This window comes from Fundulus heteroclitus, chromosome 8, assembly GCF_011125445.2.
Source record: "Fundulus heteroclitus isolate FHET01 chromosome 8, MU-UCD_Fhet_4.1, whole genome shotgun sequence".
NCBI lineage: Eukaryota > Metazoa > Chordata > Actinopteri > Cyprinodontiformes > Fundulidae > Fundulus > Fundulus heteroclitus.
In genome coordinates, this window is record NC_046368.1 from 19908964 (window position 1) to 19973677 (window position 64714).

Below are 64714 nucleotides of genomic sequence, written 5' to 3' on the forward strand. Positions count from 1 at the left end.
ATCTGAGTGCACTGCCTGAATATATGATCAGAAAACCAGTTTTAAGGTCGGTGTCCCTGGAAAAACGAAAAAAAAAAACATCCCTTTTTGCAAACTAGTGTTAAAACATCTTTTTTAAAGGCATTTGGGGAAACATAAATATTTATATCTAGTCTCTGAGACAACACTCCAGACAACATGATTTTAATATTTAGAAAAATGTAATTTCTCGCTGAATACTTTTTTGCTTTAAATGGGGTTTCTCTCCTGTTGTCAAATTATATAACACGTAAAACTTTGAGGACGAGTGGCCAATCCAGTGTGTGAAACCAGTAAAATAACAACCCAGCAAAACAGCAATCATCATGGTAGACAGATAAGTAAGGTGAAGGTCCAGGCACACTTGGGAAAGTATATCTTAATTAGTAAATGAAGGATCTGTACTGTATTGTTGTGGGTATCATGCTCGTATTAAATAGAAACATATTGATCTGGTGATTCTCAGACTTCTTGCAGGACTGGTCACTTCTGTTTAGAGACAAACGTTCTCACAACCCCAGTGTCGTCACCGTCTCATCTGTCCACAGTAACACGGACGTGCACACGGTAGCCTCTCTACTGAAGCTGTACCTCAGAGAGCTACCTGAGCCCGTCATCCCCTTCCAGAAATACGAAGAGTTCCTGGCCAACGCCAAACTGCTCGGCAAAGATGATGAAATGGTAGGAAACGGGGGAATTACGCATATTTTTTTTTCCCCTTGTATATGTCCCGCATGAGGTGGGTTGAGTTGGTAATAAGTTAGCTCTGAAAATCCTCCTTCTAGTCCTGTTAAATCGAATCTATTTCCACCACAGTGTACCCGCAATGCTCAAACAGGATTTGTCTTACATCATAACACACGGTTTGTATCAGAGATCCTGTGCTGCAGCTTGAGACAGTGTTATGTGTAAGGCAACGTTTTTGGGTGCTGTGTTTGCTTATTTTTAACCCTCTACTGGATTTAAAGTCAGGAAGGAATAAAGTGGAGGAAGCAAATTTATGTCATTCAAAAGTACTCATACCTCTTGAACTTTTTTCTCATTTTGTCACGTTACAAACACAAACCTCGGTGAATTTTATTGGGATTACATGAGACAGACCAAAGATAGGGAAAATGATGATTTTCCAAATTTCTTGCAAACAAATATGAAAAGTTTAGTGTTGATCGAATTTAGCCCCCCCATGATTATCACAATTTATTTGTTGTGATAAATTTCTGTTTTTAGATGAGGGGGTTTGTATTTATTTCTTTTTAAAAAAAAAAGCAAAATTAATATCAAAAGTTTATGCTATGACTGAAAACAGATGTTTTTACCTATCCCAGAGTAATGCTGCGTTCAGACCAAACACCTTTTGAGCATCAACAAGGCGTCCAAGTTGAGGCGTTAGAGCACATAAAAATCCGACTAAAGCCTCAACGTTCAGCGTCGTGCAAAGTGGCTCCTGTTAGGAAGAGCGACTCTGATTTTTTCCTCTGTTGGACTCTTTGGGAAATTGCAGATAACCTGGCTTTACTCACTAAATAAAGCTAGGGAACCTGATTGTCGGACGCCTCTGCGCCGTGTCTGGATCCCCCAGATAATTATGAGTTCCACCACCAGGAGCTGCACATAAACGAGGGTCGCTTTCAGTGCTATTTACGTCTCAGCCAAGCCCAGTTTGACAACCTGCAGATCGGTACCGGTTCCAGCATCTCCAGCCAGGACACCAGGTACAGGCGCTGCTTTTCAGCTGAAAAGTGTCTACGCATATATCTCAGGTCTGTGGGCGTCATTCAGGAGGTTTGGTCAGTGACGAGAAGTAAAAAATATTTTTCCTCTCTGAAAATCCGCCACTACGTCACATAGCGCAGTCTCTCTGATTGGTTGACGCCCGTGTCCAGCTGCAAAAGTTCAGATTTTCCAACTCTTGCGTCGGCTGCTTTAGAGGCGCTTAAATCATGTAAAAGCAAACATGCAGCACGAAATATGCTGAGGGCTTCAAAACGCGCAGCGTGAGATGTGCGTGACGTCCCGAAGCCCCTAGAGACGCATCCACCGTGGACTTTGCATGTAAACCCGATGCCCTTGATGCCCAAAAAGCATTTGGTCTGAATGCAGCATAAGAGATGTTTGGTGGTACATTTAGATTTTTTTTTTCATTAGAAAAATTCTAAATTAAGTATCATATCCAGTTTTTTTTTTCTTATTCATTAGTTTGTTTGATATGAAATTGTATCTTAAATCTTAAAATTTGGGGATTTTAAGATTGTAAGACCTGAGAACCATCTCTAACCTGCAGGGCATGAAGGAACTGAAAAGACTGGTGGAGAGTCTACCTCCAGTGAACTATAACCTCCTCAAGTACATCTGCAGGTAGGCGTCAAGATGGAGGAAGTTCAGGCCGCGGCAAGAGTTGTCGGATAACAGTTTGTGTGCATATTTACATTTTGTGTTTTTTTTGTAGATTTCTCGACGAAGTTCAGTCGTATTCAGGAGTGAACAAGATGAGCGTCCAGAACTTGGCAACGGTCTTTGGGCCGAACATCTTAAGGCCAAAGATTGAGGATCCGGTAACGATCATGGAAGGTGGGTGTTGAGAGCATCTGTCCGTCACCTCAGTGTTTCCCTTCATTTAGGCCTGCTACCTGCTTAAAAACACATTTGTTTAGGATTGCCTTCAACTGTTCTAGTTAACTGAATCACCACTTCTTTGTTCTATTTTCTATCTACATTTTATTCCTACTTGCTTTTATTCTGTTTTAATTTGCTATATTTTAATCATGTAAAGCACTTTGCATTGTCCCTGTACTGAATTGTGCTATATAAATAAATTTGCCTTGCCTGCCTTGCCTTACTGATGCGTGATCTCATTCGGTCAGGAACGGTTCTGGTCCAGCAGCTCATGGCCGTCCTGATCGGCCGCCACGACGCGCTGTTCCCCAGAGGCGAAGACGAGCCGACGGCCCTCGAACTCGCCAACAACAACAACATCGCCCCGCCGAAGGGACAAGTCGGCACGGCTGCCTCGGCCGTCAGCGCGCTGTCTCAGAACGCGGAGAACAACAACAACGCGCAGCTGATGCGGCAGTGCGTCTGGGAGGCGGCCGAGTCTCAGTCGCAGCGCCCGCCGGCGGACGGCAGCGGCACCCCGCGATCGGCGAGCCCCAGGACCGTTATCCCCGGCCGCTTTGAAATGACGCGCAGTCCACCCCTGCTGGTCAAGAAGAACCCCGCCTTCAGTAAAGGAAGTGGAATCGTTACCAACGGGTCCTTCAGCTCCTCGCCCCCATCAGACTTCGAGAAGACCCAGAACCTGAGTGGCGGGGGGAGTTTGCCCATGCGTCGAAGCGGGGCGCTGAAGGCCACCAAAATGGGCACCAGCGGGGTGACGAGTGGGGGCAGTCCCGCTGCCAACGGGACAGGCGCTCTTCGCCTGGGGATCCCGGGTTCTGATGCGATCGCGGCAAGTCCAAACAGCCGCAGCGGCCTTTGGGTGCAGAACGGCTGCGTCGCCCTCCGGGAGAGCAACAAGGCCCGCGACGGCTCCAACAGTGGGGACCACACGACCAATCAGAACCGCCTGTCCACGTACGACAACGTCCAGCTGAACCATCAGAACCTGCAGAACCAGATCACCAGCATGTGTCTGAGCACCAGCTGTGAGGACAAGCAGAGCGTGGACAGCGCCACCTGGTCCACCTCCTCCTGTGAGATCTCCCTCCCTGACAACTCCACCTCCTGCCGCTCCTCCACCACCACCTGCCCGGAGCAGGACTTCTACAGCGGGCAGTACGAAGACCTGGATGCAGCAGCCCAGGAGGGCGAGCCCTCAGGAGGAGGCGGCAGGAGCAGCAGTAGGGAAGGGAGTGGAGACGGAGCAGGAGGGAGCAGTCGTGGTACCAGCAGCAGTGATAACAGTGACTGTTTCAATGCGGGGAACGGACCCGGCAGCCACAGCGCCCTGCACAGCCTGGTGGCCAGCCTGAAACAGGAGATGCACAAACAGAAGACGGAGTACGAGGCCAGGATAAGAAGGTAAAGATGCTCTTTTTAATGCCTAATGGAGGAACGGTCTTCTTCCATCAGTCATGCAAATAGCTGCTTGTACAGGGAGTCTCAGAGGTGTGCACACTCTCCTTTAAATGCTATTTTTGTTCCAAAAAAAAAGAACTGATAAAGTTATCCCACCTTTAATGTGCCAAACATCCTGCAAGATCGCCTAAAAATTAACGTGTAATTACTAGTTTATGCACACGCTCAAATTAATGATTTGTTGAAAGACAATTTCTGCATCAGGTCTTAGAGGAGAGCAGCACCGTTTAATGAGTGTTAGATGATCAAGCGGGGCTGATTAACATGAGTGGAACGCCATTTTGGAGAGTAAACTTAAATATCCGTAGAGAGACCCGCCATTTAAAACCTAAAGCCAGCAAACAGGTCTGTGGTGATGTGAGGAGTCCCAACAAGACGAGACAACAAACAGCTGCTTTTATTTATTTATTTTAATCGGTAATTATTTTTTCATTTAGTTCTTAAATTTACCATTTAAATTTTTTATTTGCTTCTGCATTTTGCTGAATGACTAAACCTCTTCATATGTACATTATCATATTACAAGTCGTGTGTGTCTATTGATTGTTCTCAAAAATTATAAATTTGAGATTAAAAAACTTTGCCTATGAAGCCAAAAATTGCCATATAAAAATCACTAGTCATGATTAATTAATTTCAAAGCCTCTAAATCAGGGGTGTCAAACTCATTTCGGTCTAGGGGCCGCATTCAGCTTAATCTGATCTCAAGAGGGCCACACGACTAAACTCATTGCAAGATTAAATAGAACTAATAAAAGTGAACTTTTTGTTGATTTTTATATTTAAATGAATTTCACTTTTACACAATATATTATGAATAACCTCAGCATTTTTAAGAAAAGTATGTGCAATTTCAACAATACGTTTACTCAGTTAAACATTTACTTGTGCATTATGCATAAGAACTGATCACAGTGATTGCACAATGTTGAAAAACATTTATTCACATTTTTTGGAACTTAAAAACACTGTCCTGCATGACAAAATACATCAAACTGATAAAAATCAAGAAATTATTTAAAATAAATTTTCCACATCTGAAGCTCAGTGCTACCATCTGCTGATTAAAACACAGCGCCCCTCGTGGACAATATAGGAACTGCAGATTTTCAATTAAACGAAGTACATTACATGTTTTTTTCAATAATTATTTTTTATCATTCTCTTCCTCTTATCTCCTCTTTCTTTCACCTTTTCTTTTTTTCTTCTTGTTCTTCATTTCCTCTCCTACTTTCCCATTGTAGTGTCCATATCATTTGAGATATTCCCCGCATGAATCATAATAAAACTATTCACATTCATAAATCAAGCGGAGCACTATGGCAAAAGCAGTACTGCTCCACTTGTGAAAGTCAAATCTGATGAGCTCTTTTTGGCATTAAGACAAGTTAATTCTTATTGCCACATTGCCAGACAGGACACTGGATTAAAAAAAAAAAAAATTTTTTTTTTTTTTTAAATAATGATAATGCATTTAGCCAGCGGGCTGGACTAAATTGTTCGGCCGGAACCGGCCCGCGAGCCGTATGTTTGACACCCCTGCTCTAAACAATTAGATAAATTTTCCCCATTGCATCCAATGACTACTTTCAACATTTTCATCCATATCTATAAAAAGTTTTGGCTTCTCTCTCTCCCTCTCTCTCCCTCTCTTTCCCTCTCTCATTTAGTGATTTACTTTTCTCATTCTCATTGGTAGGAGCACCCTGTTACAACTTAAGTTTAGTTAGCATTTAATATATGATGGTTGGTGTTTTTTCAACCCATGCTAACTTTTAGACAATAAGACTGTAATAACCTAACATATAGCCTGGAGTCAGAGGATCAAAAATAACTTTGGGTTCAAGGTCCGCCTGATTTGAAGAAAAATGCAACAATAAGTAACAGATAACTTGCTTTCACCAACAACTTCAGGTGCTCTTAGATGATGTGTTGATAAAAGGCTGTAATGTCTCCTATTTTGCATCCTACGCAGCTTGGAGCAACGCAACCTGGAGCTGGAGACGGAGATGGTGGGCCTCCACGAGGAGCTGGACCAGGAGAGGAAGAAGTACACCATGGTGGAGATCAAGCTGCGCAACGCCGAACGGGCAAAGGAGGACGCTGAGCGGCGAAACCAGATGCTGCAGAAGGAGATGGAGCAGTTCTTCTCCACGTTCAGTGACCTCACGGCGAGCGGCAACAACGCCGCCGCCACCGAGCCGCGCCGTCCGGACCGGAACAACGCCATCTGGATCCAGTGAAAGGAAGGCGGCGAAGACCGAGGCTCGTTGGTTCGTGGATGTGCTGATGGGAGCTGAAACAGGATCTGGATGCTGACTGAAGGAAATTTTGGCTTGCTTTAATAAAAAAAAAAAAAAAAAAGAATGACCATGAATGGCTAAAAAAGGGATACTTGTGTAAATACAGACATCACCTGGAGTGACGTCAGACTTGCGTTGTATCTGTACATAGCATTATTTAAACACCTCATAGACACTCCTTAACTGCTCTGGTGCTCACTCACACTGGGAAGTGAAACAAAGACAACCTTCATCAGTTTGTGACGGCAAACGGTACATTTTATGTCAGCTCTCTGGCCTGAAAACATGGGAGGGAAGGTGAAATATGAAAACGCATAAAAAAAATAATGACCTCAAACATGGACCTAAAAAAATAATCATGTCAAACTAACCAATTCTACTCGTTTGTTCGTTCCCTGAACATCCCGTTAGTTTCCGTTGTCACTTTGTATGGACCCATGTACATAGGGGGGGAACAATGCAGACGACTGGAGTCACGCGTTTGTAAAAAAGAACTGAATCCAATGCTTATATGTTAATGGTATTTAAGCGAAGTTATCATGGTGATGTGTTTTATATCAGGATTGTTTTTGTCCTTGCACTTCTATGTCTGTCCAGCCTCCGCCAGCTGGTACCGAATGTCCTGTCAGTCGATGTGCACACCGTTTTCAGTGTATTGTATATTTGCTTGTGCTTCTATCCAGTTGCATTTACTCATGACCAAAAGGAAGAAAAAAAAAAACAAAAAAAAAAGAAGCAGTCCTGTAAATATTTTATTCATGGTTGAAGACACTACTTCGTAGTCTGCACTGTGGTTTTGACTGTTTGGATGGCATGGCGTAAGTTCAGATGGACATTTTGTAGCTTTTAATAATTGCAGTTAAAGTGCGGCACACTTGGCCAGTAGCGCACAGTGCCAGTCAGAGGTTTGCACACTCATCCCTGACCAAGCATGTCGTGTTCACTTTGGGCTTTTGTCGATGGATGTGAACTGATCTTGTTGACACCTTCAATGAATCTTAAAAAGAAGAATGTTGTGCACAAAGTTTGTCGTTTTTTTTTTTTTTTTTTTTTTTTAGTGTTTTTAGTGGATTCTCTCAAAAATATACACACATGGTAAAATATAAGCATACACTACCACTGTTATGTGGTCAAAAGTCTCTTTAAAAATTGCAACCCTCGCACCTGCTTTTTGTAGCCATCAACACGTTTGGGTCCTGGCTCGGTGTTTTGGCAGAGTCCATACAGACTGGTTGATTTTTCTGGCCTGGACCTGGTTTTTTAAATTTCATGGTAGTTTGCGATTGGGGCTTTGATGTTAGCCGGCTTTATTTCTTCTAAAAGTATCACTCCCCTCGCATAATGCTGCCACCTCCATGCCTGATAGATGATACACGGTTCCGGAGTTTGAACCCCTCGTTTTGGCTCCTACAAACGTTCGACTTGTCCTTGCTGAAAATAAAGTGTAACCAACAAACAAGTCTATGTATTAAACAGTTTAACCGGTACTTCCTGAAAGTTTATGGTAAAAAAAAAAAGTATGTTTATATAAACTCTAAAACAAATAAAATTAGAATATCTCACTGCTGCAACTCTCTTCCCTTCTATGTGGAGAAAAAAAACACTTAGTCGCACACTAAACATATTACCGACATATAACGGACGTGTCTGAGCCATTAATTGTGACAATACCAAAAAGTGCTGACCTCTGCGATTTGGAAATTGCAGGGTTTTTTAAATTGTGATTATATTGCAAATGCAATTAATTGCCCAGCCCTTATTCTAACCAATTTGGGTCAGATTGTTGAAATTTAGACTAAATATGGGTCTTCCAACAGGACAATTATCAGGAAGACAGCTGACTCTGGAATAGATGAAACAGGTTAACATTAAGCTGCCAGAATGGCCTTCCTATCATGCTTCTCAGTTTTTTGTTTTCACATTGAAATCATTCAGTTGTGATCTAAATTCTTCAGTAGGCCACCCCCAGGTCCCCACCCCCTTTTTATCCCTGTTACCAACTTGTTTTGGTGCTGTCTCTTTAAATCTAAACGAGGCACGTCACACCCCGCCCCCTCTAAATCACAGAGCGTTCCACTCCACCCAGATCAGCCATTTTTGTGGTATGCTGGGGGACAGTGAAACATTTTGACTTTTCCACTTGTAGCTTCAGCTTGGAATACAAAATCACTCTGTGAAATAAAAATGCTGGATTCACAAAATCCGTAAGCCAGAAATCCATGACCTTGATGAGTTGCTCCGCAGCAAATAAAGTCACATAACTCATAAAAATGTAATAGAAAACAGGGCAAACTGAGAAATAAGAATATAAGATATCTGCAGCACATGGAGAGACTACTTTTAGGTTTTCTGCATTCCTAGAGACTCCCAAGTACACAACAAAATGTATTTAAGGCCTGAAAACTGGATTTTGCATGACGTGTCCCTTTTTAAGACAAAGCTACAGAAAGTTAACCTGACTCTCGGCAGAGCTCCACACCACTCTGCGAAACGAAATCCAGCTGCCGAGAGTCAGGTTAGCAGAAAGTCTCTGATTATAGTAAATCTTGCAAAATGACATTTATCCATAGCCACTTTAAAACGAGTGGATTTTGCTTAAAAACTCTGCAGAGCTGTTAGAGCCAGAATAATGCCCACGGCGTGTTGGTGGCTACAGCTAGACAGTCCATGTCCAACTTCCTACGGAGCATTTTACTATTGGTGCTTTTTTATGGATGTATTGAAGCTTCTATGTATAGTACTTTTGACGTACCAAAAGTTGTGTATGCAGTTGTTTGCTGGGTTAGGCACTGGATGATTGTTCCACCTCTAAAAATGCATTAATGGCCCAAAGTCGATACAGGATTCATGCCCATAATGAGCGTCTACATCTGACTGGCACTGTCAGAAGTTTAAGGTTAAGAACTACAAATGTTTGTACAGAATACTGAGTCTGAGGAGAAAATGTACCTTTTCACTTTAAGAGACATGTAGCAAATGCTCGTTGGAAATTCTAATTTAAAGTCCGGTTGAATGAGATGCTGGTTGTAAAGGATGATTGGATATAAATTAGACGCCCTGTTAGAACGGATTCTCCGTCTAGCCTGCAGCACAAGTTTAAAAGTGACAGCTGGATGGTTTGCAACACAGCTGCTTTTTACTGTGAAGAACTCTGATTGAAGAAAGAATTATGTCCGCCCCCGATGACATTAACGGCCCATCTGCACGATCTGACGATGGGTCCATGTGTACGATGACGTGTGTATGTAACCAAACTCAAACCAAATGTCCGCACAGTGTGCCTGGTCAGACGAGGCCGAACACGCTTACTTCTTTTCCGCCAGAGGTTATACCCCCATTTTAAACCTGCTGCTGGTCATTGCAGGGAATCTGGAATGTGTGCATGGAGGGGTTAAAAGACAGGAGGGTACTCTGCGGAGCTCACGTCGCCCCCCCTTCAGCGGGGAATGACGGGCTTTAGCCCAGCTGACGGCGTCCCCTCATTCTGTGAATTTCCACACAAGAGGAGCAGATTATGGACTAAATTGATTTTGGATACTGAAACTTGCGCAAGATGTGATACTTGATGTTTCAAAGGAGCCTTGAAAAGATGCGACAGTATAAATAAAAATGCATTTCCTGTGAGTCTCGTGTTATTTCTGGGAGTACCGTTCTGGTCAAACGTGCGTTTACTGTGTGGACTGTTACCTCACGACTCAGTCAGACCTTAATGTGATCTGCTAAAGCATCGTGTAATTGGCCTGTTGCCTACTTTTACCTTTCAGGATGTCTGAGTCATAAAAAAGAAGGAGATCACCGTTTGTCCCAGTCTATCCAACATTTTAGTTGTTGCGGCTGCAGCAAAAACCCTAATTGGCTCATTATATTAAATCTTTAGTTTTTAATTAATTCTTGCCCTTTATACCATTTTTTTTTTGGTTCTGCTTCAAAAAATAATCAGCTCTGTCTGGATTTAATAGGAAACGCCCTCACTGGTCTACTTTGGCAACAGGCCACTTAGCTGTAAAGGGCAGAAACTCTAAGCATTGTTAAAATTTATGCCCTAGGAAGGATGCATCCATTACAGCTCATTTTGCTGTAACTTAGATTATAATTATACTTAGATTATAATTATACTTTAGCCATTTATAGACCTAGTATTGCTCTAATACTGACAGCGTATCATTCTTACAGTCCCAACTTTTGTCATGTTAGTTACTAAATCCTTATGTACTTTGTTTTTAATGGCAGAGATTTTATGTGTTCAGCTGTGTTTCTCTCCCAGATGAAGTCCCTAAAGGAGCTTCCATTACTTCTTTATTCTCCTTTAGCATAGAAAATACTCCTGGCTCAGTGCTTCTGCACTCTTTCTGTGTGTCTTCTCCAAACCCCAGCCAGTGGTCTCAGATGGCCGCTCACACCGAGCCTGGTTCCGGTTCTGCCGGAGGTTTCTTCCTGTAATAGGAGAGTTTTCCTTCCCCCTGGTGCTATATGCTTGTTCAGGAGGAGTGACTGGTGCAAAGTCGCTGACTCCATGCGATCTGCTGGGTTTCCTTAGAGAAAACTCTTACCAATTAAAATAATATGAACTTTATGGCATTTTTTTATAACCAGGGTCAGACTGTGAATCTCTATGATTGGATTGGATGAATAATATATTTCTGAACATAAATTGGATTACGTTTGTAAAATTGTAGTGAATAGGTACCATATAAATAAAAAGAATTTAACTGAACTGAACACCTGTACTGAACACTCACGCCAATAATTGTTTCCCTGAAGAAACAAGGGGAGAAACAGAAATAAACAGTGCAGCGGTAGCATTTGCTTTTTTGTCTACACTTCTGTCTTACTTTTACTTTTTGTCCCCTTTGTGAGAGTGGGACCTGGAACAACTTTGTTAGCGTGTCTGTTAGTGAAAAACATGCTACCTCCCTCGCCTCTGCATGGTTGCAGCCATGATACTGAAGTGTCGTAGGCGTTTGGACCGACAACCATCCCTTAGAATATAGGATAATCCCGACTGAAAGTTAAAGAGGAGTTGAAACTAAGACCATAAAATTAATTCTTTTTTTACATTCTTACTTGTAGGATTAAAGCAAGTAATAAGAAAATGCCCTCATTAAAGTTTTACAAGGTAACAGTAAATTTTTCTAATCAAAAATCTCGTTTTACCCACAGTAATCCATCCCAACACGTCTTTATCTTATTCCACGGGTATGTCTAAGCTTTTCTTCTAAAAGCTTTTGAAGTTGTTGCATTTTCCTTGAGATTTCAAAACAACATTCCTAAGTGGCTTCAAGAAGAACCCACCCAGCAAATAATTCAAAAAGTATTAAATATGCTAATCACGAATGCAGTGTATTGTTGTTGTTGTGACTGCTGACCCTGAGGAGGCAAAAATGATTTTAAAGGTTTCTTGGATGCTACGAATGATTCTGCGCTGCACTTCCAAGAATCCCAGAGTTTGGATACCTGTCTGTTAACGTCCTGAAGGCGACTTTGCAACCAGAGCTTTCTCCTTTGGTCTATGCTAACCTGACTTACAGTTCTGTACATCCTGTTTACGACTTCAGGCTCTGAAATGTGAGATTTCCAGTAAGTGAAGACAAAACTCGTTTTGCGGCAGAATTCTGCCAGATATGGAGATATAGTTGAAAGCAGTTATTTAGACATGTTAGACATAACCATATTTGTCACAGATCAGACTAAACATTTACCATTTAAGATCGTTTAGGTTTACGAAAAGTATATATTCTGTGCTAAATGCTAAAATAAAGACAAAGATTTCATTTTATCTTGAAATAAAAGTATTTTTATAAATTTCTTTAATATTATATTACGTCGTAAGGATGGATCAGCTGTTTCAGATATTCTTCCACAAGCAATATTTGAAAAACATTAAATAGTTTTTGGCTGCAGGCACTCTCAGGCCTTTTCTAATCCACAATTCCTTCATCTTCATGCTCTAATACTTAAACCTACCCTTAAGTTTGATCCGTAGCCCTAAACTCCGACCCCTACCCTGATCTCAATCACAAATTATATTGATAAGCTGTGAAAGCACAGCTGTTGTTTATTTTTGTTTTTTTGCCTATGTGCACTTGTAAACTGACAGAGAACCTGGTCAGGTTTTCCTCTACCTTGCACTTACTGGAAGTGATAATATTCAGGAACCTGAAAGGGGGTTCGGACCACGGATCACGGGGCCCTGAGGGGTCCTAAAAGTGTTAGGAGTCTGCAGCGGGATGCTATAGGAGATTTATTTTTACCCATTCCTCCTGTCAGAACTGAATCAGGTTGGCTTGCACACGCTTTTTGAGCTCTGGCCACAAATTTCCGATGGGACTAAGATCAGGCCTCTGCCATTTTCTAACTCATTTGGCTGTATGCTTAGGGTCATTATCCATTTGGAGGACCCGGTTGTGCCCAAGTTTGAACTTTCTGGTGGCTGTCTTGAGATGTTACCTTAATACTTAACATGATGTTCTTTTGTCGTGATGCCATCTAGTTTGTGAGGCGGACCAGCCCCTCCTACATTAAAAACACCCACACTGCATCAGCTGCTTTGTAAACTGTATCTTAGCTTGTCGTGTTGTTTTTGAAGCAATGGCTTCTTCCTCTCTGAGTGGCTTTTCAGCCGACGCCAGGACAGAACTAAAGAAACAGAAGTCTTTTTGGTAATTTTAACTTAATGAGACAGCACTTGAAGACTAGGTGTTTATTTCGCATTACCAATTCAGAATGAAAACTTTACTCGACAGCATCTATGATAGTTGTTTACTTTTCATATGAAAGACGAAAAAACAAGGTCAACCATGGTTCCAAGATCAAAGGTTTTCTTTATTTTCAATCACATACATATACTTTTTGTACATACACAGTTCCTTTAAAATGTTGTGTTTACAGTAACAGCTTTCAACATTTTTTTTTTTGTTTGTTCGCTTTTTTTTGTATCGTTTTTTTTATCGTTTGCATTAATTTTGACTTTTACTCGAAACGCTATAGTCTGAAGCTTTGAGATCAGCGTGAAACAGATACAGTTTCTCTTTTGTTTTCAACCTGACAATGTCAAAAAAAAAAAAAAGAGTGACTCGTTTAAAACAGCACGGAGCAAAAGAATCAAGAGGGAAGGAGTCGGAAAAGAACCGAAGAACAACGTCACCTGATTCAGATGAGCTAGACAGGGTTTCGTCGTTGTCGACTCTTCGCCTGACCCTCACAGTAGCTTGCCTCCCTGTTTTGAGTGCAATAAAAATGTTTATTGCGTTTGTTTGGAGTGTAATTATTTACAGTTGAACTCGTGAGAAAGAAAATCAAAAGTTTGGGGATCACTACTATAAGACGCGTCCTAACCTGTAACATGTAATCTTTTTTTTTTTCGGTATGCGCAATAGCATTATGGCTAAATGACAAGTCAATAATCCTCAGATTACAGATGGAAGGCTGAGAGACAAGAATTTATCTGATTTTGAACACGCAGAGAGATTACTTTGAGACATTTTATTTATTTTTTTTGCAAAAACTCTGAATCAGGATTGACAGTAAAGATTTTGAATCCAGTGGTTAATGTGACTGAACACCGATAAACACACAAACGACTTCCAAACACGCGACTGAGCTCTTCTTTAACATTCTTGAAAGAAATCGTACATAAGGATGGGATTACGTCTTACAATGATCTTGTTATTTGTTCGCTGGTCAGTTTCAAAGAAAATGACATGCGTGCTTGTGAAAAGCCTTTGTTTCTACATTCAGTGCTGGGGGGGGGGGAACCCAGCAGCTTGTGTGTCAGAACCCTCTTCTTCAGGAACATTAACCAGGATCAAAAGCACCTTTAATCACAGGAAAATTGTCAGAAGTTGATGTTGAATAAAAAGATCAAGGGTTCACATTCAAAAACAGGAGGGGGGGGGGGGGCTTTAAGACGTGTCAATATTTCTACTTGGTGACCAGGAACATGTCAAGATACGGAAAAAAGATAGTGGTTACATGGTTCAAAAATGCCCTGTAGAAAAACTGTCACAACTACTGTGTGTATTTTGTGGTAGAAAGGAGCCAACTCAAGCTGCGGACCTCCTTAGGTGAAAAATCATTTTGAACATTTTTTAAAACACAAAGCATTTCAAAGTCGCACCCTGTTTTTTTTTTTAAATATTGCCCTGACCTAGACCCTGAACAGAAAGCCAAGCTAGTCGTAGCTTATTCTGGAGACCCCAACCTCAGTCACCCTCTTCCTTCTGTGAAGGTCCTCTTAGGTTTCTCTGTGGTTCCTACTCTGTGCACCGGCTGCAGGAGTGTTAACAAAGTAGCCGTTTGAAGCCTGGGATTTTGTGTGTAATGAGAGAATTTAAATAAATGCATAATGTTAAATGTAGAAAATATGACCCTTCGGTGTTTAACTTGTACAATTTATTTCACAAATGATGGTTTAGTTCAGAACAGTACGGTTCAAATGAGGTTCTAGTTTAGAGAACGTGGACGTTTGTGTTTATAGGTCATGGCGCCTGCAGGGATACCTGTAATGTGGAAGATACGGCAAAGAAATTTAATCTTACAAAAATTGGATTTGTTTCTTTCTCCAATTCCTTCCTTCCTTCTTTATTTAATAATTATACTAATAGCAATAACTTTTGTCATTCACCGCTTAAAAACCGTACATCACCAAAGGGTAATTACCGCCATCTGATTCAGAAATGGCCCATTTCCAATCATCCAACCAATTCAGGCATAGCCGAAATCGCAATTTCACAATTTAATGTGCTCTTACTGCTTCTCGCTCTCTTTCTTTCTCTCTCTCCGCCACGACTTGTTCTGCTCTCTCCTTTCTCTCCTTTCAGTCTCGGCTCCTTTGCCCCTAGCATCAACGAGGCAGTCTGTCACAAGCTTCAAGCGACGAAATGCGGAGAACAAAATGCGGCCTTTTTCCCCCAAATGTTAATCTGTTTTATTCGTGATGGAGTAGTGGAAATAAATTAAATGTGTGACATGTCTATTGTTTTAAGTTGCTGCTTACCAGAGGTCAGTTAATTGTGCTTTTTTTAGACACAGCTCCTCTGAAACTCAGATGCCTATATTTACCTTTAAAGGGATTTTGTGGTGATGGTGATTTCGGACATATATTTGGGCATAGTAACGTTCTTTAAATGACAATTTTGCCCAAATAATAATAAGACACAGTTTCATGACTGAAATATTGAATATTCAATTATTGCAACAACAACAAAAAATACTTATGTGTGCGTGCACTTGAAGGTCTTGGGGTTAATATCAGATTAAGCTCAATTCCTGTTTAGTGTAAGGTAATAAAGACCAACATGTGCAAAAACTTGTGACGCAGAGAAGTATACATGATGCTGCAGAGCTCAAAAGTAAGTGGAGACTAAACGGGGCCTTCCAGAAATCCTTTAACCAAACTGCGGTTTTGGGACTTTTTGGCTATTTTCTGCAGCTGCAGTCCATCACTCCATATTCAGATTCCTCCCACTGGTATAAATAAATAAATAGATGAGCCGTCCAACTTAGAAAACATGCAGTCAGCAAAAATGGCGGACGCGCCCCATCCAGCTGCCTCCTTAAAACGTGCGATCGTGTAGCGTGTGGTGACAATAAGACCAAAGTTTGTTTGACTGGTAAGTCACAGCTCCAAAGTTAACACTCCTCACCTGCTCCTAAAACCCTCCGCTGTTTCACTTTTGTTTCAATACATAGCGTTTAAGGAGTCCAGTAATTGGAAATGGTCGCTCTGTGGTTGCACCACAACGAAGCAGATCCACCTCTTTTAACGCCGAGGGGTTACAGAATGGCATGCAGAGCTGTGGGCCAGCCCGTGTGTTGGTGTGTGTGGGGGGGGGGGGGGGCCGATTATAGAAGCGCAAGAAGATTGCTCCCAAATCATTACTGAGAACACTGACGATTTCAGGCCTGATTTCACCTGCACACAGGTGTGGCTGTGACCAGACCCCGCCTACTGATGTCTGCAGCGGAGTAAGTTTACATTGTACACAAATAAAAATCCCTGTACAGGCTGTTTTTGTTTTCTTCTTCTTCTTCTTTTTCTTTTTCTTTCTGGCATACAGTGAGATTTGCGCTGTTTTAATCTAATCATGCACAACTACAGCGATAGGCAGAGGGCAACCGAGGAGGAGAGCGCCGATGTGGCAAGGTGCGCGCTAGTCAGAGGGGGAAAAAAAAAAAAACATACACAAATGAAACAAACTCCCAGTGTACTGGCCTTCAGTCCCAATCTGTCTGCCCTTCAGCTGTACAGAATTACAGTATTTACAAGTAGCTGTGGGGGAGGGAATCTGCACATTCCCCGAAGAGGTACAAAACTCAAGGTGGGTGGATGGGAGTGGACTGGGGGGCTAAGCGTTGAATGCAGGAAATAAAGTCAAACTTTTTTTTTTTTTGTTAGCTAAAGCGATGAAGACAACGGCGGCCCACCTTGCCACAATGATCGGCCACAGATGCTTGTGGAAGTAATCGGGAGCAACCAGCAGAAATGCACTTTACAGGAGGAGGTACAGGTATTTTGTTTGGATGCCATTTACAAGGCGCATGTGTGTGTGTGTGTGTGTGTGTGTGTGTGTGTTTGTTTGTTGGGGGGGGGGTATATAAGCAAAGCAACTAGAGGATCGGTAACATATCTCAGCTCATACTTCAGTTTAATACCACTGCTGCTTTTTGAATGACAATGCACAGGCTTTGAGTATCATCCTGTCGGACGGTTTCCATAGCTTTTGTTTTTGTTCAGAATATGTTCGTTTTGATCTTTAGCTATTTTTATGTTTGCTTTATTTATTTATTAATTTCTTCTTTTTTTCCCTTTTTTTTTTTTTTTTTACACTGTTGAAATTTTCGTCGGCCATATCCGTTGGGGTTCTTCACCTTCGGAAGAACATGGGGTTGCGCAGGCAGGCGGATAGTCACCTGCAGCACCCCAGGGGTCCCGCGGAGGTCTCCAGGCTGCTGTCGGTGTCTGAAGCCAGGGTCTGGTCTGTGGACATGGAGGAGATGTCGTTGATGGAGGAGGAGGGAGGGAGGCTCTCGCTGCTGTTCACGGCTGCACCTGTGCTACGGGAATCAACAGCAGCAGGAGGGTTAAAACGTCAAAGAGTGCCGACAGGGGGGGGCAAATAAATGCAAACAGCCAGAAGATGTAGTTTGCAAGCACAGACAGACGGCACATGGGGCGGTGAATGCTGAGTATGGCTGAGCTACATTGTCTGGACAGAGATGACGATGTTGTTAACGACTGCTAAGGAGGTAGAGTCACAGCTACAGCGCTGATCAGAAGTTTGCATGCAGCCGTTGGGGGCAAGAATGTCTCACTTGGCCAAAGGCTGTTAAAAAATCCATTCTTCTCTGTTTTTGTGCCAAAAAAACAGGCAATTTTGACAGGATTTCTAACAAGAACAACAACAAGGTGCACAAGGTGTGGATTTCATTCTGACTTTGGACACAAAGCCAGAATTATACATTTAATTCCGCATCATGCGTCCACATATTAAGAGGTTTTGAATGGATTTGGATTTGAGCAAAACCCCCGTTACATGGGGGAAAAAATGTGCACCCGATTGCTGTTTTTTAAAGATTATTGTTAGCCTGGGTGCCATTCCGAATTTAGTCCCGCCCACAACGTTTTAGGTCGGGAAGTTCAAATTCTGACTAGAATTGAGTATGACCACGTCAGGCTAGATTATTGTAGCACGGTTCAAACAAATCATCCAATTCCCCAAAATATTATGACATTCTTGTCGATGATGATTGTTTCCCAAATGTCTGACCAGAAGTGTGCAGTGAGCGTGGGATGAAACAGGAGTGATTAAGATTTGGGTTCTGTGGGTTCTGAGTGAAAAGCCATTGAAGGCAGGAGCTGTTGTGGCCGTTGACATGATAGCTATAAGCTCTTCGATCGTTCTCCATTTACATTCTATGATTTTTTTCTTCTTAAAAACCCTCTGCCGTGCCGGCGTAAGTCATGTTAGTCCGTTTAATCAGTTTTCCGATTTTCTTTTTTTATGGATGCTTTCTGAAGTCAGAATCAATCAGCAGTAAAACTACAGGAGACCTCATCAGAGGACTCTATGTCTGACCTGCTAGCCCATGGTTTCCCCATTAACAGAGATTTAGTGGTGAATTTAAGAAGATCCCAGAGTGCCTAATTTGCAGAAATGGGAATTGGCTTCCTGCAGAAACAAGAGAATCATGCTGCAGCATTGGCAGTTCTGTTAGTAATGATGATATAAATCATTTCATTTTCGTCAATGACCGTTATATGGAACCAGTGGGCGTTTCCTTTTAGCACGCCACCATTCTGTGTGCTTTAGGAGGTCGTTTTTGTCCCGGATGTGTAGGATAATACGTCGTACAACATAGCACGCCTGCTGCAAGGCTGAGTTTGAACTCTTTCTTTAGGGGGTTTTAGTTTTTGAAAAGAGTCATGAAAACTTGTAAGAGACAATTATATGGATATTTAAATGGTAAGAGTCTATTTTTTGTGCAGCAGTTTTTTGAGGAATGCCACTGAGCCTAAGATCATTGTACTTTAGATCCAGAAAATCTAACAAACATGCAAAGTATGTATCCAGATAAATTACATTCTGCTTCTTATTGTTTTTTTTAAAGCAGCTAGGTCTTTTCAAAACAAATTTTTCTGACATAAAAACTGCTTTTGGACCTGTGCCATCTAAAACTGACATGCTTAGCATAGGTTCACCATCTGGAAACTGTCTGTCTCTTTAAACAGAATTTTTTCTGTTCTATTCTGGAGGAATAAAAAGAAAAATCCAATTCAGCCACTTCCATATGTCGTAATAATTTGGATACGCATCAGATTTTTTTCAAAGCGTGCGCAGTCTGAACGGTCATGTCCCATTTTATCCGTCTTTCACGTGAGTCTCCTGTCTCTCTCTACACATCAACACACAGCAGCAGCAGCAGCTAGCGCTCCATAAGAGACCGTTGCTAATAGCTGTGCTGCTTTCTTCTTAACTTCGCCTTGCTATGATGTGGTATTAATATTGTCGGCTCTCATTGCTCAACAGCTTTATAATAAAAACAAGGAGAGATGCCAGCTGGTATCTGCATTTTTGTTTTTGTTTTCAAGTTTTTTTTTAACAAAACTTTATTGAACACAAGTAAATTCACCGTTACTTCTGCAAACAGTGCGCTGCTCTGTTAGCAGAAGTAATGTGCGTGTGTCGTGATTGCGCAATCACTGCACGCCTGGATAGCACAACGTAGGCTGTTGTTGTTGATGGCGAAGTTGTCGGGAGAAAGAGAGAAGAACTCAAGGCATTGCCCACCAAGGTAACAATGCTGGTCAGAACTGGAACTGAAATCACAATGTCTACATGAATGCTTATTTTAAAATAATGTCCTTTATTAAGTTTGTCACCAGTGGTCATTCACTACTGTTGGAAACAGCCAGACTGGGAGTGCTTTTAAACCCCTGAGCAGGGGCTGGTGGGTTATGTGTCCACGTACAGTAAATTTGTCTAAGTAATTTATTCTGATTTCCTCCTCCTCACTGGACAAATGACCATGTAAACATTCTTAAACTTGATGTTCTTAAACTAGTATTACTTGTTTTTTTCCATTACAAATTCCTTGATTTCAAATATGGACATTTAAACTATTGTGAGCTACAATTTTATGATATGTAAAACTTCTAATAAACACCCTTTAAACAGGGTCCTATAATGTGTGGGTGCCAAACCAGTACTTTGACCAAAATTAAAACACTGTTGTTCAATTAGTGGACGGGCAGGATTTAAAAACAAAGAATGCTGAAAACATCGAGGCGGAAGGGGATACAAATATGATTTGTATTTATGTCAGAACGTTTGAACCAAAAATTGGTTCACACTATAACGAATAATTGTGAGCGTCTGACTGAGGCGCCATGTGTGCTCTCGGCTCCTCCGCCTTCCTGCTGCAGCGAAACACTGGTGTCTGCAGCTCCTGCACTGCGTCTGACACGCTCAGCATCAGACACTACATAGCGGCCAATCTGCTTGATTACAATAAGACGCGGGCGCAGACAAGGATGGATGTTGTTGACTAGTGGAGGGGGGAAAAAAATGATAATAAGGTGCAGAGCAAAGATAAAAGGATGACAAAATGCTGTCGCTCTTAATGCAACAAAGTAAGAAAGGTAGAAGAGTTTAACTGTTGTTTAAATTTCCAGCCACTAATGATTGATAGAGACGTTATATGCCTTTTGTACAGTTTTATAGAAAATCATTATATTTTAGCTGCAAATTTGTTTTTGTTTTTTTTTTAGCTACCTTTACTCATCAGCAAATGCTGCTGTCCCCGTTATTAAGCTGCTTCCTTCACTGAGTTTTTAAAGGATGGTTGCTGGTTTGCTTATGCCCGAACATGACTCTTTACTGCCACTCTGTGGTGGAAAATGTGGACTGCACATAAAGAACTCTGGAGAGGTGTATAATGTCAAATGAAAACTAACATTTCCGAGGAAACCATAGAACCCAAACCTTAACTAACGACACATCATAGACACAAATACAGACATTCGCTTCTTTTTAATCATTGTTATCATTATTTCTCTTTGGCTATCCAATATTTTCTGTACCAGAAAACAGGTTAAGCAGTAGCTTCTCCTCAAAGTCTCCATTTATCATATACACCAAGAAAAAAAAAACACCCATTATATTAAACAACACTTGATCCGAAATGCAAGAGACAGAGACACATGGTCAACAACACAATGGGAATCTCTATTCACAAGGGAAAACTCCATTAAGGTTGTAGTAAATTCACTTACAGAGCGATTAGGCTTATGCACTGAGAGTACCTGAAGGTGAAGGCTGTCCCTTCACAACGCCATTCTTCGTTCTTTCCTCAAAATTCATCACCTCTTTATAGATTAGTTCTGGCAAAGTGCAGTTGGAGGAGAAAGGTCAGTAAGTAAACCACACGCATTGCCAAAACGTTACTATTTTATTATCTGTGTGAGTTGCTGCATAAACAGTTTGAGACTGCAAAAGAAAAGCATAGACATTTTTTTTTTTTGGTACACTGTTAAACCGTCTATTACCTAATTTAAACACAGACTTTAGAGCAAGCTCATACAATGTTAACATTTAGCTTTGGGTGTTGTCCAAAAAAAAAAAAAGGTCCTCTTACCTTTCCACTCATCTATAGAGTGTTCTCGTTCATCCAGCTGCTTGTCATAAATCTGAGGCGGCGGCTAAAGTAGGGAGCACAGAGCAGAGGAAGCTTTTCAGCCAAACACAAATGCATCACATGGAAAAAGTAAGACTGGGTGCCGACTGATCAAACACAAGAAGTCAGGACTGGGTTTCAGCAATCCTCACACAAACACACACACACACACACACATACACACACCGCCTACTCACCGCCTCCACCTCAGCTGGATCGTACCACACGTTGATGTAGGGGTGCTGTAAGGCCTCGTCCACCGATATCCGCTTGGCAGGGTCGATGATCAGCATCTTAGACAGCAGGTCTCTGGCCTGGCTTGCTGAGGTGGGAAAAACACAAAAAGCAACCCGGCTGACTTCACGCGGAACAGAGAGAGCATCACGCGGCATTTCATATGTGAGAAGGAAATGTGAGATAAATAAACCAGGAGGACAAAAAGGGAGACATAATTAAAAACAGAAGGCTACTGGAAGCAATTTTCGTCTTGCAGAAACCCGTCATCTGCTGGACGATAACGACGAGCGCTCCAGCTTCGGAAAAGCGGACGTTAAATTAACTTCAGAATGAGAAATTAAACGATACAGCAAAACATTGCACACACCAACAACTTTGACTAAGTGAAGAATAAGGTAAATGATCACAGTTTTTAAAGAACTGAATGGTAAAAGCAAGGCCAAGAGTCTGCTGACTACTTGTTCTTATTTATTTGTTACGCAAAAATTACTTTGGAAGAATTAATCATTGATTAGTATTATAAATTTATTTTAGATGCACTTTATCCTACAAAATAAAGTCCATCTAATATGTTCCCTATTTAGTTGGTTCACTCTCTCAGTTTAAGGTGGACCCAGGGTTTCTATGTTGATATTTCTCAGGAAATCCTTAAAAACCTGAAATTATGCAAGTGTCTAAAATGGTCTCTCAAGAGAAATTGTTGGGAGAAGAAGGTTGAACAGAGCAAATTCAAAACCAACCTTTCATTAAAAATATATTCAAAATCATCACGGTTTTTAAAGAAAAAAAAAGATCTCCAATGCAAAAGGATTCTTTGTGTTTGGTTGGATGCCCTGGTGTATTTTTGTATGAAGTTTTATGATATGGGATCCAGTCTATAATTCTAAACTTAAAAATTAGGAAATAACAGTGAACATCGAGGAAGTCTCCATCCTCTTGAACCGATCTGTCACTTTCAACCGCTCTACAGAGGCTATGGAGTAAAGAAACTTCAGGTAGAAATCAGGAAATTAAAGGAGGAGAATTGATTTTTTAAATAGTTTTCTGCGTTGTGATTTAACTGTGATAAAAAAAAAAATAGCTAATCCATGAAGCTAGGTAGGTACTCCTAGATGCATTTCCTCTATTCCTCAACTCTCAGGCTGTGGCGTCTCTGCATTTGGGGCCAGTGGGGCTTGGCCCCACCAGATGTCGCTGTGGAGCTCTATGTTCGCAATAATCTGTGGGATATGATCGTTCTTTAAAGAGTAATATTGTAAAAAAAAAAAAATAAAAAATAAAAAAGACAGATTCCCTTACCAATAAAATTCTGTAAGAAACATTTGTGTCTACATAACTAAGTCTGCCAAAAACACTGACATGCACAGTAGGCTAAATCCTCTTGAGGCGCCTTAACATTGGGGCCGGCCTGCCAACCTTTGTTTAAATAATGGACATCTGAAATTGCAGTGCACATGCCCAACATGCTCTCAGTAGACAGTCGTGTGGCAAAAATACTACGGCCCCAAGCTGGGACCGTCAAATCAAAATACTGGAAATGCACAGGTTATGTTTATTTTCTGCCGGATAGTGTGCGACCATCTAGTGTTGGTTGTCCTTGCTAGCTCATTAAGGGATTAATGTGAATCTTTTCTGTTCAATATATGAACAATGTGTGTGAGTCTTTATTTGTAATTTTATGTATAAAAATGAAATTACATTTATCTTATATAAAATGGCATTTTTAGTGTGTTGGTTTATGCTAATTTATCTGTTTAATTTAAAATTGATCAAAGTCAGGTTGTATGCATCACAAAAAATGAGTTGCTGCTAATAGGTGTTGAGTTTTTGTGCGCAAATCAAAGCCAAAGTGATTTCCTCTCATCTCCGACCTGCTCTCACACTTTCCAAACGTGCTTCTCCGGGTGCATTTCCTTTAACATTGCCGCCTCAGAAGTCCGCAACCCGAGCACAAAACTGGTTGAGGGGAATTTAACAACTCTGGAGCTTTGATGTAGAAACACAAACAGAAAAGTTTGTTGTGTCTTGTAAAATGAATGTTCTGCTTCCTCCCTTTCTCGGCTGGGAAAACGTAGGCGTCTTTGTAATAAAAAGTTTCAATTGTGCTTTCTTTTTGGCAGGTGTTCTGTTTAATTTTTGAATGTGCAGGGTGGGGGGATGTGAATTATTTCACATGACATTCTTGGTTTTTGTTGTTCAGCGAAATAACTCAATTATTATTATTATTATTCAAAACAAACTTGAAAAGTTCTACTTAAAATAAGTTAAATAAATAAAATAAATCTGTTGAGGTGCAATGCTTGTAATTGGGTCATTTTGCATTGCCGTTCTGCCCGTACAAGACAAAGGGTTTCAATATTTTCCTGTTGGAATGTGATCCGTTTTGTTTGAACTACCTGGAGTTTCAAGGTAATTTCCTAAAAATCCCCAACAATTTGGACTATTTCCAAAGTTTATCTGGAAATTTAAGACAAAGAAAAAAAATATATATACGGGAAAAAACATGAACAGTTATAAAAAAAAAAAAAAAAAATGCATTACTGCTCTTGTTAACCATACCATCAGGAATAAATCAAGAGCTGGCAAATATACATCATCTACGGCGTTGATGCTTTTATGATCCCGCATGATCACTCACCACATAATTATTTCAAAATAAATCAATGAGGGAAATGATAATAAAGTCAGTTTCATCCCGCCGCAATCGAACATTGCTTCTCACCTTTGAGTTTGTTGTGCTCAGAGTCAGCGGGGAAAAGGCAGTCGGGGAAGAGTTTGGGGAAGGTCAGGCCAGCGTACTTTGGCCGGTTCTCCACGTAGTTCCTCACTGTGGGCTGCAGCTTCTTCATGAACTCCGGAGAAGGCGTGCCCAGCTGCTCTATCACCTTGTTCCACTGGTCAATGTCTGGCGTGGCGGGTCAAGGTTAAAGGAAACACACCTGGAATACGTAGCATCATATCATCTTAGGTGCTTCCAAGTCCAATAATGTCAGAGGAGGATGGTAAGGAGATATTATATTAAAAAAAAACACCTTTGTGAAGGAAATGTAGTGGCTTATATTTGTAAAAAAATAAGACTTTTATAGACACAAACCAAGGGAAGAGATTTTCTGATGAAAATCACAACTGTTGCATTTTACCAACAAATACATTGCGTCTTTCCCCGAGTCTTGCTGCATACAGTTCTCCAAGCTTTTTAAGGCTATCCACTGAGTAGGGCCGTGGAACTCACCTTAGATTCCTATTACTTTACTCGGCTGGAAGGCCTCGCGGTCATACCTCTTCACTGTCACCATTGCACATTGACTAAGATCCTGCACAGTCCCTTTTGCAGTCGCTTACAGCTTTTACCCTCAGTCCTTTTTAAAAGAGGTTGGTTTCAGTCAAACAGCCTGAGGGGCTTTTCCCTCGGTGTGTCACGTCTGCAGTGTCAAACACGCTTGCAGGTTTCAGCGGGATGTTGCAGAGGGTGGAAGGATACGGTCAGTCCCAGGGAACAGCACTGTCCCTCTTATCACCTCTCCAAAGATGCAGCCCACTGACCACATGTCCACTGGTGTCACACACACAAACACACACGTTGTCACATTCCTGACTGCTGACATTGCTGTTTCCAGTAACCACTGAAGTTGGTAACTGTATTTTTATTCGTTCAGCTAGAAAAGTTCCCAGTTTTCAGTTAAAAAAAAAGAAAAGAAAAAAAAGATAATTACAGGGGTAGAGCTGTCAGCAACAGTGCGAGTGATGATCGGTGGGCTACGTCTGATGATGGCGCTGCTACAGGCTCATTGACCTTTCCAGGCTGTGTTAAAATCACCCTGTCTTCCCTAGAGAAATTATCCCTAAATAAAAAAATATATTGAATTGCAAACAGGGAGCCGAGCATAACATCAACGGATGATCATCTATATGGCTGTAATATAAAGGCATTAAACTTTAAATACCTCTGCTATGAAACAATCCGACATAAGCTATGACCTTCAGATTGTAGGGCGCCAACCTTGTGGCCCAGAGTCCTGTGACCTGTCTGAGTGGACATATTGCTGCACTCCATCATCATTTATCAAAAAGTATGAAAGGAAGACTTCAATGGGGTCAATATTTTAGGCCAAAAGTGTAAAACACGGGTTACCAATCCACCATTTCCTGATGAGCTGAAGATTAGCAGAATTTTGTCGAGGCACACATTGATTTGCAGTAAAAGAAAAAGCGACGGAGGCTTGGGTAAAAGATGACAGTAATCTCAGTAACAGTTCAGACAGCAGGCGGGAAAAGTTGCTGAGCTCATTGCAGCATTTCCTAACCCTCCAGCCAGTTAATCTTCCAGGGGCTGCACGTGCAGGGCTGCAGGAGGAGCAATCCCCACAAAAAACCTGCCGTCTGATTGCTCCCTATGGCCCTGAAACTACTTTAAGTCACCATTTTAAATAGTAAAGGTGGTCTTTTTTTTTCTGTTGTCAAAATATCAGTCAAAAATACAAAAACAAAGCTATGCCTGAAGCGTTTCATTTCAACATGCTTAGCACATCCAACCAAATGTGAAGTCCTGTGAGGACGTCTTGACTGACTGGCTTTAATATCAAACCTAGTGCTGGACAAACAGGAAGACTGCAGTACAACAAGAAACATGACGCTCATCGATTAAAAACAATCCCAAGTGTCCTGCAACCGTACACGGTACATATGGTGTATGTTAATCTTCTTAAAGCCATAGTAAATCAGATAGCTTTCTAAATGTTAGGAGCATATGTTTTAGATGAAGGCAAAGAGGAAGTTATTGGTCTCGGGCTCCAAGAAAGTGATGAACCATTTATGACAAACTATGTTTCAAATGCAAAGTTCTTAAAGTCCATCTGCACAGACGAAAATGAGTTGTGCACTGTCGTTTGGGCAGCATGCTGCACGTGGAAGCAACTTAACGTCACTACTATTGTTTTTCATATTAAAGTAGCCATTATAAAAAGGGAGATTTTCTTTGTTTGTTGTAATTTGCTGTGATTCCTTTCACCCAAGTGAGTAAAATACTGAACAATAATACCCATACACCAAATTGAGATAGCTCCAAGTTTAACTCCTTCCAGCCAGTAGGCAGCACCGGTCTGGTTAGCATTAGCATAATGGTTAGCATTAGCATAATGGTTAGCATTAGCAAACATTTAACATTACAACACAGCACTGTTATTTTTTTCTACACTTTTGCAGGTGATATTTTATAGTGCCATGTGAAAACATACATCCTCTATCCTGGTGAATGAAGTGCAAATAAAATTCTGTGTCTGTCTCTGTACTTTTATGCCAGCTGCTTCCATGTTGTTTAGCAAAGTCCCCCTCTATGTCTTTCCCAAACATCAGTCAGGTGCAAACTGGACAGTTAGGTTGTCATTGTAGCTCAGGCACCACAGCCTATTCAAGCTTTACGTTTTCTATTTCACACAAAGAACACATTTAAACATTCAGGCACAAGCAGAGAAATGTGTTTTTGCCAGGAAAGGTCTAAATAAAGGTCAACACATAAGCCGGAAGTGCTACTAGAAGAAATATTGAGACTACGATCTACGTAGAAAAGGGTTGTCATGTCAGTCAGTGGTTTAGTTCACCTCTGTAACACACAGCGAACGTTAGGTCTGCTAGAAATCAGGAGATAATCCCAAAAACAATAAAAAACCCAATCTACCTGATATTTTGAGATAAAGTGTAAGTGACTTTTAAAATAATTCATAGCCCTTTGCACACGTCATGTGGCAGATCAACACAAATTCTTCAGATAATTCAAAGGTGGAATGAAAAGAATACATGTTTTTTAATTCGTTTAACAAGTAAAAGTGATAAACTGTGGCAGGCATTTGAATTCAGCCCCTATTCAGAGGCTGAACCTCTGTTGCAGATTTAGCAACTTTGTGGCTGCATTTAATGACTCTAGAAAAGAAAGAGAAAAAAAACACGACTAGCAGTGATTCTAACAGCAACTTTTTCTGGTGTTACTAGAATACCTGTATAAGCAGGTATTTCTTCTAACAAGCAGCAAGTGCTGCCCTGATTCTCGCCCTCATCCCAAACTTCTCACAAGTGGCTGGGTCCTTGGGCAGCAGGTCCTTTCCATGTTCTACCCGCATCAAGACTGCAAGTTAATTATGTGGATGATCCCCTTATAGTCAGGGAAGGAAGTATGTAAAAATGTCTTTGTCTAAAAATAAATCCTTGCACTTTGTATTGGCTCTTTTTGGATTGTTAATATTGATTGTACAAAAAATTATTCTTTAAATTCTTTAATTTTAACTTCTTGTATGGAATGATTATAATATTTTCAATATTCTTCAAAACAACTATAATCAAGCAGCCCTTCGCTGTAGACCCATCCATCCATCCATCCTTCCACCCATCCATCCATCCTTCCATCCATCCACCCATCCATCCTTCCATCCATCCACCCATCCATCCATCCTTCCTTCCATCCAATCCATCCATTCATCCATCCATCCATCCATCCATGTTATTTGGAGGTAGCAAAGTAAAGTAAAGGGGGCTGAATGCAAATGCAAATCACACTTGTCCGATTTTTATTTGTAAAAGCATTTTTTAACCATGTATCTTTTTCCTTCCACATAACATTAATGCAGTACTTTGTGTTTGTCTGTAGCATAAAGTTCTTATAAAATAATTTAAAGTTTGTGGTTATGTGGAAAAAATGGGAAAAGTTCAATAGGTGTAAATTGGTTTTGCTAGGCGCTGTCTCCATTTCAGCTGTGGACGTTCACTTTTCTAGCAATCCAATCTAAGTGTTTTAAAAACAGGTCGATTCATTATAAAGCCAAACGCGTAGTTTTCACAGCCAATTTTCAGGATAAATAAAACGACTTCATCGGGTCGCCACAGATCACCCAATCTGTCTCTCTATTAGCAAGGATACAGTCCCGGCCAGGGAAAAGGATTTTGTGGCGCACCATTTCTCCCATGATGCACCCCACGGACCAAATATCCACTGCACGCATAGAGGTGAAGGTGGCACGCAGAGGGAGTGAAAGGAAAGAGGGGGAAAGCAAAGGTTAGAGGAGTCTACAGTGAGCATCAGAGATTAGCAGATTATTCAATAGTTGAGAGGCAAGTTACAGATCAGATTCATATATAAGACAAAGAGCTGAAGGAATAACAGAGGAAATGAAATCAAAGCATTAGAAGGGCTGATTATCCAAGGGAAAGCCAAAGCCCACAGGCTGTCATTTTAAGTTAGAAGTCTGACTAATGAATCATAGGGAGGCTGGCATTCAGTCATGTGTCTTGATGTTCCCTGGGCTTTTAATCAATGACTCACAGCTCCAGCACTTCAGCTCTAGTGCAGCTCAGCCATAATCACGTCTTTGCCTTTTGTGAAGCCTGATGTCGATCACAGGATAAAAAACTGTTCTGCTGCGAGTGCTAGAGTCTGTTAGCGTTCCTTTATTCTGCAAACCCACTCAGTCATTAGCAAGTCTCACCATTCTCTTTGTATCCCATTCCCAGGATGACCTCCGGGGCTCGGTAGTATCGCGTCACCACGTACGGGGTCATCATGAAGCTGGTGCCTGCGGTTCTGGCCAGACCGAAGTCCAGGATCTTCAGGGTGCAGTCAGACTTCACCACTATATTGCTAGGTTTCAGATCCTGGGGAGGAAGAAAAAAGTTGTGCAAATATTTAATTCACTGAAGACTGTATTAGCTGGACGACCAACTGAGCTTCTATGCTTTTTTTTTTTTCCATTGGATACCACAATGGATCATTTAAACCTTCAAGTAAGTTTTTTTTTTTTTTTACATATCTGAATCAAACCACAATGCTGGCTATGTGGTGAAGCCTAAAACCCAAAGTGCTAATGTGGTGAGGACTACCATCACCAAAGGTCCAGTACAGCAGTGGGTTGCCATGGAGACTCTAGAAATAGGCTATTGAGCAGGACATTGCTGAACACATGGCTCATTCACAACACTAAATCGCACTGTTGTTGGAGTGTCCAGGGAAATGAGGCGCACCGGCCCTCTTAAGCGCTGTTTGAGCTCCTAACATAAGAAGGAAGATACTTATTCATCTGGACAAAACAAAAAACAGTTTTGTTTCTTTAGATATTCAAAAGATATTTCAAATTATAGATAGATAGTTACTGATTTTTGCAAAAAAAAATAAAAAATAAAAGTGTTGCGAAATGCACTCTTATCTAATCTGTTATTCTGTTTTCTTTTCATAAACTAGCAAAAATGTCAAATAAACATCTATACTGGATCATAACTGCAACTTTTAGTCAGCCCCAAACACTAAAATATATTGTGTTTTAATTTTAGCTTCAAAATTTTCCATGGTTTTTAAACAAAATATCTCATTTCTAGATCAAAGTTTCTTAAAATTACAACAAAAGATATTTGCCTCAATGTTAGTATTTAATTATGGATCTTCGGCTATGATATAAAATGATAACATATTTAAATTCTTTATTATTTTCTATGCTTTTGACTTGCTTGATTCATTAGTTATCTTGATTCTAGAGAACCTTCTAAAGATGGTTTGTTCAGAATCGATTTATAAACATGATTTAAATAGGCCTACCTGGTTTTTTTTCTTTACACAGAGTTGATTTAAAAATTTGTTGTATTTGTTTATTTTTGCTGTTATGATTTTTGAAGTGACAAAAAGAGATTGAAATACATAAATGCATCGTTAAGAATACTCATTTGCGTTCAAAACTATTGATTTTTATTTTAAACCTTGATGATATGCACATTTTAGCCTTTTGGATTTTAACTATACCCAAAACAAAACAAAATAATACTTCCTCACTGACCAAATATCTTGTCTACATTTCTAGTTAAAATGGTATTTTATCTTGAAATCCTACAGTCATTTTGCCTCAGTTGAGCTGCCACAGAGATGCATCACCTAGCATAAACAGGAAACACTGGATCCCATTCGACATTTCACACATCCTGGCTTATTTGTAGTGTCAGATCTGCTTTGAAAAGTAAACAGGCTCTCGTATTCCTTACACTATGATCCTTGCCAAAATATTGACCAAGCGGACCGCAACCTTTACTTCTTACAAACAGCTGATCATAGCGACAGACCTGAAAGCACACAATACAAAGCAAATAACACAGGCAGGGGAGAGAGAGAGAAAAAAAACCTCGCTGTCTTTTCTCACCCTATGAATAATGCCAGCCGAGTGCAGATGTTTGATGCCGCACAGCATCTGGTAGAGCAGATAGGACATTCTCTCATGGTCGAGCTCCATCTGAATCACCTGGCACAAGTTGGCGTCCATAAGCTCCATCACGAGGTACCTGAGAAGGTGAAACGCGTCGGATCAGTAAGCGACGGCTTGTCTGACATTTTAAGGAGTTAGCTGTCCACGCGGCGCTCAGATTTCAAAATTTCTTGCATGAAAAAACGACGACAAAAAAAAAAAAAAAGCTCCTTGAAGATGCATACTGTTCTAAAAGCAAACACGCTCTCATTTATGATTCAGTAGGAGAACATGACGCCTCTATCGGCTTTAGGTTACACCTCGAGTACTTTCACTGACTACCCCTGAGTGGCTCCTTTCTCACAACTGATGAACACATGATGGAAATCTCATTTATTATTTAAAAAAAATACTTCTTTTTCTATTTTTTTAAATCAAGATAAAAAAAAAACAAAGATACTCACACATCTTGGAATTCTTCTAACGATTTCTGTGGCGTGAAGACATTTAATAAACTGATTATCTGAAAGAGAGAGAGAGAGAGATGGCATTTTGCTGATTATTTTACTGTTAATCAAAAAGAAAAACCGATAGCTGGCTCAAAGTGACTGGACGGTAAAGTGGATGCAAGAGGATAATGAGTGCCGTGAAGGACACTGGTGTGAGAGAACAAAATGGACTGAAGAGGTGGGATGGGACCGAGAGAGAAGGGTGGCAGGAAACAAAGAGAGGGACACAATGAATAGCAGTGTGGATTACTCTCATCCCTCCCGAGTGCTCTTGGTTTCACTCTCTCACCAGGTTGCTGCACTTCTGCAGGCGCACAGTTTAGCGCGGTCACAACATTGCAGGGGGCTGGTGTGCACATTGTTGCAGAGAGATTTGGCCAGAGATAGATTCCTGCAGACAGCAGGTGCATTTTTTTTCTCTCTCTTTTGTTCCAATACAGAAAAAGACAATTACTTACATTTTTGTGATTGACACATTTCATGAGCACCAACTCCCGGTATGCCCTCTTGGCATGGGTCTGGTTCTGGAAGGGTCTGCTCAGCTTCTTTATGGCTACATTCCTGTCCAGGACAGCATCATAGCCCGCACTGCAGAGAGAGAGAGACAGAGAGAGAGAGAGAGACAGAGAGAACACATCATCATCTGTATTCTTTTAGTATTCAGTGTTGGGTTGTTATCTGGGTGCACATGTGTGTGTGGCTGCACTGTAATTGTAATTTGCAATGGATGTTTTTGTTCAAAAAAGCAATTAGATGATTTTCTACATGTTGAAGTCATGAAATTAAAGGAGAGAGATGGATGCTTACTGTCATACAGTCAAAGCAAATATTTACATACAGTGTATGAAAAGACACTTAACCACCTTTTGCCTGTCTGACATTAAATCGGACTAAACTTTCACTGCTTTAAGGAAATTAGAGTTACATAAAGCATTGCTATTTGCTAAATGGCAGAATAATGAAAGATAACTTTCTTAGGGAGTCTTTTTTATTCATAAGTTCAAAATTAGAAATGTACATTTCTAGATTTTACAAAAGCGTTCGATACTGTAAATCATACAGTTCTGCTCAGGAAACTGGAACAACTACATGTTTCGAAACAAACCCTAAGTTGGTTTAAATCTTATCTTGAGCAACGACATCAGTGCGTTAAAATTAATGGCGTCAAATCTGGGATCCAAAAATGTAATGTGGGTGTACCACAGGGGTCAATTTTGGGCCCATTACTTTTCTGTTTGTACATAAATTATATCCCAAACATCTGCAAAGATGCCATCTGTCAAATGTATGCAGATGATACAATAATTTATGTGGCAGCAGACACACCTGAAAAGGCCTCTGATCTTTTAAACAGACAGTTGTGCATCTTATCAGAGTGGCTCCAAAATAACTGCTTAACTCTGAATTACACCAAGACTGTCTCCATGTGTTTCTCCCTTAAGAAAATTACAAACAATGAACTCAAAATAATTATTGATCAACATGAAATAAAGCCGGCTGGTGAATTTAAGTATCTGGGGGTAGTTTTAGATTCAAAATTGAAATTTGATGCCCATATTAAGAAAATGACTAAAACTATAAAGACAAATATAAACTGCTTTCGAATGATTCGACCATGTGTATCAAATCAAGCTGCACAAGTATATTTACATGCAATTATTTTATCCCATATGTCTTATTGTTCCATCGTTTGGGCCCAGGCCACAAAGTCTGTTTTAAAACCTTTACTCTCACTTTACAAACAAGCACTAAAAATATTCGATCAAAAACCGGTGAAGTGGCATCACTGCAAAATTATTAAAAAATACAACATGATGACATTTGAAAATTTTATGAATTTCTCATTTTTAAAAGCTATTTTTAAATGCCTTAATGGTCTTGCCCCTGAAGTAATCTGTAAATTTGTTTTAAAGTATGCAAATGAAGGAATCAGGACAAGAGCTGGAGCTAGTGGGAACTGCAGGATTAAAAGATGTCGGACATCTATGGGTCAGTCCGCCTTCTCAGTGAAAGGATCACATTTATGGAACTCTTTGCCTCTGGAGCTTAAGTCACAGACTGATGTTCGACTTTTCTCCACAAGATTAAAAAAATGGCTTAAAGACAATCAAAAGTGTGAACACTAAACTGGCTTGTACTGTATTGTTTGTTTTAACTCCTCTTGTTTTTTATGCATTTGTCTGTCTTTACTAACCTTCTTCCCCCTTAATGCTTACACCTTTTAAAAGCATAACTAGGGACGAAGGCTGCAAATTAGCCCATGGCTACAAGCCTTATGTACTTGGACATCGGCCACCTGTTTGGTTGCAATGTTTAATTGTACTGTCCCTGTCAAATAAATAAATAAAAATAAAAAATAAAAAACACATGCTTAGATTATTATGCCTTTCAACAATCTGTGAAAGTCCAAATGATGAGGAATAAGAAAATAAAAATAAAAATAAGGAAAGATGACAGGGAGAGAATTGTAGGCCTCCTCGTCGTACAATGAAAATTTCCAGATGCCTAAAGGTGCCACGTTAATCTATTTCAACAATTACAATCATAAACTCCATGGAAATTTCACGTGAACATACTCTTCAGGAAGGATACAGGATCTGTGTCCAGGACATGAGCGTATGTCGGTGTGAATTGTGTGTATCAACCCCAGCATACAAGCAAAATGTGCTTTGTGAAGATGCTGGCTGACGCTGTCATTATCTAAAGTCCAACAAGTCGTTTATCGACATGAGCTGGGAAGCCTCCCAGAGAGGAGGAAACGATTACCCCAAAAATAACATCCGAATATAAAAAATTCTATCTGTTTATGAAGTCCATTTAAATGACAGCTAGTTTGTCCAAAATGCTGTACAAAAGTAAAAGACATAAAACCAAGTCATAAAACAAATATGGAAAGTCTCATAAACCCACATTAGACATAAATAACGCTATTGAACAAAATCTGTGTTTTTAAAATACACTAGAAAAAACGTAAGAATGCTTGTTTAATATTTAAAAGCAATGTGCTTGGATGTTTGAGAGCAAAAACTAATAAAGCACGATCTCCTCTAAGCGGCGGGTCTGTGTTTAGGATAACTAAAAGTAGCGACTCTAAGGGCCCACACAGGAAGATAAGGCTGGAGTAAAAAAAAAAAAAAGGACTTTTTCTTTTCATCCAGTTTATATGATAAGCTTTGCAGTAACCTCACAACACTGCTTCCTTAGCTGCTGAATTAAATACTAGACCCACCCAAAAAAAGAAAACTGGAAAGCTAAGTGATAGAACCTAACATTCAGTTGCAATCAAGTTAAAGAACTGAGGAAAATATGTGTAAAAAGTATCCTTGCAGTATCATCGCAAAAGGATGGTGATGACAGCAGCCAGAGGAATTACGCTTTGCTTCACATTGAAGCAGCAACATGAAAAAATAAAACACATCTAGGTCACCGAGGTTAAATCAAAACAACTACAACTGCAGATGCTTACCAATTGGGTTTTTAAAGTTTTTTTTAACAGTTAAGTAATGTCAAACTGTGCGTATATAGAGTAATCTCAAACTGTGCATCCTCTCCCCTCCAGCCGCTCTAATGGTCAGACTGCCGTGTCCAAAATGCTCTCCCTGGGTTTTTCCGCGTTGAAAAGGTGGTTATGTTCGCGCCGAGTCGTCAGGCTTGCCATTTCTGTTTGCTGCGTCATTAGGCCACTCACTTTGGTTCTCCCTGCATATTTCAAGAGGACGCTACGCAAATATGTGGCGGCACAGTCAGTGAGTGAGGAGAGCACAGCGGACAGGGCTAAACACAGCCCCAATCACAACATCATCGGTATTTTGCATCTCACTCCAGTCTCTGAGCTGGCATCCCTGCCTATTGTGCCAGGACTATGTTAACAGCTGACAGCAGCAGTGTTTGTTTTTTTTTGTTTTTTTAATGAAGTCCATGTCCAGGTTGCACCTATACATGAAATAGAATATGTTATTCCTTTTATCTAACTTTTTAAGTGTAGAGAAGGTGGTAGATGTTTGTATTTTTTTCAGATTTGTCCGCTCTTTTTAAAACATAACCAGGCACCCATTTGAAAAAGGAAAAAAAAAAAATATATATATATATATATATCCCCGAGTTCACTTTTAGAGAGGTCTAGCAAAGACTGGCATTCTGGGGTCACCAAGTCTTTTGTACACATCTTCAGACTTTTTTGAAAAAAAATACTTAAGGCCTGAGACAAATTGGCAATACAAGAGTGTAGAAAGATGTCTGCCATGTTTATCATCTTATTAAAAAGATTCAGCCAATTGATTTAGTGTTTCCATTCAATAAACTAATCCATTTGGCAAATAAAATGGCTTCCAGCAGCAAAATGTGAGTCATGACTTGGTGCCGCTTTGCTAGCTTGGTGCGACCCTGACCCTGAAGGCCTTTCATATTTGAGCTCCTTGCAGCCCTTTATGTGGACTTTCAGAAAACAGGTACAAAAGAAAAAAATAAGGCATAAAAATGTCATATAAAATTCTGTATTTTTCTCTGTATAGTCTCCCTTTGATCCTGTAAAGGGACCTTCGGTGCACTGTTACTGTATGTTGTGGTACGGAGGAGGCTGAGTGGACTGTGCTGTGGTTTTTCATGTCTCTGTGGAGAATGCAACGCATGGATTCACAAAAACATGTATCCAGTAAGGGGTTTAGCAAGTCATCAGTTTTCTAGTTGAGTGAAAGGTGATCTCACGACCAGCTAAACAACTTAAAGCCTTGATCCATCTTCAGGAACCCGACATGAAAGCTCCCCACCAAGTATCAATGGTTTAACTGGTCAATTTTCTGCCTGCATCTGTTTTTGCACAATTGTCTATGACGTTGTCAGCCCCATCACCAGGGGAGATTCAGTGGCCTCAATATGCATGGCCAATTTAAACATTTTGCACTTTTTCTCTGATTTTTGTCTGGGACTACAGAGAAATACGCTACATGTCAAATTATCATTGAATCACATCAGAACAGAGAGCAAACATGATAAGGCTAGGCTATACTTTGGACAACTGCTCTGCATGAACACATCCTCTTAAAGCAGAAAAGTGTGAGTTTCCTGTCTCTCTGTGAGCTTGATGTGAGCACTGTCTCCAGACAACTCGTATCTGTATCAGGGACAAACGATCCCTGAATAGGAGAACTCTACGTGAGCGTTTGTACAGACTGCTATGTTTGCTAACAAAAGAAATTGGCCGAATGATTCTTCTTCTCTTTTTGCATGTTCTCAGGCCGTACTAGGACAAATGGCCTGATTGCATAAGCAAAGCAGAATGTGTCCTTGCTGACTTAGAGATAATCTCTTGGATCTATCTGCTGGTGTGCGTGCTGCTTATTTATCTGTTGGAACTGAGTCAGACAGATGTTTATATAAATGTGATTATGTCACCCATCGGGAGGATCGCACTGAAGATAACCAACGATCTTTGTTTTAAATGTTTTTTTTTTTGCTCGGATCAAATAGCTATTCCAGCTTACACAAAAACACACAATAGGCATTTATGCACCTGTCCACATCCGAACAGGGCAAGTTTCATGCTTGATTTCTCCGATCAGTGCCCAGGATTTTGTCTGATACGGCGCTCGTAATGTCACCAACAGACGACACCAGGGGCAAAGGTGTTTCAGAGCCAGCGAACATTTGAAGCTGCATAAGACACGCTAGAACGAAGCACGACGACTGGGACCGTCTGTGTGGAGGATTCTGAGAGGCTGTACATCAGCACGGTGACACAGCATTAACATGAACGGGAGTTATGGATGTGTTTGGTGGGTCGTGGGAGACGGTGAGAGGCATTTCTTTAAGTGGAGCCTTGGCAGCCATCTCACTGCATTCTGACGGGGAAGGCGTGAGGTGAATTACAATGAAAGCAGGCTCCCTCTGCAATCTGGATTAAGGATTCATAAGGAGACGGTTCCGTTAGACCCTTATGATCAACTTATCCACCACGCGAGTGGAAGATATGCTATCCGCCAAAGAGATATAAGACAAAATCTATAACATAAATACTGACCTTGTTCCTTTAAAAAAAAAGGTTTTTGTCCAAAGAATATATTTAATTTTTTTTCTACATTCAATATATTTTTCTACATACATACATACAAAAGAAAACTTTAGAAAAGGAGCAGAAATGAACCCAGTTTTCAAACATCAACTACGATACGCTTTCATTTTAGCTGTGTAATATAAGACATTAGTTGTATATTATCACTTGAAATAAATATTTATAAACACAAGATAAAATACTTGTTTTTGTTGATATCATGATTTCTCTCCTTATGTGATCGGAAGAGGATACAAGCTTGTTTTTCCTTCTATTTAAAAGCATTGTTAATAATTGTGAAATTAATCAGAAGGCACTGAATATTCGGTTAAATCCGCTGTTTAAGATATCCAAAAATTTTGGAAATAGTTGAATATGCTTAGCATTAAAAGTTTGAAGCTAAATGTTTATCTGAATTACTAATAACTACTTTGAAGAGCTAGCTTTTATCCCGTTTGCAGGCCAAACGGTTGATGTGCTCTCACTGGGGCAAGTGTGAAGCAAAACCCTCCCTTTAAATTCACATTATATCACCAACGTTATCATCTGCTGAAGCAATGCACTACAGAACAATGACACAAGCAGTAAAACTGGGACAACTCAAACGCTAACTCTTACAGAGAGCCTCATCAGACGGCTTGATGCTGTTCAAACTAGGACGAGAAAACAAAGGCACAGCTGTGAACTTACCAGACGATTCCCTGAGCTCCAGAACCAATGGGCTTTAAATTCTGGTACCGCTTTAGAACTGTGAAAGTAGAGTCTCCCACTTCCACACTGTAGAACTGGTTGTCCACTTTGCTTTTGCTCATGTTGTAATGTTTGGCAATATATGACACATCCACTTGTTTTCCGAAACCCTACGCGGGGCAAACACAAGCACGGTAGTGGCGTTAATCTTCGCTGAAAGGGAAAGTTGTGGTATACAGTTACAGCAGAAAGTCACAGTTACGAGCAAGGCAAATAAGCACAATCAAGTAAAAAGTAAATATTAAAAGAAATGATTGAATTCTAATAAATATTGAAGAATTTGGCATTTAAATTGTTTCGACAGGTAAACCAGATCATTTTTTCAACATCACAACATAACAAGTATTTCAGTTTACAAGCACACCACAGGTAACATACAATAAAGTAAAGTTTGGTTGTGGAAGATAGAACGTCCGTCTGAAAAATAACTTTTAAAGAGGCATTTCAAGTACTTTAGCTGTGCCATGGTTCTCTTACATATGGTATGTCTTAAATCCCCTGAGCAGTTCAGTGGGATTCGGTTCCAGGCTTTGATTCAACCTTTTTATTACTCTATTTTCTGTTGTACCGTTGAGGTTGGTTATTCTGTTGAAATGTCCTGAGACTGCACCTACCTATGTCTTAAGTTAAGTTAAGAAAGTACTATTCTTTTACCAGCAATTTTTTTTTTCAAACTAATTGATGTTTCTAAACTACATCTCAGAAGTTAATTATCCATATTTCGGTGCCATGTTTCTTTTCTTTATATATATATATGTGTAGATATAATATATATATATATATATATATATATATATATATATATATATATATATATATATATATATATATATATATATATATATATGTGTATATATATTTATCTATGTATATATATATATATATATATATCTATATATATATATATATATATATATATATATCTCTATATATATATATATATATATCTATATCTATATAATGTGTGTATATCTATCTATCTCTGTATATATATTCTCTCTGTCTCTATATATTTATATATATCTATTTATCTATATATATATCTCTATATATATATCTATATCTATATATATATATATATATATATATATATATATACATAGCTGTATATTCTACACTGACAGCTCAGTGTATGAAATATGTCACGGGCTTGTCTTGAAGGCAGAAACCAGACATAAAAAATAGGATGCCCATTCATTTTGTTATGATATATTTATATAAAATGTCTTGATTAATTTGCTTTGGTATCAGTATAAAATCATTGGAATCCTATTTTAATGGTATTTATTGTTTTAATCCAATATTGTTGCAAGTCACCAAAGCAGCTTTTTAAAGAAAATTATTATAATAATTCAGATAATGGGAGCACTGTTCAGTGGGGGAGGAAGACACCAAACCTTCAACTATGGGTTTATCTCTTATGGCTGAAAAAAAAGGTTCTAATACTTAAATTCAACTACACTGGGATTTGCTTTTAAGGAAAGGTTCACCTTTTAAAAAAATCTATTTGCTGCCTGTCAGAATGTTTTCTCTCCACCCGAAATGTAGAGAGCAGAATGCCTGAAATGTCCATTAGTTTGTTACCTTAGGCTCGTGTGCACTTCGGCTGCACAACAAGGATCCTAAAACACAGCAACAAGGCCGCCTCTGAATGTTTCACAAAAACCAATAGCAAGGTTTTAGGGTGACCCAGTCAAAGTCCAGACATAAATCTGATTACGGTGCTGTAGCATTACTTTAAGCAGGTCGTTGACTCTCAGAAAAACCCTCCAGTTTGGCTGAATTAAAACAACTCTGACTATAGTGGGGCAAAACTGCTCCACACTGATATAAAAGATGCATTTTTGCTTAAAGACAGCTGTTACTGTCACACACATTTATTATGGTGATTTAGATTCAGATTGGGGGGATACTTTTTATATATGGCATTGGCCAGGTTGGTTTGAATAGCTGTTTTACCTTATATAACAAAATCAATATTTGAAAACTAAACTTTATATAATCTTGGATTACCCTTGCCCATCAAGCATTGTTGGATTATTTTGAACATGTAAGTGAGACAAAAACCATTAACAAAAGACATCTATGAGGGGTTAAATACTTTTTCATATGTATTATTTACTCTATAATTTATTTCTATAATTTATAAATTATGATCCTAACGTGATTCCTAAGAAACCATTTTTTTTAACTGAGCCAAATTGCCCGTTATATTTTTATGCAAAGCAACAAAAACATGGCACAACAGGCAAAAAGCAAAAACCAGCTATGTTATTACATCAGCGCCACTAATTGCTTCTCTTGGATAAAGACATCATTATATCATCGTGCACGCAATATTTAAGCAGTAACTACTTGTGCAGAGCAGGCATGGCAATAGTAGCGCGGCAAAAATAATAATTACATCAATTACAGAATGTAATTACCCCACAGCTCATAACCAAACAAAACCACACTGTTGGGTACTTCTGTGCAAGATCAGCCTTAAAACGTATCCGTCAAGAAGAGCCAGGAAAATTATACAATGGGAGGAATATGCAGAACCTAATAAGATTTTTTTTTTTACTGTTTCGCATTAAACTTTTTTCATCAGATAGGAGTACCAACAGTGGCTGTTACCAGATAAGATGCAGGTGCAATGCAACAAAGCATGCAAAGCTCCTAAGTAATTCGAGATACAGTGAAGAGGTCCGTCATAGCTCTCACAGACATAAAGGATGTATGGATTATGCATTTTGGAAATGAGTTTGGCATTTAAGCAACGAGAGGTCAGTGGGAGGGTGGCAATTAAGCCCCACTTTAGCCAAATCTCTCAGCTACACATAAATCGCTTGAAGTATTGAACTTCAGCAGGAAATTGGGTCTGGACTGAAAATACTTTTTGCATGGTTAGTTATCAAGATGAGGCTAAAAAAAAAAAAAAAATCTCTTCATCTGTTCTTGGAATTCCCAAAGGAAATATAGAGAACTAAATGGGAATGTTTGTGAGAACCAGTCACCGCAGAAGAAGCAAGAGCAACAGCATAACACGGGCAGCAAACCAGGGGGAAATGGAAGGGAATAAATACTGTACCTTTTTTACCTGTAAGGAACACACACCTGACAAAAGGCTATCTTTACATCCAGGACTGGTTGGCTGCAGTGATATAAGAAATGTCTGCTCATAAATACCTGGAAGACACAAACAGGGGAGAAGCAGAGTCAACGAGGGGGGTACCAACGACACGAGAGGCAGGAAAACGGCAAATATGTGTGCTGAAATTATTCACAGGAGGGATGGCAAAGAAGTAGCTACTTTTATTTTTAAAAAATAGCAGCACCTTCATCTGGATTAGCTTTATCCTAATATGTAAAAGAGGAGCATAACTCATCGTGGCACGTCTGGGAAACTCATCCTGTGGAAATTTGTCTCTGCTGTGGAACCGAGTCCTCTAGGAACATTCTCAGCTGTTTTCTCTCTCCTCTTTGACCCCGTCCTTAGAAAATGAGAAAAACATAGAGCCGCCCGCCACCCACTCCCTCCATAAATATAAACTGACCAATACATCAATTTCTCATCAGAGAGCGGCACAGCAGGACTGCAACGATCGGTGCCTCCCTGCCTGCAGACGATGGGAGGTATAAGCAAGAAATGGAGCCATTACAGCCCTAAAGAACAGAATAAGGTCCAGTAATGACTTGATTCAATTTCACTAAAACTGACTCAATAAGAATTTCTCTACGTCTCGTTACTTCTCTATCTTTCTGCCTGTTTTCATATCTGTCTTATAGCCTTTCAAAAACGACAAAGCAGCACTATTAGAGCCAAGGGGAGTTTTTACTCATAACCCAATTTAATTTGCCAGATTTAAAGGAGGTAAGAAATAAAATAATAAAATAAAATAATAGTTTGTTTTCCCTTAAGTGAGCATTACTGGGAAACACTGAATAAATGTGTGCATTGACTGTTTTACATAGATTATGCAAAATATGCAATATCTGTTTTGATTCCCCCCTAACCCGACCCCAAAATTATCAGTATTTCACCTCTAAATTCCCAAGAGATTGTTCTTGTTATGGACCTAAGACCCTCTGTGTGATTTTTAAGTTATTATCTAATTACAGTGTATAGTCATGTAAATATTTGTGTATATATGAGATATTATGTTACATAATGTGAATTCACGGTAAAGATGCATTCAAACGTCCTCAGAGTTTAAACACACAGGAATAACTGCATATTTATGACCTGCAAGAAAAATAAAGCATGGCTTTGAATTTTTTATAAATAAAAAAATGTAATGTAGCGTACATTTGTATTCAGCTCATTGGTAAAACGACCTTTCGCTGCAATGACAGCGGCACGTCTTTTAAATGTTTATCTCGACCAGATTTGCGCTTCTAGAGACTTACATTTTTTTTTTTGGCACTTCCTCTTTGCAATACTGCTCTACCCTAAAATATCCTGATAATAAATTCCCAGCTCCGGCTGCATGTGAATGCTTGATGTTCCTGCTGAAAGATGAACCTCAGCACCAATCAGGAGTCTGTTGCCGCCTCTAAAAGCTTATATTCCTGAAAATTCAACTCCATCCATCATCCCATCTACTCTGGCCAGTTTCACTGTCCCTACTGAAGAAACACGACCCCACAGCATGATGCTCCCACCTCTACGTTTTACCCTGTGGGTACTGTTTTCAGGAGGTTACCGCCACACATACCGTTTTTGCATGTGGGGCCACAAGATTATTTTTGGTCTTATTCTGATCAGAGCACCATCCTGCATGTGTTCGCCGAGTCATCAAAATGCTTCATATGAATGTTGGTGAAGATTCTCAGTCATCCAGGTCATGATCAATCCAAAGCAGGTTAAAAAAATAAAACAACTGGACTTTTATTTGGAAGCTGAAGACATTTCGCTTCGAATCCAGGAAGTTTCCTCGATTATGTCTGGAGTAGTGTGGAGTTCTAAGCTTTATAGACCTGCAGGCCTCGTTAGAGTTTAGATTCACATGTAAATTCATCCGGAACTGATCGTCCCTCTCAATGGAGAGTCATTAGGCTCATCGTCTGCCTGGCTCACAGGAGGAATGTTGTGATCACCTGCATGGAGGTGTGAATTTGGGTGAAACTTGGCAGGAATCAAACCTATCGCTGTGTTGTAAGTTTTTGAAAGTTGAAATCTGAGTCCTCCTCCTATGTTTAAAGGTTGGTTTATCTCACTTTACGTAAACAGCTTCATTCACACCTCTCTCAAACCATCTGTCTTCTCTGTCCAAAATGTGAACATTTTGGTTCTCATAGGAGTGTCCTTTGTCCTTGAGGTGCAGGTGGACGGTTGAATCTTGTCCTGAGGAGGATAGCTCTCCTGTGTTTAGTGTCTGTTTAGAGGTTGTTTGGTTTCTCCAATATAAAGATCAAAACATTCCTCAGTGCACTGGTTTGTTTGTTGTCTTTGCTGCTCTTCAATAAAGAGCAGCAAAAATCTGTTATGGGTAGGACAGGACGACTCGGTGTACGAATCAGGTGAGTTAAGGAAGCGACATATTCCATTAGATTTTATTGAGTGGTGTCAGAATGAAGGGGCCAAATCCTTTCCGATTTTTATAATTTTCTTTCACTTTACTGTATTACTTTGTCTCGATAGAGAATTAATTGTTACTGAATTATTGTTGAGCAAATGCACTAAAACATGAAAATATTTTATTTAAAAAAAAAAAAAATACTTGTTTGCTATATAACACTGTTGACAGCAGTGACTGAATGTGACACCAATGGCATAATACCTTATTTGGTCATTCATAACTATGTACTTAGCCTTTTTGACATTCTAAATCATCCCGTTCTTGGCACGCATTATATTGCTGGACATTATTACATTGTTGGAATTACAGAAATCTTGGAACAATAAAGGTATGGTACACTCATTTTATTACTGCTTAGATTTCATCTCAGGCATCTTTAACACTTTGTTTAATGACGCCTTTCTTCCCACATAGGCTGCCTTATCTGTATTTACCTGCTCTTGCATAGGGACTTAAAAAACTTTTTTTTTTAAGTCCCTATTTTTTAAACCGTTCCAGCCAAGGTAGAACCAGGTTTTTCTGCTGGGTTTACATTTACAGCTAAACCTGTAGGACCACATCAGTAAAACCCATTCCTGGTAGTTTTTTTTATTCCAATTAGAAAATATGGCCCCATATGTTGAGGAAAGCGAAGATAACATAAAGCAATCCTGGCAGAAACAATCCTACCACTACTGTTGTCAATGCAAAAGAAAGCCTTATGGATTGTTGCTGTTGCTAAATGTCCCAACGCAAACTTTTTGATACCCTATATATTGAAAGCATGCAGGAAAGTTCAAAGAAGCAAATGACATAGCTAAAAGCCTTCGAAAAGTCTAGAAAGCCACTGCGGAGCGTTCAGAGCCCTTTGATGGTACAGTGGGTCCATTTTTCTAAGAGCAAAATAAATCTGCACTGTGCCTCCTGAATGTGGACTCTAGCTAGCTGCACACTTCTGTCAAGAAAACTGTCAAAAACGTTCCTTCGCAGCAGGTGAGAGGCTCCCATTTCCAGCTTTGAAAAAAAAAAAAAAAAGCCACCTAGATATGCCAGTCTGGAGATCTGATGTTGCACACCTTTACAACATCCATTGCCTTTGGGAACTCAGTGTACTGGAAGCACACTGTTTGCATCCTACTGTAAGCACGGTAAGGATATATATATATCTGCTTCAACATATATATTCATGTCAGTCTCTCAGGTCATCTAAGTTGTTTTTATAATGTCAGCAAACAAATAAATTTGTGCTAATAGCATGCATAGAAATGTAAACGATCAACAATGGCGACAGATATCTGTTCAACATCCGTCTGTGTTGACATTTTGGTGGAACGCTATGAGGCATCTATTATTTAAGGGGACCATCCATGATGAGACAAACAGAGATCAACTATTTCTTAAATGTCTTATATTACCATAGGTATAAAGTAAGCTTTCTGCGGCGGCAGAGACTGCATTGACCTGGTGATTTTAGGCAAACCTCAACGGGAAAGAAGGGCAAATGAGACCATTTGGCTGAGTAGTGGCTTTTGACAATTGTTTGCAGCTTTCATGCATACAAGGAAAGATCCAGAAATAGAACAAAAACTGTATGGACACATCAAAAATGTTTTTTTTTTCTTGTTTTTTTTTGTCTGTCCAGAGGGTGAATGGTGGAATAATTGTTTAATACGTTTAGAAATTTTTCCCCAAACTTTGGAAAATTTAAAACGTGCAAATGAGGGGATGTACTTTCCCAGCTCGGTCTAAGTAGGACTATCTCAAACTTTCAGCATTACCTCTCTCCATCAGTCCTATATTACAGCTTTAAGTGGCGGTGCTCAAAATGGAACAGAGCAGCTTTAAAAGAAGAAATGTGGGACGCAGAGGGTGGAAATTTATGCTGTGGCTTAATTTTCTGACCTTTAAAAAAAAACAGCCCCGTTATGGTCTCCGGGTTTCACAAGCGGTTGTGGAAAACATAGAGGATAACATAACATTAAAAACGGTACAGGTAGGTGTTTTAAGGACACCCAGTCAATACTTCATTCACAGTCCATCACTCAGTTATGGTGATTTCACAAAACCTGTGTACATTTGACGAAACGTCACTGTCACCGCGACGATGTGCTGATAATCTGACTCATCAATACTAAATCACTTTTGGTGGCAAGAAAGGACAATAATCGTTAGCCGTCTGTGTGCACAGCTTTGCACTACAGCAGTTCAAGCTAGAATAGAAATAGACTACTGTTTTTTATGTGACTGTACAGTACGACATGTAAAGTATTTACTAAATATAAACTGTGACAAAAGAATCTGTTTTTTTTGTTTTGTTTTTTACATTTAACTAAATAGTAAAATGTAAAACAAGAAAACAAGTCATAACGACTGCATAACTACTAAAATTCCCTTGAAATGCAAGGCCCATTGAAAGGGAAATTGACACTAATTAGCACACTAATTGCTTTAAAAGTAACTTTATTTTTATTATTGGAGCAGCACAATCTCATACAGAAATACATGTATTCAGTGGGGGTGAGGGAATCCTGGAATAAGAAAAAAATCTGAAAGATTTTAAAATAATAAATGTGACTGTATTTACTTTTTACTTTTAAGTTGATCAGCGTATCTAAGGATTAGTAATGTATGACTTTCCATAACCTCAGGGTTTAAATACGATGTGATAACGATGATAATTTCTGTCACTCACACTTTAAAATGAAAAGAAAAAGAGAGAATAATGCCATTCAAGTAGGACAGACTTGCTGTTGGTACTTATAAATCAAGGAAAGGATGCAAGAAAGCAGAAACTTTTCTAAACCTCCACTTATTTACAGTCAGAGTGATAAATAAATAGTTAGGCACATCTGGAACTGTGGCAAAAGAGGCTGGGTGAGGACCCAAGTTACCCTCGCCATTCACTTTATGGAGGATGGTCTTTGCCAAAGTTTCCGTTAGCAAACTTTACCAAAGGGTGGCATCATGAGGTCACAAAAATTTCAGCTGGGGTGCTAAAAGCTTTGAAGGGCCCAGTTTTTGTTCATCAGTGGGAAAATCCTATCTGGAGGAGTACGTAATAAATTAAAGCTTCTCAATTATTTTGGAGAATACACTTTCCCAGCATCCACATTTTGTTGTGGGAGTGCCTCAGAGCTCCTATTTAGACCCCGTCATATATCCACTGCATATTGTTGATGATTTACAGCTCTGTTTCCCCACTCAAGCTCCCAGTCCCTCTTCAGCTCTGTCGCAGCAGAAATCCTGCAGCTCAATTATTAAGGAAGATGAAAAATAATTTCCAAAGCTCGTCGTTACTAAACCACATTTCAAACCTGGCAGCTTGGGGCTCTCCATAGCAACCATTTCCTCCGTTTTTTACTTTTCATTTCTGGACACATCTTTAACACAAGTGCCAATATTGCTAAAGCCACTTTCTTTGGATATTTTTTCCTGTTCTGCAAAGACCGTCGACATTAGTGACTGAGTAGAGACAACTGACAATTAACCTTGCTGGTTTCATTTTTGACATCCTTCCCACATTTTAACAAAAGAGCAAGAAAAGTGGATGACTGCCATGTTGTTGGAAAAAAAAAAAAGAAAAAAGTCTGATCTTAGTGATTGTCAGGAGCAATAAATTACTGAAAAGGAGACAAAATGAAGACGTAACAGATTGTGAGCTTGTTTATTCAAAGCTCTCCCTCTGCTGATGGTGGTTATGGTTAAAGTGCTGCTCTGGTTGGAGCTAAAGCTATACTCAGCAGCCTTCCTCAAAATCCCCGTTTATCATTCTGGCTACATACAGCTCTCCATGCAGGCTGGCTGAGAGGTGACAAAAACAGCTTGGGTTTGCTTTTTTTTTTTAAGCTAAGCTTAATACAAGACAAGGTTACAAGATACAGTAGCTGAGGGTTGCGTACACTCTTTATTTGCAAAATAATTGACGCAAGTGTCTCATAATTTAGGTGTCTTATAGATATGTAAATGTGTAAAATGACGGGAAGACATTAAGACCTTTTTGTGTTGACAGGTGTTTATTTTATTGGATATGGTGTGTTGTAAAAGTGTTCATACCCCCTTTTCCAGGTTTGTCACATTACAACTACAACCACATTTCACTTTTCTATGTAATGTAACAGACCAACATAAAGACGTTCATAGTTGTGGAATGATAGGACAAATTTTAATTTCATTTTTTTCAACTACAAAGTTATCAAGACATGGTTGTCCACCCAAACTGACAGGAGGGACATTCGTCAGATTAGCAGCCAAGAAGCTCATGGCACTTCTGAATGAGCTCCAGAGATCCAGCTAATAAAAAAGTCTTCAGGTTCCCCAAAAGCGACACTGTAAACATATAGAAGGTGCTCTTTTCTTCTTTTATGTGGTAGAAAACCAACCCTGCAAATCACCCTGATCACAACATTCCCATTTTGACACACGGTGTGAGCCACATCATGCAGTGGGGATTATTTTTTCTCAACAGGGATGGAGAAGCCGGTCAAAGTTAATGGGAAGACAGCCTGTTCCAATCAAAGTCAAAGTCCAGATCCGAATCCACTGTAGACTCTGCAGCAAGACTTGGAAAAAAAGATGATCTTCACAGACGCTCTATGTCCAATCTAAATATGGTAGAACAATTTTACAAAGAAGAATTAGGGGGAAAAAAATTCTAGCTGTAAAGAACTGGTAGAGACATCCCCCTAAAGACCTTCAGCTGAAACTGTTTCACAACAAAGTCTCAAAAGGAGTTCTAGGAAGTTTTTATTCGTGGGGCTGAATACATACCCCACCCCCACACTTTTCAGATATGTATTTGTAAAAAAACAAAACAAAATAGTTGCATGTAAAATGTTCCCAATAATGATCTACCTTGTGTTGATCTATTGTACAGAATCTCACTAAAATACGTTTAAACTTTTAGCTGTAATATGACAAAAGGTTTATTGGTTCTGAAGACGTTTTCAATGCACTGCAAACATTTTCCCAAAAGAGAAACATTTACAAGTGTTAGTTAACGCATGCTAGAAGTAACTAAAATGAAGTTCCTTTAACCGCACAATTTTTGCAAATGTTATTATGAATATTAGAAGCGAAAATGTTAAACAAAATGTATTAATTGTATTTGTGTCATTTGTGAACAAAAAAGAAATCAAGTGATCAAATGAAAGCAATCTGTTGAGTTTTTATTTTGCATTGGACATCAGTGGCTTATAGTTTGATATCTGTTTTCGGCAAAGATAACAAAAAAAAACAACAACTGTATATTCCTGATATGTGAATATTGTCAAACACCCTGCCAGCGCAGCCTTGCTAAATGATCCAAACTGAGATCAGCTGCCAGCGACAGTGACAGTTTTAAAGGAAGTGTTGGGAGTGGTGGGAGTGAGTTGGCAGATGTAGGAACCATTAGCGGGAGGGTGCTAAATGCCTTTGACGGCGCATCAACTAAAACTTGTTGGTTCGATTAGATTCAACAGCATGGCGGTACAAAATGGGTGATTTTCGAATGTATTCAGATACACTTCTTCATCGTGCCTTGAGTCTGAAAAATAAAGAAAAAAAACTTTGTTCTTTTCATGCAAACCAAGTTTAAACTCTGTAACCTTTGACAGCTGCTTTCTCTTGGTGACATTTGGAAGACGTTGACAACATTTGCATCGCAAGAGCTCCGATTTTAAGAAGTTTCACGCAATACTGTAAGAGTTTCATAGTCACTGATCATTGCATCAGAGTTTAGAAAGCTTTGGACCTGTAGGATGAAGAGGATTCAGACTCAGCAGTATAGATAAAGTATAAAAAGTGGCAATTTGTTGCAGGAGTGGTGGTGGGGTTGTCAGCTGCACTGCCATGCCCTGTTTAGGGGAATTAAAGGTTGACGTCAATTTTCCAGCCGACTCAGATCCTGAGTCATTGTGAGTTCTGTCAAGAATCCCGTGTCGAGCCCACTCTGAGACCATGAAACTGCTGTGCCGGTCGTCGACAGGAATCATGAACATCTGGGCCAAGAAGGCTATTTCAGGATCAGACTGACGAGAGGAAAGAGACTAAAAAAAAAAAAAACTTAGCTCCTATGAATATAAATGTATAAAAAGCAAAGCTGTCATGGTATAGGGAATGCAACATCAAACAACCCACATTAACTCAGAAGCTTTGATGTGAATTCACTTATGTATTTTACAGAATTGGAGAAAAAAATCATTAGCATAGTAAAGAATGGGCTAGGAGAGCAGATCTAACAACTTACTTATGGGGAAGATAAGATTTAGAGGAATTAAACAAAAGGACATCATGAAACTAGTTATACTGCTCAAAAAGTAAAAGGAACACTTGGAGTTACATTGTGTTGTTTAAGTGTTCCCTTAATTTTAGCAGTATATTAAATGCGTTTAAAAGCAGCCTTAAAATCATTTGTGTTATTGTAAACAATGTTAAAAAAAATCCACCTTTAACTAGAGATAATTTCTACAGTGTGGGGAAAAAAACCCAACCTCAGAAATAATGGTTATAAAGAAAAATTTCTGCGACTGCATATGTTGGCACACTAACAATTCCTATAAAATAAGTGGGACTGTAGCATTTTTGGGAACCTTTAATTCGTAGCCTAATCCATAAATTCATCTTTCTCTGAGGTGTTAATATGACTTTACACAAACGCTATTCAGGCAAGGTAAAAAAAAATTGTTGATATTCACAGGAAAAACCAAAGTAGTCATATAAACTGGGCATACCTACAGTCACAGCAATAATTAACTGAACTATGACAAACCAGGAAGAGGAGAGAACTCGCATTTATCTTGCAATCAAAGACAAGGAGGAGGAAGGTGATGCAAGGATGGAAAATGGAAAGCACCAAGTCTCCATGACAACCATGGAACACCATTACTTCCTAAGTGGTGATGCCGTATAAAAGCTTGTTTCTATGTCCTAAAATAACAAATGTAAGCTGATAGAGTTTTCTGCTCTCCGGTTGCTTCTGGGATGAAACACATGATGCATGTGAAAAAAAGTACCTAATGCCACTGCAAACGGCAGAGTTGCAAAGTCTTCAAAATTACTATTTATTTTAAAGCTTTTTTTTAACAAATCTAAACCAATATATGTGACTGGTCCTTTCCTTCTGTATAGTGGAACATCTGATAATTATAGTTTGGGAATATGTGGCCTTTAGCTACTGATATCAACCACACAGTTAAGCCACCCGACTAGCTGGAAGCACTGATGCAATGCAGGATGGATCCATGCTTTCATGTTCCTTACATCAAAATCTGATCCTACCATCTGAATGGTGCAGCTTAATTCAACACTCACTGGACCAGCCAACATTTTCCGGGTCTAATATTGCCCAAGTTTGATGAGCCTGTGCAAACTGTAGCCTTAATATGTGTGTTCTCTGTACACAAGTATCCAGCTATGTGAAGCTCCTGCTTTGCACTACTTTTCTCTGTATATAAAAAGAACAGTACATACTGTTCTTTTTATACTTTATTTTCTCTAAATTTCATATATTTATAGTTCATTTATATATGCTGTGAGCATTTGAAACATAAGCCGAATTCCTGTTTTGTGCACAGAATCTTGGCCAATAAAGCTGATTCTGATTCTTTAATTTTGTTAGAACAGGCCATTTCACATTAGATTATTGGGCAAAATATGGAAAACGTGAACATAGCCCCCAGGATCAAAAATGTAACTAACACCATTTAAGAGTATTTGAATTTTATCTGTTGTTATTAAAACCTGTCAGCGTACTTAAATGTCCAGCAAATATCAGCAAAAACGAGGAAATATTAACATACTACTAAAAAGATTTTACTCAGCATTGTAGTTATTTTTTAGCTGTTTTTTTTTTTTGTGGACCAGTTCATTTCTTCTTAGTTACTGTTTCAAAAGCGGAAGACAGAAATGTGGTTTAATCTACGTTACTTCAGGATGTATTCAATTTCCCTAAACAGATCAGGATATGAATCAGATACTTTTAAAATATCTTTTTTTGCGTTGCATGAACCATGTTGGGCCAGATAATTATGGAAACAGATGCTATGCTAAGATGGAAACCAACGATAAATACTGAATTATTCCATGTTTGCATAACAAACTGGTGGCTCTGTGGGTGTGTTCAGTAGCAACACTGTGACAGTGGATGGAAAAGGGGACAACCTTGCAATATAGATCATTTTTTTCAGGAATTCTGTATATTTCAGCTGCAAGTATTTGGAATACGTGGGTCAGTTTATCCAAACACAGAGCTGCCCCCCTGTTTGAAAGCTTATAGATCTTAATGGAAAGACATGCAGTCCTCTTTGAGTCATGAGACCACTTCATTACTAGGTGGAGAAGTGTAGTCAAGGGATGTAAAGCCAATTTATTCTGTGAATCACTAGGAGGTGTACTTGACTGCTAGGCAATGGTACAGAGGTGGTGCTTCATACGATGCAAAAACTGAAAATATCTGACAAAACTAGATATATAAAAAGTGACAAAACTGGACAAGCATCAAAAAAAGACATTTTAGAAGACTTACAATTTCTATTGAAACAAAACCTGGGCAAACTAACTTTTTTAAAGTTCTACAATAATAAAAAAAAAAACCAGACAGACAAAGATTTCTTATCTTTTTTTTTCAGATCTGACCATTATTGTTTGTAAATCAGCAGTTCCTAATAACCATGCATTAATTGATACCCATGTTGGGGATCTTTTGAACCCACTTTTACAAACAATAATATTCAGAAATATAATAATATAGAATATTGTGGGTTCAAAATGGGGGTGAGAATTGGTGAAGTGAATAGACCTGGGGTCATGAGTTAAACTTAATGCCCAACTGAAATTATATCTTTTTTTTGCTCTGTTTTGTTTGTTATTTCAAATATTTTTTGATTTGTTTTTTTTTCTTCAAATTATGCCGTGATTATGTTTGTTTTCTCAAAAACATATCAGCCTATTAATTATTGTCTAGGTATATTTTCCCAAATGTTGACGAGTGGGTTAAAATAAGACGTCATCACGCGCTTATTTCAACGGCCTAATTATTAAATCAGATCAGCAAACAACAATTGGATGATGTAACGCAAAAGCTGGGTTTTTACTTAATTTAAAGAGAATCTTTTCTGTATGTTATTTGGTTCCATTATTATTTTTTTCCAGTTTATTTATATGCCACATTTGAAAAAATTATCTCAGGGCAATGTACAGACAATGCAATAAAGTTGAAATAGGAATCCAGTCAAGTTCATGCAGTTGTACACAATGACATTTAGTTCAGTCAGCTCAATTTTATTCTCACCATCCAACTTTCCTTTAGATTTATTTTTTGGCAGTTCATACATATTAATCAATCAATAATTAGTACAATCTTAAAAAAAAAAGAAAAGAAAAAAACACTTTAAACCTGAACCACAAATGTGTGTAACTTCTAAGGGACATTTCCAGCTGGGAAACACCTTAAATATCCAGTAATTTGCCATATGGAAGTTATTTTTCTATTTCATCAACAAAACTGTAGTCTGTGAATCATTTCATAAAGACAACTACTGTAAGTTTCAGCATGATGGAGAAATGTTACTTATGATTTTCCATATCTGCTGAACTATGGGTCTAGTATGAGAAAAAAAAGTGATTCTTATAGGATTTTTACTTTGGAAACTATTACGTATGCAGACCCTGCACAATGGAGCCGTGTCAGACAATGTTTAAACCCCTTCTTGGGGTTTCGTCTTGAAAATGATCTGATTTCAGTACTTCTGAGATTCACGTCCAGCTGTTTATATTAGAAAGAAGCAGCGGGCATCGTCAGGGTGTGCTGTCGTACGATAAAAAGCGTATATTTACTGCTAACGTGCGTGTTCGCTCAATTTACAGTAGCAACATTCCCAAACGACTTCTGTGCAGAATGATTTGCAGATGTGGAAGTTGGTTTTGCTGTTATGTTCTCTCAATTAAAACATACAAAAACAAAAACAAACAACATGCTTATCGTGAAGGAAGTGTCAGTTGATTAGATAATTTATATGGAAGAGGTTTTAAATGATGTGGAAAAACAACCCCCCTATTTATATAAGCATGTAAATATCCCAAAGAAGAAGAAGACCATTGCAGTGCTTGTAAGTGGGCTTTTAGGTTTTAATGGGCCTGCTAACTCGCAGAAAGCTCCTCTGGCCCTGCACACACCGCCTGAGCCACTCTGTGCCGTGTCTCTTAGTCATTCTCAGTAACACTCTTTTTGATGTGGTCCTGCAGGATTTAATCTGACCATCTTTTTCTTTTTCGTTTTTTTTTTTTTCGTTTTGTCTGCACCGGACAAGCTGATGGACGGCTCTAGTTGCAATGATAAAGCCCGATGCACTGGGTCCGAATGCCCACAGCAGCCGCTGTTATTGTTGGCTCTCATATCCATCATCGCTTCCTCTCTCTGCCCTCCCTCATCGCTCCTTCTCCCGCTGCCAAAGCCCTGAAAGCTACACACTCTTTTGTGAATGTCACACAATGCACACCGCGGCATTGTCCGTATCCATCCATGTCTTCGCTCTCCCCTCCATCCTCACTGATCAGGAGAACCTCCCTCTCCTGCCTCGCTTCTTCTGTCCCTCCCTCCCCTCTTGCTGCCAGGCTCCCAGGCTGCGTTTCATGCGCCTCCCCTCCCCCTCCCTCCATGCGCTTTCATTGTGAGTGCTTGGTTCAGCAGCCCCAGCCTCACTTCTTCTGCAGTATGCAGCTCTCTCTCTCTCTCTGTGGTTGTGCCCGAGCCAATCGCGGCAAGGCCTCCTGTTTGGGCACAGGGGAGGGGAAGGGAAGCACTTCTGTAGCTGCAGGAAAACAGTGGCAGGACAACAGAGCTAATCTACAGACAGATAGACCCTCACTGTATACTGCCGTCTGTTGATTGGTTTTGTTAAAGTTTAAAAAAAACCCGCCTTTTCCCGTGCTTCTGGTGTCTACTGTAATAAACCAATATCCAGTTTAAGAAAACAGCCGACAAGTCTAACAAATCCTGCTTAAATCACAGTTTCGGATCATCTTTTCTCAGGGGCGTACCAATAAGTCAGAGATCGGAACCGGCTACCTGATTGCTGCCTGATTAAAGCACACATTGTGAAAAATCTAATTTATTTTCCCTATTTCCTTATTCATTAATGATATCTGAACAGCAAACTTCCATCATTTTCTGTCTATAAATGCATTAATAAAAATGCCCTTTTATGAGTTTAAATTAAAAAAAAAATCGTTCCATGCATAAAAGGAGATAATCTTGTAATCCCTTCGTTTTCTGTTGGATTCCAAGGTAAGTTAATACTTCTATCCAAAAGCCTGCTGCACATTTTTCCCTCCAATATTGGTTATAGCCATGTGAAAGTAAAAAAAAAAAAATAATCGGATAAAAAAAATTGGAATTGGCATTAAACAGAAAAAAATAAAAAATAAATGTTTTCTAAAACAAACCCAGCAGTTAATGATTTGGTGTTTTGTTTCAAACTGAAGCTGTCCTAAATTCAACATGAAGGTGTGTCCGCATCATGTGAAAACCCGTTTTATCAAAACTGTACAAGTACGCTGAGAGAACGTTTGGTGGTATATCGTTGTTTTCTAGCACTGTCATTTGTCAGGATTTAATGCCCCTCCTCTAAAATCCATCCGATGGCCCTTGAGCCGCTACAATCTGTGACCCCTGGTGACTCGTAATTCTCTCTGCAGATGTGCTGTTGGGGGGATTGGGACAAAATCGGACACAGCTTCTAAGTGTTGCACTCAACCACCTGTAAAAGCGCACAAATAGATAATAAAAAAATAAAGCTGCATGTTTGGCAGACCGGATCTATTTATGTAACTGCACATCTCACTCAAATGCCAATGTTTCTCTTCCTTTGGTGTGTGTGCGTGTGTGCGTGTGTGCGTGGTCAGCACTAATGTTGCCCAAACCAATAAACTCTCATGCATAATTTCATTTTGAACGTCTGATAGAGTAAGGGTGAAATGACATGTATTTAGTTATTAAATGGCAAATCTATGGTTTTCATGGATATTATCCAAAATATTTTACTATTATATCTTTATTTAATAATAGTTTTCCACATTTCCCTATGTAGTTTCCATTTACTAGTCTATATTTATTCCTATTATCTTCTATGCTTTTTTGTGTCTCTGCTCTGTCTTCTCTATCCCCCAATCGGTCATGGCAGATGACCGTTCACACTAATCCTGGTTCTGCTGGAGGTTTTTTTCTCCTGTTAAAGGGGAGTTTTCCTCTCCACTGTCGCTTCATGCATGCTCAGGATGAGGGATTGCTGCAAAGCCATGGACAATGCAGAGACTGTCCACTGTGGCTCTACGTTCTTTCAGGAGGAGTGAATGCTGCTTGTCAAGACTGGATGCAACCTGCTGGGGTTCCTTAGATAGGAAACTTTTTGACCAATCTATATGATTTGATTGATCTTGACTTTGTAAAGTGCCTTGAGATGATCTGTGTTGTGAATTGGCGTTATACAAATAAAACCGAATTGAATTGAAAATTTAATTTATTTTTACATTCTAAATCAATGACTCACCATTAAATAACTAGAGGATTTCTCTGCCTTTTATCTAAAGTTAAAGCTTTTGCATTTTACCCCATAAATAGCACTGACTGCTCAGAGATTCTCTACTTAGCTGTGTCCAATTCAACCCCAAAAGATGAGCTATTGCTGCCATTTATCTGTATATCTTTCCTGCAACATAAATAATACCCCTAGACCAACCCGTCCATGCGTCTGTGTGCCTACTTTGACATTTTAACCACAAGTCAGTCACAGTAAATGGGTACTTTTACTAAATCTGGTTCTGCTCGGAGGTTTTCTGTTTTCTGTTTTCCAGTGCTTGCTCAGGACAAGGGATTGCTGCAAATTCAATGAATCAATACAACTAGTGGGGCTTTTTAAAAAAAATAAAAAATGTATATTATACAATCAACTTATTTTGATTTTACTGTACTACTATTAGGCCTCTAGATTATGAAGCAAAAAGCAATAGTCAGAAAATTGTAAACTTCAAAAATCAAGCCGTTTCTTAGACGCTTCTGACAAAAATATTGCATGTTCTATAAAAACTTCAACAATATTTGAGTCGTTGTTTTCTGTATGGCTTTGGTGAAAACGTTTTTTTTAATTATTAACTGTTTTAATGACTATTATTTTACATTGTGAATACATTCTAAAAGACAATTTAGGATTGTATTGGACAATATGTACTGGAATCTGAACGTCACTTTCAGGTTAGAACATTTTCACATACGATGAATTGAACTGAGGTCAATGTTGGGCCAAGGGCAGCCATCATTATTGATCCTTAGTCATCCTTCTTTTCATACAAATTTGATCTTATGAATATTTAAAGGACTAACACTCATAAGCCCCAACAACTGACAAATAGGACATGCAGAGAGAGACCTTTATGAACTTGGCTACTACATTGTTTATTTATTTACTCTTTGTTTGTTATCTGTTTGTTTAGATTTTATTGGTTAGTTATCTACTGGTATTTCTTTGTATTTTTTTCTAGCCTCTTTGCTAGTTTGCGCCGTTGCAGTCCTGATCTGTTTCCACAAAGAGGACCTGCCTGCCGTGTGACATCTCGTACTGACCGCCACGCCACATGTCACTTTCTTCCTCCCTTGGGAATGCTACAGTGATTTAAAGGAAAGAGCTGGAGTTTTATGACTTTAAACAAATAATGTCTCCCAAAGGGTCGCTTATTTGGTTTTAATCTGTTATCTTTCTTTCTTTCTTTCTTTCTTTCTTTCTTTCTTTCTTTCTTTCTTTCTTTCTTTCTTTCTTTCTTTCTTTCTAACTGGTCCAAAAAGCAGTTTGCAACATCATATATGGATAAAAGGTTATGATGCAAGGTTTTCAGAAAATATTATACAATTACGATAAATTATACTTGAGATTTGAGTATTTCACATCTATTTATCACCATGGGATTAGTCATGTGTGAGAAATTTAAGTTTGAAGTGATGAAATGGTAATGTCTCTCTGGGAGGGCAAAGGGGGCAAATTGACCCAGAGCTGCTCTTGGTTCTGTCTACTTTTTCATATAGCAGAAACAACAATAAAGTCTGTGACCTTTAATGTATTATTTTCACGATTCAGTTGAGATGAAGTAAGGCCATTATTGACTTCACATTGTAATACAAGCAGTATAAACGTTCCAGTATATTTCAGCACATGGCAGCCAGAATGATGTCACAGAAGGATAAAGTTTACTTTCCTACAATCACCTGACATCATTGCATAACTCGGAATGGGCATTGTGATGCTTTTAAAATTAAAATAATAATAATAATAATTGAAATAAAACAAATTAAAGTTTTATAGTGCAGCATAACATTCCTTTGTTTCTGGCTGTTTCCATTAACGATCCTGCATTGCATAAACAAGCTGCCTCTTCAGAAATCAATGCCATTAATTGTCAATTTGAGCAAACCTGCAGAGGCAAAAACACAAACCCTTCCATAGCGCCAGAACAGCGTCTAACGTTTAACAGAAATAGCTGAATATTCGCGAAGCAATTTTTTTTCCCTTACACCTTAAGTAGCACAAGAATGACAAAGGTCTGTTTGTGTTTCAAAAGAGAGATGTCACTCATCAGCCACTGCAGAAACAGCCCACGTAAGGCTTTGGTGAATCGCTGAGATCCGTTCCCCGCACCTCTTTAACAAGCCTGCTTTCTGAATAATTCAGCAGCCAAGGTCAAAAATCCCCGCTCTTTCCTGTCTGTAACGCAGAGTTTTCCGTGACACCTTCAAATTTTTTACTGACTTCCCAGAAAACCTTACAGTAATTGCACCCAAAATCAGAATCTTGCACCGGACAACGACAAATACCTAAGGTTTTAACGATGCAGCTGCAATAACACTGTTCATTTTGGCAGGCATGTGTGATCTGTGTACGAGATCGGGTGGTTTTAGGGTGAAACGAGGTGCCTTTGGGGTGTTACAGGGATGTGCGATGGAATGCCCCCAAACCGAGACGATTTAGAGAATATTACACAGAAAATACCACCGGATTATGGCTAAAAGACATCCCATCCGTTCCGCACTCTTAGTTTCCATAACAAGGCCAACAAAATTAATATAAACCACAAACACTGACAGCTGCAGTAAGGGGAAGAATAAAGGGGAGGAAAAAAGCACATCACAAACCAACCCATCTCTGTTTATTCCGACTGTTCTGACAGAAAGCACCACGGACTTGCGCTTTCTGTAGTTTTGTCAGACTTATGAAAGATTCGAGGCTGGTCCCACACATCCTGGTGAAGTAGGGATGCTCTGCATAATGCACAAGGTGCGCAGCTGACTTCTGAGGGGGAGGAGAGACAAGCAAGCCCCGCATGAAGGCCTGCTGTACTAAGTCTTGTCTTGGGGACATCTATTTGGAGTCTCCAATCAAAAAAATAATAATAATAAATGTGGCTTTTACATCAAAATACAGCAGTTTAAGGAAAGATTTGCAAAAATAGGTATAGTAAATGACTAACAGCAATATTTTACATATGCTTTTTTTTTTTTAAAGAAGGGATTTTACCTAATTAGGGGATGTTTTTTCTTCTTCTTTGTTTGCAAGTAGCCAGCACCTAATGAATGAGCTGTGTGACGTTTCAGGCATTTCTACAGAGAGGCTGTTGAAAACAACTGCTGACAACGGGTGGGTTTCTCCTTAAAAAGATAGCAGCTCCTTGAACCCCCCTCCCTCCCTCCCTCCCTCCCACCAAGACACCACCACATTACCCCTTCTATTTCCAAACAACATTCATCTCTCCACCTTCCAGTGTGGGTGGTGGGTGGTGGGGGGGATCCACAATTTGAAGCGGCCTTACCATTCCGTGCCAGCTGATGACAATCCCAGTCCGGAGCCAGTCCCTTTCAAAACATCCCGACGCGAAACGTTGCGGTGAGCATCGCTGGAGGCGTAACAAACACGTTCACGCGGATGACGACGGCGGCAAATAATAACAAAAATAAATGAATGATAATAAAGACTTTTTTTTAAAAGGAGGGAAGCGATGGAGAACGAAAAAAACAAGTAAAAAAAAAAAGGGCAATATGGACGGAAACGGAGGCTCGCTGATGCTGAATCACTCTTCCCTCCCAGCTCACCACCTTGCAACCATTGTGCTGCAAGATGCTGGCAGTACCATTGTGAACCTACCAGAGAGACGGAGAGACGGGAGAGAGGGAGGGATGAGGGGAGCGGGGAGACGTGTCGCCATAGCAACCGCCCAGGAGAACGGCTGACGTCAAAGTCTCCGGCGGCGAGCGAGAGAGAGAGAGGTGGGCGGGGCCTGGACCGTCCCACCACCCAGTGCGGAATCTGTAGCTGGATGGTGCCACTTGTGGGGCAGGTGTGTGGTTGACCATCCGAAGATAGATTCAGGAGAACAAATGTTCCACGCAGAAAGCAAAGTACTGATTTTTGTACAGCTGTGTTAGCTGATAAATAGGTTTATCATTTGAAAGCAAATGATAAACCTATTTATCATTTGCTTGCAATGAGGGCAAAATTAGTACAGGCGAAATTACAGTTGAAAATGTTTGGGATAGCGCTATAGCACAGTGGAGCTGTGCACTGCAAAAAAAAAAACTGAATTAAAAATAAGTAAACATTTCTTGAAATTAGTGTATTTGTCCTTAATTCGAGCAGGTAAATAAGATGATATGCCAATGGAATGAGTATTTCTACACCTAAAATAAGATGATTAGGTAAACTACACTTGAAATAAGATGATGGAGATGAGTTGCTCCTATTTTAAGTGCAAAAATCCTGTTCCATTGGCAGAACATGTAAACTTGCTGCTCAAGTCAAGTACAAATACACTCATTTCAAGAAAACTTTACTTTTTCTTTAGTCATGTTTTTGCAGTGTGGGTAGCACTGTTGCCATGCCGCAAGAAGTTCCAGGGTTCAAATCCAACTCTGGGTATTTCTGCATGGAGTTTGCATGTTCTCCCTGTGCATGCGTGGGTTCTCTCTGGGTACTCTAGCTTCCTCCCACTTGACTGTTAGGTTAATTGGCCTCTCTAAATTCTCCTTAGGTGTGAGTGTGTACGAGAATGGTTGTTTGTCCTGTTTGTCTCTGAGTTGCCCTGTGATATACCGGTGACCTGTCCAGGGTGTACCCCGCCTCTCGCCCATTGACAGCTGGAGATAGGCACCAGCACCCCTTGTGACCCCACAAGGGATAGGCGTGTTAGAAAATGGATGGATGGATGAAAATGTTAGGTATGACACAAGGTATTCATCTTTAACAATCACACATGTCGCATTCCCTTTAAATTTATAATAAATACAACCACATCTATCCAGATCTGCTTTGAATGAATTTATTAAAATTGGCTAAATACAGCAAGTGTTTTCAAAGATGTCGTCACTATTTGGAGGTGTCTGGTTGTGGTTTTGATTTAGATTTGACTTTTTCTTGTCATTTATGTTCTCTATGGGTCTTGTTATTCAGTTATTAGTTTTGCCGTTGGGGGTTTGCCATAAGGTTCACTTCTTTATGTTTGAGATTTGTTCGATGTTTTTACTTGCCACTGCATTTTTTTACTTTTTGTCTTCTGGTTAATTCTTACATCCATTTTAACTTGGACTCTTGTGCTAATGTTTTCAGTCAGATTATGTCCTTCATTCATGCTTATTTCAGTCTGCCGCCCTCTACCATAGCCCCAGCCAATTTACCTCGTTCAACCCGCCTGTGCTGTGCTCATTATCCAGCGTCTGTGTCACCTGGGACTCTGCTTATTTATACCTGCCTCCCACAGTCATTCTCTGCCAGATTGTCAAAAAGCCATCGTGTGAGTAAGCCTTCAAGCATTCCTAGTCTCAAGTTTTGGGTTTTTTCCCCCTGTCCTTGGAGGACACCTCATCAACTCTCTGATTCTGGACATGACCTTGACCATGATTCTGGCCTAGCTCTTTTTTCCTGTCTGCCTTCTCCTGCCTGTCATCTCCTGCTGTGAGCAGCCTGCTCCACTTTGGACATATTCCTGCTCACATCTGTTATTGTTTAACTGTTTTATTTTTTATAATAAACCATTAAAGCGTAACTCTTGTGTCTGGCTCTAATATCAGGTTCTAATCTTATTAAGGTTAACAGAATTATTGACGCCAACCTTGTTCTTATATTGCAAGGGCAAAGGAGATCTTTTTTTTTTTTTTTCAACCAAGCCCAAAATAATTTGCAAACTTGGTGGCCATCTTTTAGCAGTGCAAATAAGCATCTACAAGGATATACTCATCACTTTTCTATAGAATATCTGACAAATTTGTTTTGATGAAGATGATCACATTTTGTAGAGCAGGTTAAAAAAAAAATCACAACATATATTTAAATATTTGTGTATTTTCAAATTTTTGTCCCTATAGTACTTTAGACTTGACAATGTCAGGTCCACGTGTCAGTAACTTTGCACAACCCTGTTTTAAACAGTAGAAAAACACAACAATGCATGAAATGTTATACTATAGCATTTTAGTTATTTTTGTTATTGCATTATTATTAAAAGGCAGTGTGATGAAAAAATTATTCCAATCAAAGGGAAATAAAAATCAATCTAAGCATAACATTAAAACTGTTTGAATTTATCACTGACATATAATTAACAATATTCAGTGACTTAGTAATTTAAATTTACATTGCATGATATTCTTATCTGAAGTCAACAAAAGCTTGAAATCCCCATGAATGCAATTTTGACATAACTAACTCAAAATCTTACTGCTTATTCTACTTAAACCCAAGGTAAAGATGTCATTTTTGCTCGAAGTGCGGGTTTGTTTATATCTGTAGGTAAGCTTATAATGCAAGACCTCACATGCAGCTTGCAATTCTGAAAGCTAAGACACATTTGACAGAAAGATATCCAAAATATCATTAATAAATAGAAGTGTTTAAAACATATTAAACAATTAATAAAAAAAAAAAACTGTCACTATTCAGGTTTGCTGTTATTGTTTTAAAAAATTATACATACAATTATACAATTTTACATAGTTGAGCAAGAAGAATGCTGTGTTTTTTTGTTTTTTACCACTGTCGTATGCACTTATAGACAAGAAACCTCCACCTGGATGGAAGAGAGTGAAATCCACATGCAAAGTTTGGAATTGCTTTTGCAAAAAGGATCCAGCCATTTGGTGTAGCTGACTGATGTACGAGGATGCTGGATGCAGCTGAGGCACAACATTCAACACACTAAAGAATTTCACCATCTGATTCAAGCAGTGACTTTCGAAGCAACATGACCGTAACATACCACAATAGAAATAAAAAATACAACAGATTTAATGAAAACATAATGAAAAAGGGTCATTTTATAAGTATAATAGAATGCAATGATCCTGTATTGTCACACAGTGCAGAAATTCAGGTGTACCAGCAGCAAAGAGCAAATTGACAACAAAGAAATAGTAACATTAAATAAAAGCAGTAACAACAAATGCTTACACTGCCCATGTCATGGAACTGAAATGTACATGTACACTGGATCTCAAAGGTCTGCAGTAAAAAAAAAACTGAGATCATTATATTGGACATGTCTCGTGTCGAAATCAGCTGAAAGGCAAAGACATTGGTTAGGAGGGAAAATGTGACAAAAAGAATAAACTGCAAACCTTTAAAATGTTATTACATGCAGCGGCTTCTTATCTGTAGCTTAGAGGAAGCGGCTGGATAAAATCTTTAGGAGGGCCAGCTTTGTACAGGGATGGCCCCTGGACCCAGTACAGGTAGTTGGAGACAAGAATGTAAAAATAATGCCATGGACAATGTCTCCCTGTACGTAAGAGGCCTTGCAATAATGACTAATAGCCACTAGATGGCGTAAGATAGATCATAAACATGCCCAGCAAGTACTACACGGGAAGGAAGTACTCAGCTGTGGATTGTTTCCTGAGTGTGTGTATGATTCATTTTGGTGCTGTGGGAAACCCAGTTATCTTGATTTTAACTTGAGTTAAAAAAAAAAAAAAGTCAGCTTCTACAACCACAGGCTGATAAAAGATGAATAGCATGTTTTTAGAGAGCATTACTTCTCTAAACTGACAAAAGATGCTGATCTGTATCTGGAACTATTGAAAGAATATCTAGGGAACTTTATATATATATATATATATATATATATATATATACATATTAGTTTACCTTATTTACACTTATGAGACAGGCACAAAAATACAAATAAATACATACTGACCATACAACTTGTTAGGGTGTGCCAAGTAACAACAAAAGTATTGACATTTTTTATTTCATTGTGTATAAGTGGATACGTGTGGTTATCTATATTTGTTTGCTTCCGCTGAGAAAATGTTAACTTTATAAAAAAAAAAGGAGAAAAAACAACAAGGATTAATTGAGTAAGTGAATGGTTTTAGGTAATTAGGCAAAAAAAAAAAAAAATGTCACTATATTATCATGAGGAGGTGTTCAACACACTACAACATGTAGATTGTAGAGAGCATTTTAACACTGGCCAGTATTAAGTTCTTACAGTATGATAATCTTTTAGATGATATGAGTACTTTATTTATTCACGTCGTTTGATTAGGTAGGAGCTGGAATATTTTCCAAACAGCAATCTTTGTTGTAAGGTAAACGCTTAAAAGCCTTACATTCAATGGGCTTTCCAAAAATGTGGGGCAACAGATGTGGAGCAGTCATGTTGTGTCACTTAAAGGAGTTTAAACCTTGGGAGCCGCAAGACAGAAAATGTTTGAGTGGTTTTAATTTTGCAAATTGTTTAGAACTTTGTATACAAATTTATACAAAGCAGGCCCTAGGTACAAGCAGGCCAAGTTTCTGCATAGGGACTACAGGCCAGCAGCGGGAACCTAGGTGTGCTGCAT

General features: G+C 39.3%; 2 protein-coding genes across 15 annotated transcripts in view; one reads left to right on the top strand and one right to left on the bottom strand.

Annotated features, from left to right (window-relative positions):
• The window catches only part of arhgap24 (Rho GTPase activating protein 24), an 80904-nt gene extending 73788 nt beyond the window's left edge, over positions 1-7116 (top strand). For 7 of the 8 annotated variants that reach the window (XM_036140298.1, XM_036140300.1, XM_021307163.2 and 4 more), the window contains 5 exons: positions 567-699; positions 2300-2373; positions 2465-2586; positions 2880-4035; positions 6068-7116. In XM_036140298.1, coding sequence (XP_035996191.1) covers positions 567-699; positions 2300-2373; positions 2465-2586; positions 2880-4035; positions 6068-6335 — 1753 coding nt within the window. In that variant the 3' untranslated portion in view covers positions 6336-7116. The remainder of the gene's footprint in view (positions 1-566; positions 700-2299; positions 2374-2464; positions 2587-2879; positions 4036-6067) is intronic. The other variant, XM_036140297.1, reaches the window with a different exon arrangement.
• A 10086-nt stretch (positions 7117-17202) lies between these two features.
• On the bottom strand, positions 17203-60075 carry mapk10 (mitogen-activated protein kinase 10). Of its 7 annotated transcripts, none has more exons than XM_036140309.1 (13): positions 59689-60075; positions 41417-41488; positions 38258-38427; positions 31980-32109; positions 31477-31535; positions 30971-31109; positions 29279-29444; positions 25288-25359; positions 24529-24711; positions 21767-21891; positions 21531-21594; positions 21199-21276; positions 17203-17445 (listed from the first exon to the last, which is right to left on the bottom strand). In XM_036140309.1, the coding sequence occupies exons 1-13, from the start codon at positions 59689-59691 to the stop codon at positions 17303-17305; spliced, it is 1404 nt and encodes a 467-aa protein (XP_035996202.1). In that variant the 5' UTR covers positions 59692-60075; the 3' UTR covers positions 17203-17302. The 7 variants fall into 7 exon arrangements, with proteins under 7 accessions (XP_035996202.1, XP_035996196.1, XP_035996198.1 ...); XM_036140303.1 differs by lacking the exon at positions 25288-25359 and adding an exon at positions 28714-28785 and having other exon boundaries at positions 59689-60069; XM_036140305.1 differs by lacking the exon at positions 25288-25359 and adding an exon at positions 28714-28785 and having other exon boundaries at positions 41400-41488; positions 59689-60068.
• Positions 60076-64714: the final 4639 nt, after the last annotated feature.

Coding starts and splice junctions, on each gene's coding strand:
- mapk10 (XM_036140309.1), bottom strand. Junction 38,428..41,416: donor TAAAGATAGCCTTTTGTCAG/GTGTGTGTTCCT, acceptor TGCCCCGCGTAG/GGTTTCGGAAAACAAGTGGA. Junction 21,595..21,766: donor ATCCAGCTGAGGTGGAGGCG/GTGAGTAGGCGG, acceptor TCCCTACTTTAG/CCGCCGCCTCAGATTTATGA.